Raw genomic sequence first — 71173 nt, 5'->3', positions numbered from 1 at the left:
TTTTTCTAACTTTCTCATTTAAAGCCAGGATGGGCAACGCTGTATCCCATTTGTATTGTGTCAGGAGAGATTACTCTGGGCACTGGTTGTGCATGAGGGCCTTGGGGACAGCGATATTTTACCCAAGAATCCGCCTTTGAAACATTGAAGTGCGACGTTGGTTCAGACAGGGGCCATGATTTGATCCCCAGATTCTAGAGCTTTGGGGACAAATGCCTGGCAGCAGAATTAATTCTTTGAGGGGAACAGGAAAGCCATAACTTTTACCTCTATTATTGGAGAGCGCTGAGCTACTGCTGGGAAAGGAGAAAGGATTGAGACCTGCCATGCAGGATGAAGGTGTTCTCCATCCTTCTTTGCCGCAGGGCGCTATGTGGTCTCCCAGCCTGGACTACAGTTACCTTTGTTTAGAAAATGGTTAGTTAAAGAGGATTAGCAATGTCACCATTTTCTGAGTCATTTTCCTGAGCAACCCACATCTTGTGTGAGGACCCTCATCCCAGGAGCAGCCCCTGGATGCAGAGGTTTCAGGACCAATGTGTGGCAGGCAGGCTCAGTGCTGGTCCCAAATGGGTCTTCCTGAGGATGGCACAAGTCTTCAGTCTTCCATAGCTGTCTAGCTAAGCCAGTGGCCATCTTGACAGTTACCAAGGTCCTGCCCTACACTCAAGGTTATTACTTACTCTGCTTTCCACAGTGAGGCCGAGGAACCCATGGAGGCCCAGAAACCCTCTTTCAGTTTGGCCAGGCTACTGCCAGGTAGACACTGTGTGGGCTCTGTTTGCTGAAGATTTGCAGAATTTGATGACAGGTTTTGTGAGCCACTCCTGGTCACCCCATCTCACTACTCATTTCAGCCTCTCTTATCCCCCCAAATGGCATTGAGCCCCTCTGGGTGCAGTCTGGTTCAGGCTCTGTCTGTCTGTCCTCTCAGCCCTCACCACTGGGGCTGCTCCAAGGCTAGAGGCCCATCTGGAAGGCACAGCAGTGCCTCGGTTCAGAGATGGACAGATGGGGCACATCAGATGGGTCCTGGTCACATCTGACTACATAAAGATGCTGGAGATTCCTGACATGGGGTTCAGTGAAAATATACCACCTGGGGAAAGTAAGAACCAGTGATGAGGCACCCTCAGAGGTTTAGGGCTGCGGGGCTGCCAAAGACCTGCTGGCCGCTGCTCTGGGCCCTGGATGCAGAGGTTTCCAGGCCAGACAGGATTAATAAGGCCGCGCTTTGAACAAGCAATCCATCATTCCTAGCTCTGTGGCTACCATTCCCTGCCTCATACCAGGCTAAGCAGGGAGCAGGCGAGGGAGGGTGGATTGATAGGTGGGGGTGGGTAGGAGATCGAGGGATGGGGAGCAGCCTTAGCCACTGTGAAGATGGAGTCCCAGTGGAGAGATGCCTGCCCCTTGCATGAAGTAAATAAAACCAGGGACCCTGGGCAGAAACCTTAGCCTGGAGGCAGTCACCCTGGGAAGCAGCCGCTTGCCCTATGGGGACAGGAGGGGATTGGGGTGGGAAGCTTTTGAAAAGACAAAACTGTAATTAGTAATATCGATGCATTGTTCTTTTATTAAAAATGCTATCTTTGTTCCTGATCGTAAAAGGAAGCTGTTGACAGTGGAGTAAGCTGGAGTCGGCGGAAAGAAGAAAATTAAAAACCCCTCAGTGTTTCCCTCCCTCCACGACTCTAGGGGCGTTCGGTGGTTCCTCCCTCGTGTGCACACATATGTCGGGCTGCTTTTATATTGTGAATATAGCTGGCTGTATTTTAAAGACTTGTTTGTCAGTAAAGGAAGCATCCCAGGGGTGGGCGCCTGAGGATGCATGCATTTCATTAATTTGACCAGTAAATCCAATTTTTGAATTCCCCTTGCGGGGGGAGGGGGAGGAAGATAATATCTTCGCTCACTTAAAATGGTGATTGACATACCCCCAAACCCCGTGCTGGTGCAGCAGCCAAAGGGGTATGGGTGGGGGCTGGCCTCCTCAGTCCATCTCACACCATCCCGGGGTGCCAGCTGAGGGCCTCTGGAGCTCCTCGGGCACAAGTGGCATCTGAAAGGCAGGTTCCTTCAATTATTTCCTACAGCTTAAAAAGGCAGCTAAAACTCTTCTGGAAAGGCATTCTGGATACAACAGTGCAATGTCCGAAAATGGGGCGGTAACCACCAGGGGCGCGGGGCAGCAGCTGGGATGCCTGTTCCTAACGGAGAACAAGGCTCCTCTCACAGACCACTACCTCCTTGAGTTCTAAGCTCAGGGGCTGTTTTCTTCCAGGAAGCTTTCTGTGATCTCTCTGACTAGTTTACCCCTCTCCTCCACACACACTTCAGGCAGAGCTCTGGGATGCCAGAAGCAAGAGACTTCTCTTTCTCTGTCCCCATCCACCTACAGTAGACTTTAAGTCCCCTGGGAGCAGAACTTTTTGCTTGATGCCGACAAGTCTGGGTTGCGGAGGTCCTGGGGGCTAGGCTCAGAGGTTCTGAAGGACCAGGTTGCAAAAGTGCTGGGGACTGGACTACAGAGGTGCTGGGTGGCTGCTGGGTGAGTTACAGGAAGGCTTTGTCATTCGCAAACCTGTCATTCAGCTCTGCATCTTCGGGAGACTGAGGCAGCAGCCCCTATGCCCTTACCTGTCTCCCTTCCCACCCCCAGCTCTGCCCCTCAGTTGCTTAGTTGCCTGGGAGGAAGTCTAAGCAGACTCAGACTTCTCGCTTCTTTTTCCTGGTGACCTTTCCATGTAATTAAAAAGTCGCTATTCCAGGAGCCGAGGCAGCCGGAAGCAGAGCTGTGGCTCTCTGTGTACGTGTGCGGAAATTGATTGTCTAGAGCACAGAACAGCGCTTTAGGCTCTGATGTCAAAAACGCCCCCAGCTCACCCTGGCTTAAAGACGTCAATCTTCCTGCAGGCACAGCACTTTCCAGTACCTTCTCACCAGCCCCCGTACCACCACTGGGGAGGGTAGCAAGCTGGACTCCAGGTTCCCTGAGTCTCTGGGCTACCATTAAATGTACCTTTTGCTATCCCTAGAACACAGACATAAGCCAAGGTGAAGGAGTGCTTATAGCCAGCTTTGGGGAGGAGGTCTGTAGCATTGCTACCCAAAAGAGCTGAGTCCAACCTACACCCCCATCACTGTTTGCCCAAGAAGTGAGGGTGCACAGCCCCTGCCAGCACTTTGCTCTAGAAACTTCTGGGCTATCCAGTGATGGCAGGGATTTTTCCTGGGTTGGGCCTCCCCTGTGTGCCATAAGCCATTCTCAGTTTGGCTGGGATAGTGACTCTAGGCATAGCACCCCCAAAACCACTGGGCCCCAGGCTGGAGGGTGGGGAAGCCCCAGCTAGGCCTCCACCCTTTGGCTCTCTGCATCCTGCAGCTGCAAAGGATAATGCATATTCTGGCCAAGACCCAGCTTCCATAAGCCACAGAGAATTGCAATTTAGCGAGTTTATCAAATCCACCCGAGTTGGAGCCCAGAGGCGCATCTGTGCAAGAAGGCATCCTGGTGAGGTGGGACTTCTCGGGCCAGCAAGACTGCCCCACCCCATACTTCCCACAGGCCTGGATTAGCCCCGGCAGCTGGGCAGGGGTAGGGACCAGGGCAGCAGGAGACATTGGGCTGGGGGCTGGGTCTTGGCTGTCCATGCGGACCTGGCCAAGACAGGGTCATGTCTTTGAGTATATGGGGTCTTCTCGCCCATCTATGAGACCAGGCAGTGGCCTAGCCAGGCACCCCTCCCCTGCCAGTGCAAGAGAAGAGAGGCTGGATGGCTTATCTGTATGGACTCTTCAGACCCTGAGTAGTTGGGAGGAAGAGAACCTGCGTGGACCCTGACAAATGTAGGACCAGGCACTCTGTGCAGGGTTCAGGGACGAGGTCTTGAGGTTCACTTTGGGAATGTGGACTGGTGGGTATCCCTCTACTAGCTATTTCAGAATGCAGGAAGGACCCAGGTCTCCCCTGGCCATGGGAAGCCCCTCCCTGCAGTCTCAGAGGTATTCAGAGGCCCTGTAAAGTACTGCTAAGCATTTCTGGGATAAGCTACGGAGAGGGGAGCCCCAGATCCATGGAACTCATGAGGTCACTAAGGCCTTCCATGCACACCCAGAAGAGCAGAGGTACCCACAGAACTCAGGGACCCCTCTGGCACCGGAGAGCTCACTACCCATCTAGGAGCCCAGCCCTCTGGAGAGGCACGTTCCTGCTAGGAAAGGGATTCGGAAGAACCAAGTCTGGACCCTAGCATGTCTGGAGCTGGTAACTGTGACTCCCCTGGCCTTTCTTCTCCAAATCAAGTCTTGGGGCTCTTTGAGAGGTTTACATTGGTGTCCTCTGCTGAACAGGAGCCATTTGCCAACTGGACTCAGAACTGAGCATCGGTGTCCAAGCCACCATCTGCAGCTGACTCCTGCCACCCTCAAGCCAGCGCAGAGCTTAGGGTCCCTCTTAATTGAACCCCAAGACCACCAATAGTTATTTTCTGAAGACGTGATTGCATTGTGGGGTCCCACTGTTGGTGACCTTTCTGAAACAGGATAGCACACCCAGTTTGGGGAAAGAGAGGTTCAGGGGGACGGGATACTGTTCAGAGTCCTACATGCATAGACAGATGTGGGGAGGACTGGGCCTCCTTGACCCCTGCCAACTCCCCATCTTCTCAGAACAGTTCTTCCAGCTGGACAGAAGGCAGACCCCCCCCCTTCTCTCCACATTTCCTGAGAGCCTCTCTGCTAAGCCAGGAAGGCGGAGGGAGCCTGCGGCCCTCACATGGTCTTCATTACTGGCTAAGCGCTCAGAGCGAGGGGCCCTGGGCCCCAAGTGCTGCTGCTCAAGGCCTGGCGTGGCCGACCTTCTTTGCTAGGGCTCTGGGGCTCTGGGGCCGTGCATTCCTTTCCACTGAGCGAGTGCAGCTGGGGAGGGTCCGTGATGGGAACGGAAAACTGGTGTTGAGGTACTCTAGAACACTCAGTGGATGACAGAGGGAGGTGATTGGCCAAGGGGCCACCAGAAGGTCTGCCTTGTGCCTGGCCAGCAAGCATGTAGCTGGGAAGCAGCAGACTTGGATTTGAACCTATGTCTGTGAAGCTACAAGCCAGGGCGGCCCCTTTCCCTCAGGGTAATTTTTTAGGGGACACCCTACATGGAAAGCAGAGGTGATTCCTGGTTGGGGTCCCCTCCTACCTTCTGTTTCCAGAGGCCATGAGGATATGCTCTGGGCAGGCTGCTGCCTCTGCGCCACCACCAAAGAGGACTGGCCTGCGGCCCTTGACTTTCCACCAGCTAACAAGTCTTATAAAGTTCCAGTCTTGTTAGGAAGTGCACAGTGGATCGAGCAGCCTTGGCCAGGATCCTATGGGAAAGCAAGCAGAAGGTGCATAAAGCAGTCTGGGCCAGAGGCCACTTCCTGTTTCTCCCCAAGACATTTTCCTAAGGCTTCAGACCCACCTAGCCATGTTCCCTGTGGTCCTCTGGTCAGAGGCTATGCCCTCCCCCGAGGGATCCAAAGATGCTCCCAGCTCCAGCCATAGTATCTCCATCTTGCTCTCCCACTCTATGGTACCCAGCTCTCCAACACAGACCTTTGCAGATGCAGTTTGTTTCACTTAAACATCCTTCTAGTCCCTTCCAGCACACATTGGGAGATAGTCAACCATCCTGATCCTAGAGGGCTTCCAGACATCAGGAGGGAAATGACATCACTGAGAAAATGATCTCATAAACTCCACCTGGGGGCGTCAGGGGAATTGTCATTTTGATCATCCATCCTCAGCCAACTCTTTCTCTAAGTAGAACTGGGGTGGTAAGAACCCCAGGTCCAGGAATAATAAGACAACCAAAGAGGCAGAAGGGAGCCATCGAGGATGGGTTTGGGATCAGAGACACTGGCTCCAAGAGTACCCAGACAACTGTGGGGTGTCTGCAGAGGGCAGTGATTGGGTGAAGGTTGTGTGCTAGAGTTTTCTAGAAGGTGGAGGTCACAAAGCATTGTGTACATTGTCCGGCTTGGGTATAATTCCTGGGCAGAGTATTGGATTGCCGGCACAAGCTGGTGATTCCCACATGGAACATGGGAGGGACCTTAACCTAGGTATCAAGTGGGGCTGAAAGCCAGAGATACATAGGGCTCAGCACTTGGGACGATGCAGGCACTGCAGATAGATGAGCCTAAGGAAGAAAGTGACCAGTTAGGGCACGAGGAAGGGGCAGGCCCTGGCTCTCAGCTGTGCACCAGGGGTCTCACCTGTGTGAAGGTCAGGGGCTATGCAGGATCTGGGGAGGCTCCAGGGAAGTAAGTGGGGGATATCCAGGGCCACTGCTACCCCTTCCAGCTAAGTGCCATGGGCATCCTGCTCATGGCCATGTGTCTGCCACTGCAAGTTTTGTTATTAGGTATTTAAAACAAAAACAAACACCCCAGGGCTTGAGCCAGTGAGATGACTTGGCAGATAAAGGCACCTGTGGCCAAACCTTGGTCTCATACCTGGGGCCTACATGGTGGAAAGAGAACCTGTTCCTGGAAGCCGTCTTCTGACCTCTACATGCACTCTGTGTCACACAGACCCTCCCACAAATAAAACATAGCAAATACATTATAAGCAAACCAAAAAACAGTACTTGGTGGTCAAGGCAGTATGAAGTGTGGGGCTGAAGCCTGTGGCACCAAGAGCCATCTCCCTGAGAGGAGCCTGATGCTCCAGGCAGAGAGGGTCACTGTGTCTGGTCTGGGGAATGGCAACAGAGGCAATGCCTCCCGGTACTGCCTAGGTACCAGGTAGGAGTTACTTTAGAAAACTGCCATCTTTGGGGGGCAGGTGGGGCCTTAGGCAACTCCATATGGTTCTGTATAATGGAGATGACCATATGAGACCAAACCTGAGCAAAGGGGATGAAACAAATCTCTTTGCTGGTTCTTTCATGAGAAATTATTTCCTGAGACCTACAGTGATCCATTGCTTCAAACAAACAGGGAAAATAAAGGATATTTCCCTCCAGTGCTGTATGGAGACTCATGAAAATACATAAGTATTTCAGGGGGACCTGACTCAGACACAGGATGCTAAGTGGGGCCTCAAGGAAGGGCCAGGCATTTGTGAGAGGCAGTAATGGTTTGTGAGACCAAGAAAACCCAATGAAAGGTAGTGAGAACTGAACATCCGGGTCTAGTGTGAGACCTAAGAAATACAATGGCATGTGAGTGATACCTCAAGAGGCTTGACAGTGTGAGTGATGCCCTGAGACTTGGTATTTTGTGAATGAGACTGACAGATTCAATATTTAAGTGAGAACTCCAGAGACCCAGTGTTGTGTGATTGAGACCCTGAGAGACTTCATGTTGAGTGAGTGAGACCCTGAGAGACTCCATTTTGAATGAGTGAGACCCTGAGAGACTCCATGTTGAGTGAGTGAGACCCTGAGAGACTCCATGTTGAGTGAGTGAGACCCTGAGAGACTCCATGTTGTGTGAGTGAGACCCTGAGAGACTCAATGTTGTGTGAGAGAGACCCTGAGAGACTCAATGTTGTGTGAGTGAGACCCTGAGAGACTCAATGTTGTGTGAGTGAGACCCTGAGAGACTCAATGTTGTGTGAGTGAGGCCCTGAGAGACTCCATGTTGAGTGAGTGAGACTCTGAGAGACTCCATGTTGAGTGAGTGAGACTCTGAGAGACTCCATGTTGAGTGAGTGAGACTCTGAGAGACTCCATGTTGAGTGAGTGAGACTCTGAGAGACTCCATGTTGTGTGAGTGAACCCCTAAGAGACTCCATGTTGAGTGACTGAGACCCTGAGAGACTCCATGTTGTGTGAGTGAGACCCTGAGAGACTCCATGTTGTGTGAGTGAGACCCTGAGAGACTCAATGTTGTGTGAGTGAGACCCTGAGAGACTCAATATTGTGTAAATGAGGCCCTGAGAGACTCCATGCTGAATGGGTAAGACCCTAAGAGACTCAATTTTACATCCCAAGAGACTCAACTTTGTGTGATTTATACCCCCAAGAGATTCAATGAGGTGTGTGTGAAATCTCAGGAGACTGAATGTGTGTGTGACTCTAAGACCCTGAGACCCTAGCGTTATGTGGATGAGACTTCAAGATACTCAGTTCTATGTGAGCAAGACCCTCCACATTCAATCACATCAGGATAAGAACCCACGGGTAAGGAAGTATGATTTAAGAGTTGATCTAGAACCTTCTACGGAAAAAGAAAATTGACCATGATGGAGTCACATTCCTGCTGTGTGCATCCCACCTTTTGCTCCCTTTGGACAGTGTTCCTTGTGTTGGTTTTATTTAGGTTGATCCGTCCTTCTGCTGGCAGAGGGAAGGCTGTCGGGGACAAGGCTTGTGCGTGTGTGCGCATACACACCTGAAATTCCCGCAGCCAGTGAGTGAACATGGCATGACAAGATTCAAAGGCAGAGAACAAATCCAGCTGTGCCTGTGAGTGCCATGGGCTGGAGGGTGGCTCAGTGAACGGAGAACACAAAGTAGAGGAGGCATGAAGGGGGTCACCGAGAGCCTCTTTCCTTCTGTCACGATTGGCTTAACCACTTGATGCTCTTATCCCTGTCTCAAAGGTAACAGGAGGGAAAGCTTCATCCAGTCTCTGCTCAGACTTGTGGGGCCAGGTGTTCTCTGATCCCTTCTAGGCTCTCCCTCCCAGAGCCTTGAGGGAACCAAACCCATTTCCCCCATTCCACTTGAGCCTCTTTTTTAGGGCTGTCAAGATCGAGGATCTCAGCAAGTGACATGAAGGAGGAATCATGAATGTAAGAAGGAACTAGCCTAGGGCTATGCAAGGTGCTGGGCTCAACCCTCATCCTCACCCCCCACCCCACCCCCCGCCCCATGCTGGTGAGATCACTGTCCCATTGTAGCCTCAGCAAACTCTAAAACTTCCTGACCAGGGGTGGGAACTGGCTGGGTTCTACTTGCAGATCCAGAGAGCCTCCAGGTGGTAGCCATCTTCTGGTCCTGGGGTCCTATCCCTCCATGATCAGTCTGCAGGACCCACACTGCTGTAGAGGCCTTCTCCCTGGACCTATCCCTTGGGAAGGAGGATGGATTAATCTTAAGGAAACTCTGATTTTCTTTGTGTATGTAGGTTAGGGATGAACAGAGGACCAGGCAGGAGCATCCCTAAGTCTCCAGTGATCCAGCAGACCCTGGCAGTCTAACCTAGGATTTTTATGACCTCGTAAGCATGGTCTCAGGGGGCTGATGTGACCTCTTGAGCATGGTATGGCAGGGCTGGGAGTGTCTGGGTTACAGTGAAGATGATGGGGTGCAGGTACAGGGTCCTGGGATCTGTCAGCTGAAGACAAGCCTTAGCTCCTGGTCAGCTGTAAGGAATGAAGAACACTCTCCCTCCTCCCTCCTGTCCTCCTTCTCCCCACCCCTGAGGCAGGCACCAGGCAGGTGAGACATTCCCCAGTGGCCCTCCTGTGACCTTACATAGCTAATTTCCAGTAACTGCTTCCCTGAGTATCTCCAGGCACTCCCCAAACATCCCATTCTGGTTCCACATACAGTCTTGGGGATGTCTGGAAAGATGGCTGGCTTCTCCCGCTGGTTCATACATCACTGCTGTGTGTCCTCTCCTGTCTTCTCTGTCCCTGCAGCTATGGTCCCTGATAAGGCCATGTCCTTTGCCCCACAAAAGCCCCTCTGCCATACAGCTCATGCCACGATGAGCCTGGAATGCCACTTCCTCGGAATCCGACTCAGGGCCTCAGCTGAGGCTTCTCCTTCCTACAGTCCTGCCTGCATAGCCCTCCATGGCTGGGTTGCCTCATCTTACTAAGCTCATACAATCTGTTTTCCCCGGGTTCCCCACATGTGGGAGCTTTCTTTCTTCACAAGACCCCCGTCTAGGTGGGGCTTCATTGGGAGCGCCGGGGCGGGAATGATCTGCAAATGGCCGAGAGTAAATAAATCGAATGAAAGCCTGGATACATGGATAAGGGAATGTGGGGACAAGGGGGCCTCGGCAGGGTGTGGGCTGCTCTCCCCTCTCCTCCTGGAGACAACGTCAGTCTCTGTGCAATCTATTTTCCAGGCCCCTCTCCCCCTTCCCAGCAGTCCAAGGGGGCCTCCCTCCCCAATGTGCACCAAGGCCAAAGCTTTGGGCCTCTCCCTTGCCTGCTGTCAGCAGGGGCATGACTTATGTGGCTGCTTGGCCCCTGCTTCTCCGGCATGGGGGGATTAATCACCCTGTCGCTGGAGAGGGGGCAGATGCTGGGAAGCCAGAGAAACAAGGATGGGGCCTCCTGTGGGCTTGGGGGGGCGTTGAGCAAACCTTGAAGCCGGTGGAACGGCTGCAGGCAAGGGCCCTGGGCCCCCAGGGGGCCCATCCACCCCCTTGGCAGGGCTGCATCAGTATTCTGTGCACAGGGCTGGTGAGGCCCTGGGTGACTCACACTGGCTGACTAATATGAAAGCAAGCTATGAGTGGGAAGCTCAGAGAATCTTAAAAGCCAAGTGATGGAGAGCTGACTCCTCGTTCTAGAATGTTCCTTCTGCTAAGGAGGCTGCTCTGCTTCTACTGATGATACACGTCTTTGGTTTGTTCCCCCATCTTGCATCCATAGGGAGAATTGTGGCCCAGCTGAGATGTGGAGACTCGGGGTTGCTGAACCTCAGCAAATCAGTCAAACTTGCAGAGTCATTGGGGACAACAATCCCGGACAGCAAGACAATCCCCAAAAGATGTACCCACAAGCAACATGCAGTGGCACATGACACAGGCCTGGGAGGCACATCCATGAGCCAGGATGAGCATGACTCTTCTCTAGGCACAGAAGACGGGACACTGTACCCCCTAGTCTGAGAACTTCCTGTGTAAAGGACAAGGCCATCCTCTCATGTGTACAGATGGGAGGTCAGGAGGTACAGGGAGGGAAAGCAACTCACTGGAAGCCACACAGCTGCTAAGGGCAGAAGGGGGGCTAGAACCCAGGGTGCTTGCTGCAATCAGCTTTCCCAGTCTAGCTTACCGCCCTCCGTTAGAGAGAGGTGTGGAACCAGGTCTTTCAGGTTTGAGGAGGCAAGTCATACCCCTGTATGCTCTTGTGTGTTTGAGTACGTGTGTGTGTGTGTGTGTATGTGTGTGTGTGTGAGTGCATATATCTGCGTGTTTATGTGAAGGTCAGAGGTCAAGCTTAATGTCATTTACCAGTGCTATCTGTTCACTTTGTGATTTGAGATAGGGGTCTCTTACTCAGCCTGGAGCTTTCTCAAAAGGCTAGGTTGTGTGGCCAGAAAGCCCCATGGATCCTCCGGAGCACTGGGCTGACAAGCATGTGCCACTTGACTTTTAAATAAAGATTTATTTGCCGGGCGGTGGTGGCACACGCCTTTAATCCCAGCACTTGGGAGGCAGAGGCAGGTGGATCTCTGTGAGTTCGAGACCAGCCTGGTCTACAAGAGCTAGTTCCAGGACAGGCTCCAAAACTACAGGGAAACCCTGTCTCAAAAAAACAACAAAAAAAAAAAGCCGGGCGGTGGTGGCGCACGCCTTTAATCCCAGCACTTGGGAGGCAGAGGCAGGCGGATCTCTGTGAGTTCGAGACCAGCCTGGTCTACAAGAGCTAGTTCCAGGACAGGCTCCAAAACCACAGAGAAACCCTGTCTCGAAAAAACCAAAAAAAAAAAAAAATAATAAAAAAAAAAATAAAGATTTATTTATTTACATGGTCTCTGGGCAGCTTGCTCAGTGAAAGGTGCCCCAGGGCCCTGAGATGAGTTTTCCTCTGCTTCTGGCCACATAGAGAGGAGGAGGGATGGGGAAGTTGAGTGCGAACTCCCCACATCCAAGATCCTAGGCTGTGGAGGCCAATTTCTTTCACCAACTCCTGTCTTTGGGAAAGCAAGGTAAGTGTTTGTGCCTCAGTTTACCTCACAACACGGGAATGCTAATAACAGAATTAAAATCTTCTTGCGTATTTTTTATGTGTGCGCATGTTCACGAGTGTGTGAATATGCAGGTGTGCATGTGTGGAGCCCAGAGGCTGATGCTGGGTGGCTTCTTCAACTCTTCTCTTTACTCATGGAGACAGGGTTTCTCACAGAATCTGGAGCTCACAGATTCTACTAGGCTGGTTAGCCAGTGAGCTTGGGAGATCTGTCTGTCTCTAGCACTCCAGTCTTGGGTTGCATATGTATACCACTATACCTGGGTTTTACATGGGTTCTGGGGATCTGAATTCAGGTCCTGCTAGCATGGGAGACACTTTACCCAGAGAGTCACCCATGTCCCAAGATCATGTCCCTAAGGGGCTCAGGGGCTCTTTGTGTATACATACTCTCTCTCTCTCTCTCTCTCTCTCTCTCTCTCTCTCTCTCTCCCTCCCTCCCTCCCTCCCTCCCTCCCTCCTTCCCTCCCTCCCTCCCTTCTGTCTGTCTTGTTCTTGGAGACAATATGCCATGTAGCTTAAGCTGGCCTCCAAATTTCTACATAGCCAAGACTGACCCTGAGCTATTGATCTTTCTGCCTCTACTTCTTCATTGCTGAGGCTACAGGCCCGCCCAGTTTGCGCAATGCTAGGCGCTGAACCCAGGGCTCTGCGCACCTACTAAGTGAGCTCACCAGCTCTCCAGTGCCCTCATGGACCCTCTTCTTGGATGGTCAATGTGATGTGCAAATGGACGAAGATGGGTGAGGACTTGGGCCTGGCTCAGGGGATGTACCCGAGAAAGATGACCAGAACGTTCCTTTTCTCTCTTTGCTGGCTGTGTGCTTTGGGACAAGCATCGCAACCTCTTTGAGACCCGGCAGCTTCCTACAAAAAGTGGTGACATCATCGACCGTGTTTCCTGGGAAACTTGGAAAGTCCTGATGATGCAGCTCATCGAGGAGGCCTGGCACATGGCCTGGCACTTTTAAAAAGTGCCCATTAGCGTGCTTGCCTCAATGATTATGAGAGACTGGCACCCAGCCCAGGGAAGGCTCACCTGCCTTGCAGCCCTAGCACGCTCTGTAGTCACCTCCCTGTTCCCCCAGGAAGCTGCTTCTGTCTGACAGAAGATGATGGGCAGAAAATGGAAAAACTTCGCCCTAAGAGTGCCTTCCTTCCCAGAGGCCCCTCCCTCTGCTGTGAGGCAGAGATAACATCCTCCCAAATAGGTTTCATGGAGTCAACCCATTACAAGTGGGGACATGCGTGAAGATAGCAGCCGTCTGTGAGTCCTTAATATCCTGCCTGGCACGCGGGCAGAATAAGCGAACAACAGAGGCGAGACAGCCCAGCTGCAAACACTCTGTCCTGTCCCCTGGTCATCCATCAGGCGGTGTTGTGGGCCCTGGGTTTGGGAGATATGATCACCATAGGGATGGGTGCAATGTACGCTTTCAAAATTAGAGCTGCTTAAAATGCATTGTCTTCAGCAGCGGTACAGCCATGAGTTCCCTGGGCTTTGTAACCACACTCCACTGGGTTTTTCCACAGTGTGGGGCGCTGAGGAGAGTCACTGGGTGTGGTGAGGAGATAGACCCCACAAGATGTGACAAGGGGATGCAGACAGTACTCTAGCCCTGGTGTTCTCTGGCTAGTTCTGACCCAGTTACTTTCCTGTATCCGTCTCTGCAGTGGGTCATTGGTCACCCAAGCTGGGCTAACCCAACCCGCTGCCTGCCAAGCTCTGGGCCGGGGTCAAGGTGCAGAGAACCCAAGAAGTGGCTGTGCACCCTGTGAGTCTCAGAGAGGAGACAGGCACAGGCGCCAGGGGTCCTAGTGGTGATGTCACCCCAAATATAGCTGTAAATTCCACTCCTTCCTGGCGAGCCCTGAATTTACATCTGCAGCCTGGACCTCTCTCTTGAGCTAGTCTCTGCATTTAACAGTCTCTCATGACAACTGCATAGCCATGTCCCCTGGGCATCTGAGATGGAGCGCTCAGTGCTCCCTGATGGGGGGTCTTTGTGTCGTCTCTTTCCTAGGCACCTCACAGTTATCTCAATGGGGAGTCCTCAGGGCCCCATCACCTGAGGGTCACCGGCCTCCATCTATGGCTCATTCTTTGTGGGTGACTCTCAGACACCCACCTGGTCTGTTGGCCAACCTTCCACCTGGCCTCAGCCCAGTGTCTGAGGGAATCTGTGTGTGTGTGTTCACCTGTGTGTGTTTGATCAAGAGTATGTGTGTGTGTGTATGTATATGTTTGCATGTGCATGCATGTGGGAGTGTTTGTGTGTGTATTCACCTGTGCGTGTTCGATCAAGAGCGTGTGTGTGTGCCTATGTTTGCATGTGCATGCATGTGGGAGTGTATGTGTGTGTGTTCACCTGTGCGTGTTCGATCAAGAGCGTGTGTGTGTGCCTATGTTTGCATGTGCATGCATGTGGGAGTGTATGTGTGTGTGTGTTCACCTGTGTGTGTTCAATCAAGAGCGTGTGTGTGCATGTGTTTGTGTGTGTGTGTTTGTGCAGGCATACATGTGGAAGTAGATGTGTGTGTGTGCACGCACGCATAAGGGTGTGTGCGTGTGAATGTGCTGTCTAAGCCAACGGGAGACTTTTGGGATATGCAGTCAAACTCAAGTCCCTACCAAGCCTCTTTAGTTCTTAACTATTCTATTCTTCACCTTTCCTGGCCTCGTCTCCATCATTCCATCATGGCTCTCACTTCTCTACAGCCTAACAGGCCTACTTTTTGTTCAAAAACACGGAGGCCACACTCCTATCCCAGGGCCTTTGTACTTCCTGCATTTCTAACTAAATACTAATAGCCCCAGTTGTGTGACAAAAGTTTTTCTGGGAAGATCCAGCACACATGTCTTCACCCCAGATAGAGAGCCCCCCGCAGACCAGAGTACATACACCTCCAAAGTCCAACTTCCCAACCAGTGAGCTTTACTGCATTTCCTTATGGGAATCTGGGTGAGGGGTAACTTCTGGGAGCAGAAATGGCTTGAAGACAGCTGCATCACCATCCCCACCTCAGCATGGGTGACAACCGGCAAATCTGGGAATGTGGAGTGCCCCACACAGCCTGCAGACAGCTCAACAGGTGGGAGGGCCCTCTCCAGGCAGCTGGTCTGGTCTCGGAGTCTCTGCTGCTTGGCTTGTCTGCACCGTATGCACAGTGCAGCTTCCTTTGGTCTAAGGGTATTGTTTACTCTGGCAAGGAGGGGCCTATTGAACGTGGTCAGTTTCAGGGACTTCCTGAAGCTATCTTCAGATGTTACTGTCTTTCTGGAGGAGTTTCTGGTAGGAAACTGTTGCCCAATGCCCCCTCTCACACACACTCAGAGCTGTGAGTCTATACCTACCGATATCTACAAGGGAAACTTCCTTGGCACCCTGAAACAGTACCTTGTACCTGCCCAGCCCACCTGGGGCCACCCATCCCCTGACCTGCCATTTTGTTTGCTCTCAGCCTCTGTAAACAGAATGGAAGTTCCTCTTCCAGGTGGATTTTCCTGATGATGACCTGAATTTGGAGGGAAAGGGTTCCATGGACTCATGATTTCAGAGGTTTTAGCGCATGGTCAGCTGATGTCGTTGCTTCTGTTGTGCGGTAAGGTGGACCAGGAACCTACCTATCCATAGTCATCCATGGATAAAGAGAGAGGCCTCACTGTCCTGTCAGCTCCCAAAGATGTCACTTGTGAGCAACCAAGTCTTCAACACAACATCTGGGGGGCATTCCAGAGTCACACCGTGACAGGGTAGGAGTTCTATGCCAGTGTACACTCAAGGGAGCCACACCCACCCACCTGGACAGCAGTCTCTCAGCCCCCCTCAGATACTCCAAGGCAACTTGTCCCTGTCCAGCTGGACCCTGAACTCCCATCTCACCCCCGCTGCCAGTCATCCCTTCTCACTAGGTACAGCTGGCACCTGCTCACCTCACCTGCACTCAGCATCTGCTGGGACAGCAATGACCCCTAGGTGGTTTCTCATTTTCAAAGACCTCCTTGCTTCTCTCTCTGCCCTCCCTCTTCCGTGCTTCCCTTCTGGAACTTTCGACCATTTCTGTTCTAATTCTCCTTCTAGGTACTTGCTGGCCATCCCTGGGAAATATCCATGCACAGTTGAAACTCTCCTTTCCCCAAACCCCATGCTCCACCCTCGGCCTCACAGGTAGCCTAATGGAAGCTCTTCCTCTTCCCCAGCCCTGCTCTGACCACCCTTAACTTCTCTTCCACATTCCCCCCATGCCTGTCAGCCAAGATGCCCCCAAGGGAGCAGCTTGAGGGACGATAGGCAACAGCCAGCATTCAGGTAGCACGCCTGTCTGTAATGAGCCCAGAAGGAGAAGCCTCTTCGGAAGCTTCTAGGCTGTGTGCCCTGTGCTCTCTGTGGACACAATTCAGTTTGATTCATTTTACAAACATTTACCCAGCCTGGCAGAGTCCTGCCAAGCCCTGGGGAGGCCTGGGCCTGCCTCAACCCCCCTCCCGCTCCCTGTTTCCCTCTCCTCCCCTTCCTCCCATCTCCTCATCTTTTATCCTCTTTCTCCCTGCTCTTCCCCACCTCTCCTCCTCCCTCTCCCCTTTCACCTGCTCTCTTTCTCCCCTCCTACCCATCTTCCCTCTCTGGCACCCTCTGCAGCTCTCCCCTCCCCTGGCCACTGCCATGTTGCCCTAGGGGATGGAAATCAGTATCCTAGACATGTGCTGTCCTGGTGGTCACGCTTGATGTCCAGGAAGGGGGTGCCTAAGTGGAGACAGTGGCCGGGATAAGGACCCCTCTCCCTGCTTCTGTGATACTCAGAAAGATACTTCCCAGCCACACACATAGCTAGCAACGCCCATGGCTTTCAGACGGACTATCGGGCCTATACATGACCATCATGGTGGACCTGGCCCTGGGGGCATCAGTGTGGATCTCCTGGAGGGAAGATCCTCTTGCAGATGGACCCAGCTCAACGTCAGGTCAATAACACAGGTAGCTGCCCTGGCATCATGCCTGCTGTATGCCAGGCATTGGGCCAGTGTATTTACAGAGACAGGAGTCCCTGTTCTCCCCTTTGGGAGGGAAATGAAGGCACAGAGAGGTTTAGTAACTTGATCAAAGACACATAGCAGAGCAAGAATCTTCCCTGACAGGTGACTCATAACATTAATGAGTTATAAGACTGAAATTGTAACACAAGCCTCTGACGCAAGGGCAGGTAAGCTGGACTCTGGGCAGCAAAGCCGTGGTAGTGACAGGAAGCCCCTCGCTTGTGCTTTGCTGATGAGATGAAGGGATGTTTCTTAGCTGCCTATGTTCGTTCCTTGGCTCACATGTTCATTAGTCAAAGACTAACTTAGCAGCCAGACCCCAGGGACTCGGGGACCACTCCAATGTGCCTGCTCTCTATCTGAAGTCGCTACCTCGCCAGCAAGAATCCATCACAGGAAGAAGAATGACTTTATGAGAGACAGGGAAGAGGCAGGCTGGGGTGGCCACCTCAAGCCCCTGTGTCCCGCCAGCAGCTCTGAGAGATCGCCTGGGGAGCAGACCTCGGCTGCCCTGAAGTGCCCAACACTGATTGTACTCACTCTCCCCTGTCTTTCTCGCCCACTTCTAATTCGTCTGGCGGCTCTGGTGTTCCTTCCTAAGCCCTGCTAAAGCCTGAAAGAATGAAACGGGGATAAATGACATAAAAGCTGTCAGCCACGGAGCCTGGGATCACTGGATCTGCCCTCCATCCGTCGGCGCACCTGCCCAGAGGTGATGAGACAAATGCAGAGAACTTAATTGCTCCAAGACTTGACTTTTTATTACAGCCAGAAGTGTCTAAGGTTGACCTCATGTCCCTTTCCCCGTGCCCCCTCCTCCAAGCCAGACACAGAACAAGTGCATGGGCGGGAGGGGCCGCTGAGCAAGCTCCATCAACGCACATCCTCCGCTTTGTGAGTCAGGCAGCAGCATCATCAAGTAAACTGAAGAGCAAATTCGCTCTTGTGTTCTAAAGCACAGCCTCCTTCTTCCGTTCCCACTTCCTTCCTGTTTTCCTTTTGAAACAGGGTCTCAAGTACCCCAGGCTGGCCTCTCCCTTGTTATGTAGATCAGATAACTAAATTTTCTGATCCATTTGCTTCTTCCTCCCCGGCACCGTGACAATAGATCTATCTCATCAAGCCCAGTTTTATGTGGTGCTGGGGAGGAAACCCAGGACCTGCTGCATTCTCGGCAAGCTTGCTATCAACTGGGCTGCATTCCTAGCTAGCCCTCTTTTTTATGAAAAACAAAATAGCCACAAGACCACAGGTCAGGGCCCCCCTGCCCCTCTAATCTCTTCAGCTTCCTTCTGGAGGAAGGGTGCAACTTATACTATTTCCTTCCTCTTCCTTCTGAATTTTCTAGAAGAGGGGGTTGACATAGCCCACTCTTCCTGACAGAGGTGAGCACCATGGACAAGAGTCTCAAAGGGCTGGGATTGCAGTTGTTGAGAGAGCCAGGGAGAGCCATGCCAGAATGGAGACCCCACCCTAAATAGGAACCCCATCCTCTCCAGTCCATACTTCCTACACCGCCCCCAGCAAGCTTTCCCTCTAATCCCCCACCAGTCAGAACATCTTCATGCACGCTATCTCAGGGGGCCAGAACCAAGAGACAAACCACACAAAACAAACACAAAGGGAGTAAGAGAGTGGGAGAGGGAGGGAGCACTCAGCAAGATCCTCTCCTGTACTTCCATCGCCAGGGCCATGCTCAGCTTCAGAATGTTCAAGGCTTCAGGCAAGCTCGTGTCAACATCCTCTTCTCTGGAGACATCAGGCCTGACCTTGAAGGCTTTGATCCTGGCTGTGCGTTGGCACAGCACTGTGGATGGATGCAAGGCCACTCGTTCTGTGCTCAAGCAAAGGCTTCAGATGTAGTTCTCTCTCGAGTGCATGACCAGCCTGTCAATGCCACTGCCTTGGCTGCCAAGGCTGGTTTCACCCAGTGGCAACTTTGAATTTTCTCAGTGGAAAAAGCTACCCAGGTTTCACCAAGCACAGCTTTCATTTTGCAAAAATGGAGTCCACCCTCTGGGCCAGCGTCCAAGATCATCCTGATCTTTTTGCCCCTGCTCCTAGGGTCGAGGAGAGCTCAGGGCTATACCCAGCAAAGTACCTGCTCTTGCCTCCCCCTCACAGGATGCACACATCTGGCTCTCACTGGCTTCTCCAGATGCTGTGGGATATTCATTCAAGAGCAATCAGTCCCCAGAGTTCCAGGACAGTCTCCTCTCTGAAGGGGACCCAGTGTCTAGAGCAGTGCTTCTTCATCCTCTCAGACCCCAAAGGCCACTTATTCAGGTCCTGTCTCCAGATTCCCCTTCTGACCATTCTGTAGAAATGGAATCAAAGTACTTGAACTCCGTGTCTGGCTTCTTTCATGTCCCCTAATGTTGGGAGACTTACCCCAGCCGTGGTCTGATTTAGACTGAATTTCTCTTCGTGGCTGACTACTGTTTCACTGTAGGGCTGGACTGTAGTTTCCACACCAACTCATTTGCCTGGGAACACTTGAGCGAGGCACCTTGTGGTCCCTGTGAAGAAAGGAGCTGCCAAAGTGTGGCACCATGTCCGAAGGCTACAGTTTGTCATCCCCGAGGTCCTGAGGGTGTTCCCAAGTGTGCTGCGCTCGTGTGAGGATGGGGAGTTTGGGCATGGAGGTTCTGCTAAAGAAGTGTATCCAGCTGCGTGGGTGTGACCACCCTTATCACCCTGCAGTGCTTGAACGCTACTGATCTGGCACTTTCCACACCCGGTTTTAATCTGTGATTCTCATTCCTGGTAAAATCACCAATTAAACACGTGTTTATATATTGAAGCGTATATATGTATATGCATATATATGCATGTGATGTGTAATAGCAATGAAAAAGGAGGATATGAGAGAGAGAAACTAGGGCGATATGGTCAGCTTAAAGAGGGAAAATGTAAGGGAGAGAAGATGCAATCACAATCTCTAACAGACCAGCTTCGATGTGTACTTTGAAAGGTAAGCCAGGGAAGACATGGCTCAGTGGTTGAGAGCACTTGCTGCTCTTGCAGAGGACGTGGGCTTGGTCCTCAGCACCTACACTGTAGCTCACAACCATCTATAACTCTAATTCCAGAAGATCCAATGCCCTCTTCTGATTAACTAGGGTACCAGGCATATATGTGGTACATATACATACAGACAAACACTCGTGCACATAAAATAAATAAATAAAGCTTTAAGTGAAATAAAACCTGGGGCTGAGGATGCGGCTCAGATGGTGAAGTGTTTTCCCGGCATCGCAGAGTCCTGGGTCCAGTCCTCAACACCGCACAACCTGATATGCCACCCCAGCCTATAACTCAAGGATACAAGGGACCTTGTCAAACAAACGAACAACAACCCAGTCAACTGAGCTGACTAGGCCTAGTGCTAACTCATAATCCCAGTTAGTCACTCAGGAACTGAGGCAGGAGGATTATAATTTTAAGTCCCAACCTGGACTGCAGAGCTCAAGTCCATTCTAGTAAACTAAGTGGGTCTCTGCCTCAAGCTAAAAAGTCAGGGGGAAAAAAAAGCCTGGTGGGTTACCAAGATGGCTCGGTTGGCAAGGGGGCTCCAGTTGAGCCTAATGACCTGGGTTTGACCTTGAGACCAACTTGGTAGAAGGAAAGAGCCAACTACTGAATATACTCTGCCCTTCATGAGAGAAAGATGCCATGGGAGCTCACACACACATCAAACGATCAAAGACAGGGGTTAGCTCAGCTGTAAGCATTTGCCAAGCACTGCATGGTGCACAACAGCAACAACAACAACAACAACAACAATAATAATAATAATAATAATAATAATAATAATAATAATAAATATATGAAAAGTAAGTAGAAGAAAGTTTCCTCTTGGCAGTGCCTCTCTGTCACTCACATGTGTCTGGATGGGTGGGACTTCAGCAGAGACTGGAGGTGCATACAGCATGAAGCCCTGTCTTGGAAGTTAAAGCACTCCTCTGACCCTCCCAGTCACTCTTGAGTCCCCATAGCAGACCCTTGATGGTGAGTGAGTATTAGGGGTGAGCTTGTCAGGGATATAGCTGGAGCTCAGGTTCAGCTTTCCCTGTGTGTCTGTCCCACCTGAGGCCAAGTCTTCATGCCTCAGCCAGAGGACAGAGGAATATGAAGCCCCAGGTCTTCAGGCTCCTCCTAGGAGGTGGTCACCTAGCATAGGCAGAAGGACCCCTGAAAAGCAGAAGGTGCTGCTTGTTGAGAGTGTGACCTCGTGCTTTGGGGCCTGTTGGTAGCCATTTCTTTCTTGGGGAAACTGAGGCATGGGCTATGTAGTTCAGAAGACGTTAAGATGCCTGACTGGAGTCCTGCAGTGGTGGCGCACGCCTTTAATCCCAGCACTTGGGAGTCAGAGGTAGGTGGATCTCTGAGTTTGAGGCCATCCTTGTCTACAAAGAGAGTTCCAGTACATTCAGGGCTACACAGAGAAATCCAGTCCCAAGGGGGGAAAAAAAAAGGAAAAATAAAGATGTATGATGATTTGGTACTGATAGGGTTTAAGGGACTTCCATCCTTTGGAGAGAGCCCCAAGCGAATGAACAGCAAGACGACACAGGGACCTTTGGAGTGATATGAGCTGAGTGACACGGGGATGGGATAAGGAGCCAGGGTCAATTGTAGTCACCACCCACGGGCTGGAGACTAGGGATTGGTACTTCAACTACGGTCCCCATAGCCCACACCCAGTTCCAAGCTGGCCAGCTCTCCATCCCATCCCTCCAGCTGTCACGGGGCAAGGGCAGCCCCAGCTTTATCAGGCCAGTTTCTCCTCCCACTGTGGTCAGACTTTCTCTGAACCACCAGTTTCCAAATAATGACAAAGAGAAGTCTTATAAATTATGGATGATTGACCTTAGCTTAGGCTTGTTCACAACTAGCTCTTCTAACTTAAATTAACCCGTTTATATTAATCTTTGTTTTGCCACGTGACTCATTGCCTTTACTCCATATGTATGACTCCTCTGTGCCTAGCTGGTAAAATCCTTGGCCTCAGATTCTTCCTGAGTTCCTCTCTTGCCTAGAAATCCCTCCTATCCTCTCCTGCCCAGCTATTGGCCATTCAGCTCTTTATTAAACCAATCAGAAGATGCCTTAGGCAGAGACACATCTTCACAGGGTACAAAAAGATTACCCTACAACATCCCACCAGTGTATCTGGACCAAAGCAATGCTCTGGAAGGTTCCTCCCCAGGCCTTCCCAGAGTCTGCCTCCTTGGTCTTTGCTCAGGACTTTTTCCCTCTTTAGTACTCAAAGTTGAGTTTTTTTGAAAGCAGCTTTATTGACACAGTGTTTATAAACCATGAAGAGTGCCCGTTTTAAGTATATAATCTAATAGCGCTGAGTAAATTTACAGAATTGTACAACCATTACCAGAATCTAATTCTAGAACATTCCCTTTAGCACAAAGAACATTTGAGGCCTCTTAATCTGTTGGAGATTTGGATTCTTAGAAGCCTGGCACTCCTTTCCCACAAAGGATCAAGCTGGGCTCAATTCCCTGCCCAGCGCTGCCCGTGGGGCCTAACTAGGACTTAGTTACTCACCTGCCTGAGCAGTCCAGGGGGTTACCCTTAATCCACCGGCAAGTGTGGAAATCACAGAGAATCCTAGACGACAGGAGCCAAGGCTGCCGAGAGCTGGCTGGTCAGCTCTGCCGCGTACATGAGGCAGAGACTCCTGGTCCAACTTGGATCAGCCTGTCTCCCCTACGGTTCCTGTGTGTGAATGGGGGGTGTTTTCAGAACAAAAGGACCAGGCACCAGTGAAGACAAAATAAGCAGCCCAGGTGATCCGGCCTTATAGAATGCCTCTCGTGTTGTTTCCTCAAAGATCTGCATCCAGGACAACTTCAGAGCCCCTAGCTGAGACGGTCCAGCCTCACAGATTACTCCAACAAGGACTTCACTTTCTAGAATATACTTTCCCATCACACAGAGACCAGACAGCAAACAATACAGCTAGTTCTCCCAGGACTTGACCATTATCTCAATTTTCTCAGGGTCCCCTACCGATACTGTTGCCCCCAGACAGCAGGAAGCAATTTTAAGAACATGATGCCCGCATTCCCAAGAGATGGGCCGGGTGGTTTGGGGTCATTTGGTGGGTTATGGATGTTTGTTGTCATTTAGGGGGTTTGGTTACAAATTGTTATTGGTCATGGTCAGGGTGGAAGCTAAACAAAGGAGGTCTTATTAAGGAATTTCTTTCTTTTTCTTTATATTTCTTTCTCTTCTATCTAGCGTTAGGGGGAAAAAGGGGGGAGGAGGATAAAAAGAAAAAGGGGAATATAGGAATGATAGGAAAAAGCGTGGATTATTGATTCTACTTTTAAACTAAAAAGCAGCTATTTTACATTGGTATGGATATTTTTGTATATCGATACAGATTTAAGGTTATTTTTGCTATAACATACTGTGTGTGTGTGTGTGTGTGTGTGTGTGTCTGTGTGTTTCTACTCTTGTTTAGGGTATTGTACCCAGGCAATTCACTTAAAAATGTAATGGGAAATTTTAGTCCTTGAAAGCTACTGCTACAAGCTGCTTAGGACAATTAAGAAATGCAGATTACGAGTCAGTTGTCTATAACAATCAAACTCACGTGTAGGTATATTTTCAAGGTTAAACAGAAATATATTTCAGACAGATAAGAGCTCTTCAAACACTTCAGAGATCTGCAAAACATGGCATTTAAGATGTTCTAATCACATAAGACTTTTCATGACAGAAAGATACATCTGTTCCTGGCAGCACCAATCTACTTCAGAGAAGATGATGTGCATCAAAGAACCTGCATAGAGAGTTTTCTTTCAATGTGGCAAAGCTAGTCACTGGGCAAGAAACTTGAGCCCTTGCCTTGACTCCTGACAGTATGTTACCCACAATGGACAAGCAGGGCACAAAGGAAGTCAACTACTGAACTTTGTCTAGACAAAGTAGGCCAGTACTTCAAAATTCTTACTTCGCAGAAGTCTGTCAGGTATTCTGAGCCTGTAGGCCAAAGACGGACATTCCAATGTTGCAGAGGTACCTCGGGTGACTGTCCAGGCAGTCACAGTCTCTGCCATTTCTACAGTTTTGAAAGTTGCTTGCTCTGCACTTCCTGTTTACTCAGGGAAACCTAGGGGGCAGGGGAGGGGGCTGCAGTGAGGGCCAGGCCTGACTTTCAGCCCCACAAGAACAGAATAGACTCTTGACCCAAGGAGAACAGAGGGTAGAGCCAGGGGTCAGGGAAACAGTTAGCTAGTACAAGAATGAGATGGTTATTTTTGCCAGCCTTGGTGGCCCACGCCTGTGATTTCATTACTTGGGAGACTGAGGCAGGGTGACCACAGGTCAGAGGTCTACCTGTTTCAAAGCATACACAAAAGTTAATTTTTCATAGCAAAATTTAGTTTCTTCACCATGACCCAGAGGAATCAGCACTGGCGTTCCTGAGCCCCTCTGTATGTCCCCAGCTGTCGTGTGCCTGTGACGTGATCCATGTTGGGGCTAAGAAGTTCCCTGGGGTAGGGTGTCTTGTGCATCCCTGGGCAAAATCTGACCTCTGCCTTAAAGATGCCACAGTCAACCTTTGCCTTCCCAGGTACAGCCAAAGACATCTCCAGATGTGACTAGGTGTCTCCTACCCTCAGAATCAGAGAGCCGCCGGCCCTGTAACAGTCCACAGAAGATGCTGTGCTCTGTCTCCGGAAGAGTGGACCAGATACTGTGCTCTATCCCCCAAAAGTCAGCCTCTGTGCAAGATTCTGCAGGAAAAGAAGCTAGGAAATTTATTAGTTCTTCCCCCTGCTTTCTCCTTCTTTGGGTTGGCTATTTTAAAACTGTAAGATTCTGGGTTTGTGGCTGGGTAGCAGAGCCCTTGCCTAACATGAAAAAAGCCCTAGTTTCATCCCCCACCACAATGACATAAACATGATATAGCGTTACTATAAATGTACACAACATTAAGTTCATCATTTAACTACTTAAAATAGTGTGTATGTGTGTGTTTGTTTGTTTGTTTGTTTTTAAGGCAGGATCTCTTCTCTGCTTAGCCCTGGCTGCCCTGGAACGCAGTATGTAATCCAGCCTGGCCTAGACTCATAGAGATCCACCTGTCTCTACCTGCCGAGTACTGAGATTAAAGGCAAACACCAACACTGCATTTTTTTATTGTGTGTCTATTTGTACTTGCGTGTGTGTGTACATGCCATGGCCTGTGTGTAGAGGTCTGAGAACAACGTGTGTGGGATGGATGCTTTCAGTCCACCATGTGGATCCGAGGAACTGAATTCAGGACACCAGGCGTGGCTTTTCCCATCGACCCCTCGTGCCAGGTCCCAGCGTTTGACTTTCTGAGAAACCATCATCCTGTTTAAAAATAAATTTTTGGACTGGAGTGTGTCGGCACACTGAGGAGGCAGAAGAAGGCGGATCTCCATGAGTTCAAGGCCAGCCTGGATTACACAGTAGGTTCCAGGCCAGCTGGGGTCATACAATAAGACCCTCTCTCGGTAAATAAATAGTCAATTTTTCTGAGTCAGTTCTTGACTTTTGGGTTTAAAACTTGACCCTGTGCGTCCCCTTGTCTCTGTCTCCTCAGACAGCAGGTTGACGGCAGGTGAGTGAGCCATGGATGTTTTGGACTCCAAAGGGGTCAGGTTAAGGCCTAGATCTTTATATGTTACTTTTGCATACTAAAACAACCAAGTAACACACTAAGCGAAGCTTGGTTTCAGTTCACAGTTTCAGAGACTTCAGTCCACAGTGCTTGCTTCTATTGGCTCTGAGTCTTGGAGAACCAATGCGCCATGATCGTGGAAGCATGGAAGGGACCAGAGACAAGATCCCCCGTGACCACCTGTTGAGATTTCCAGAACCTCTCCAGCAACTAACTGGGGACCAAATCCTTAGTGTGTGAGCCTTTTTACTCAAATGCTTTCTGAGTTACCCAATCCTGGGAGTAGAGTTCCAGAGATGGGAGGGGGGGCTGCTGGACTGAGGCAGCTTTTGTCACAGGACCCTAGGAAAGCTGGGTTGTAGAAAGCATAATTATATTCCCTGCAGGCCTGAGTTGGTGACTGGAGGTTCAGACCCTTGCACGGCCCCCAAGGCTCTCAAGCCATTGAGCATGAATATGGTATTTTTAGCCTGGAGAGATTTGCAGCGGGGAGCTGCCCAACACCTACATGGGCCACAAAATAATTCCCATAAAGCAGTTGAGAACACCCCACACGGAACACTGCAAGCGCCTGTGAGCCCTCCAAGACTAACACAGTCCCAGCGCCTGCCAAGACCCCGAACAAGAAGGGCTGCTGTATGGGCTGGGCTGCAGCAGCAGCATCCACACAGCACCTCCCTGGAACAAGGCCGGCAGTCTCCCACCCTTCCTTCGCAGCCTCCTCTCCTGAAGGGCCGGTGACAGGACCAGGTGTCTGGGAGGAGTTGATAAAGGCCTTCTGTCTCTCTTCTGGGGCCTGTGTTGACCATGGCTGGATTTCAGTAGTCCCAGCAGAAGGACCTGGTACCCTGAGCTCATGAGTCACCCACAGACACAGATTTTGCACAGTGTATGGCTGTCTCAGAATCTTCCCCCAATGTGTTGGTGAGGAAGGCAGTGAGCTGGTCACTTCTCTTATGTATGCATGTACACATATGTGTGGGGATACGTGTGTGTGTGTGTGTGTGTGTGTATTATGGAGGTCAGAGCACAGCCTTGAGTGTCATTTCTTAGATTCCAGGGTGTCTCACTGGCCTGGAACTCACCAAGTAAGCTAGGTGGTCAGACAGTGAGCCCCAGGGATCCTTCTATGTCTGCCTCCCCAGTACTGGGTTATAAACACATGTCATGCTAGCAAAAAAACACACACACACACACACACACACAGCTACTGGGCATCGAACTCAGGCCTTTGTGCTTGTAAGGCAAGTTCTTTTCCCACTAAGATATTTTTGAGGCTTTCCAGTTCCATCAAGATGAAGAATCTGGGCTCAGAGACCAATGGAGACCCAAGGAAGGACACCCACATTCCCAGCTCAGTGTCTATGTCTGAGCATCCTGTCGGCTTAGCTGGGTTGGATCACACAGCCTAGAGAGGATGGGGTAGATTGCTGTGGAAGGAGAGTTCATCACCACTGAGGAGGAATGGACCCGACGACCCTGCCACCTCTCAGGCTGAGTAAAGATGGGTTCTTTCCTTCCTGGGCAGATGACTCTGTAGCAGTATAGTTGTGTACTTCACTCTGGGCCCATCAGCCTAGGCTGTCCTGTATGTCTTTGAGACAGGCCTTTAAGCTCTCTGAGCCTTTCGCCAGTGAACCCAGCAGAGGGATCCTGGAAGGGGGTGGTTATAGCTGCCATGTAGTAATAGGCCAGTCTTGATCCAGGTGGGCAGATCTAAGCCCCAGGTACTGACTCCAAGTTAAGAATGTAAAATGTCAATGTGGAAGATGGGCAGGCTGACTGGTACCATGAAGCCGTTGGCTTGGCTGGGTTTCAACATCTGATCCAATACCCGCAAAGGCTCTTCTTTCTTGCCCTGTGAGCCCGCATGCATTGGCTAAGCCTGCTTTCAAGGACAGCACAGAGCTTCTGGGCTCCTGAGGAACATGTCAGACTCCTGGGGGTCCCTGGCACTTTCACTATGGGAGAGAAGGAGGTTGGAGGCTAAGACAAATGGAGGTAGAACCATCAGGGCCTTCAGGACTCCATGGGAGAATCCAGGTCCTGCCATGCAAGCCTCCCACTGGCAGAGGTACTATTGGCATGAAATGCTAAGAGGGTGGATGGGTGGTACAGGGGCAGTGATAGGAAATGCTGGGCATAGCCTGGGAAGGTGGCATCGTCATGGCATACGGAAGCTGAAGGAACTCATAGAGAGCAAAGGGAGCAGGCAGGTGTTGCTAAGGCCAGAGCTGTTGTGGCTGGAGGGGAGGCTGAGGAGAGGTGGTAGTCAGACCACCAGTGGAAGAGGATGGGGGAGGGCCAGAAGGACCTGGCTAACAACCACACAGGCTTTGATAGGCCTCTCCTGCATGAGAGGAGTGAAGTGACTAACTACAATATTCCCATGGTCCAGTGAAGAGCTGCTGCAGGCTCAGCTTGGATAGGGAAGGCACAGAAAGCAAAGATATGATGGATTCTGGATCTAACAGCCTGGATGGGATTTGGACACGAATACAGGAGAACAGTGATTAGGTGCTGGGGTCCTCCTGAGATGAACAGTGAAGATATCTTTGAGGCAGGAACCAGCCTCTGAGAAATGCTGGCAGGGTCAAGGCCTGGCTACCCTTAGTTCCCTAAGTAATGGCGGTTCTCCTGGTTTTAGACAGTCTCTCAACATTTCCATTAAGGGAGCATTGCCAGACTGGGGGCCAGGGAAAGGCATCCCAGAAGGGTCCGCCAGGAGGTGCCAGAAGCTCAAGGTCTACAGTCAGGTAGGTACAAAGTGCTATGTATGTACTGGGGGCTCATAAAATTTAAGATGGTGCCTGTCCCATGACTTTAAACACAGAAACATTCGGGCTGGAGAGATGGCTCAGAGGTTAAGAGCATTGCCTGCTCTTCCAAAGGTCCTGAGTTCAATTCCCAGCAACCACATGGTGGCTCACAACCATCTGTAATGGGGTCTGGTGCCCTCTTCTGGCCTGCAGGCATACACACAGACAGAAAGAATATTGTATACATAATAAATAAATATTAAAAAAAGAACACAGACACATTCACACTCACACAAACACACACAAACACATACATGCATACACATGCACACACATGAATACACATGTACATATAAGTACACACAGAGATACACATAGGCACAAACACACATGAACAAATATACACACATGCATATGCAAGTGTGAACACACATGCATACAAATAGTGTGGATGCACACATGCACGTATGTACATACACTCAGTGTAGACACTCACATACCCATATATTTATTGAAAAAGTATGATATCCTCTCTACACTTGTCTCTAAGTTTTCAAAAATAAACACATGTGACTTGTATTACAACAACCCACACTCATTCATACTATGCACCAGAAAGTTCTATTTGTTTTTTTTAAAAAAAAGTCTGGGCTGGGGGAATGTGGCTTGGTAATAGAGCACTTGTTTAGCATATGCAAGTACCTGGGTATTCCTGGTGGCCCATACATACACACAGACATACACACACACACACGTGCGCGCGTGTGCGCGCATACACACACACACACATGCACACAAAATCTTATAAGCAGACTTTTCTGTCCCACCAGTCAGCTCCCAAATAACCACATAGGGGCTTATTACTAATTATAAATGATCAGCTGGTAGCGTAGGCTTGTTACTAACTAGCTCTTGCAACTTAAATTAACCCTTATTTCATATCTACCTTCTACCATGTGATTTGGTACCTTCTTCAGTATGGTATGCTCATCTTGCTTCTCCCTATGTCTCCTGATGACTCCACCCTCCTTCAACCTGGCAAACTGCCTCCCTGTCTGCAAGTCCTGCCTAACCTCTTCCTGCCCAGCTATTGGCCATTTAGCTCTTTATTAAACCAATAGAGGAATACATCTTCACTGTGTGCGAAAGATTGCTCCACAACATTTTCCCATTTTTGTCTAATTACAAAGGGTTTGAACTTAAGCATAGTAAAATTATATACAGCAAAAACAGTTATCAAGCAAGAATTACAATTACAATATCCAGTCCATTTGTGTTTGGCAAATTTAGAGAAAATACTCTATTATCTATCTTATCTTAGTGAGTCTAAAGTTTTATACCTAATTTGCTTTTTATCATGACTAAGGAAAACTATAAGTTTAACTATTTAGTCTCCATGAAAGAACCCAGAAGGATGGAATATTACCTAATGACAGGGACATCTGGCTGCATGGACGGTCACCTAAAGTTCTTCTGCAATGTTGGGACATCCATCTTTGGCCTACAGACCTAGAATATCTGATAAACTCTTCTGAGAAGCAGGGAATTTTGAAGGGATGCCCTACCTTGTCTTGGAAAGGGTGGCAGTCACTTTTTAGTGTTCTGTTTGTACAATTTGGACAACATACAGTCAGCAGTTGAGGCAAGGTCAGCTTCTTATCCAAAGAATGTTAACTCCATACAAAGGTTCTTCGATGCCCATCATCTTCTATGAAGTAGATTGGCTTTGTCAGGAGTAGATGTGTCTCACTGTCATGAAAAGCCTCAAATTATTAAACATCTTAAATGCCATATTCTGTAGGAAGTGTTCGGAGACCATCTCTACCTATTTAAATATATCTGTTTAACTTTGAAAACATACCTAATATGACTACAGGTTTGATTATTATAGATGACTAAATACTAACCTTATTTCTTAATTACACATTACTTTTTTTTTGTTTGTTTTTGTTTTTGTTTTTCGAGACAGGGTTTCTCTGTGGTTTTGGAGCCTGTCCTGGAACTAGCTTTTGTAGACCAGGCTGGTCTCGAACTCACAGAGATCCGCCTGCCTCTGCCTCCCAAGTGCTGGGATTAAAGGCATGCGCCACCACCGCCCGGCTTTACACATTACCTTTTTAAATGAGTTGCATAAGTGCAATACCCCAAACAAGAGCAGAAACACACAGCATTACAAAAATAACTTTACATTCGTATCAATAAGCAAAACTCCATACAAATATAAATTATTTTGAGACTAATAGTTACTTTTTGGATTAAAGTAGATTCAGTAAGCTACCCTTTTATCTCATCATTTCTATACTATATCATCCTTTTTCCTTCAGAAAGAGATCCTTGAATCTAACTTCTTTGTTTTGTTTTTTCTGACCATGTCCAATAACAATTTATAAACAACCCCCCCAAAAATGAAGACATCCATAATCCATCTCTCGGGAATGTGGTGTTGTTTTATCTAGACTGCTTCCTGTTGTCTTTGGGGGACCTTGAAAATATCAGGATAATGATCAAGTCCTGGCTGGAGTAGTCTATGAGGTTGGACCATCTCAGCCAGCAGCCTTGAAGCTGTTATTGATGCAGAACTCTGAGGAGACTGAGCAGAGGCACTCTGAGGCAATGGATCACCTGGACCACTCATTTTCATTGGTGTTTGGTCCCCTTGTTCTGACAGCAATAAACTTCTAAAGGCAACATACATATCTGCATTAATACAAGTACAGACCATGCGTTGTACACAAGTCAGCCAAAGATGATTTTTTTTTTTGCTTTATGTTTGAGCAGGTGAAATATAAGTCACATATTTTGTAGTTTGTCTAGGTTTATTTCTTTAAGTATGTAGCCAGGATTTTATCTTTCCTGATCAGACCCGATCTTCCTTAACCTTGAACAAATACATGCCTTTCACTTTCTGTGGAAATGAAAGCATAATCTCTTCCCCAAAGCAACATATACTTTTAATCCCATTTTGAAGTTAATACATCTTTAAAATTAAAATATAGGTTCATTTAAGTTAGCAGTTTCCATAATCCAATGTCTCTCAGCAGCTATTTTTTATTGCTCAGAAATCAAAAAATTTAAAATTAAAACAACACCACACAGTATTCAGACTTCCTGTGTATTTTCCTTCTCTAATGTGGCTATTTTAAAACTTCTCTCCTTAAAGACTGTTTTTAAACTATTTTTTCTATGACTGTCTATACCCTTTCTCCTTTTTTCAAGCTATGCACATTTTTAAACACACTGTAGCCTGTTTTGAGCTTTTTTCCCCCCATCTGGATCTGTCTTTACTGAGCATCTGTAGTGTTCTCTGATGGCAGGAGCCAACTCATAAACCACTGTGTCAGCTTAGCAAACAGTGCTGGCAGCTGGCCCCACCCCCTTGGTTCTCAGCCTCATGATGGAGGTACCAGCAGAAGCCACATTTATTGTCCGAGCTCTGGAGTTGTTTGATCCATGCTGCTATAGGCTTTTCTATCTAGTCTCATATCACTAAGTAGCACATTTCCCGCTACTCATAAACCCCATATAAGTGCTCAGTAACACTTAAAAGAGCCACACCTCTGTTTGCTGCTAGCATGGAACCTACCTGAGAGGCCGTCAGGTAACCATGTTTGACTCTGTGTTCTAAACTTTTTTTCTAAACTTCTCAGGCTTTATGTGGATTATGCAGCTGGACATTGGGCACCATTTATTGGCAGACTTTTCTATTCCACCAGCCAGCTCCCAAATAACCACACAGAGACTTATTATTAATTATAAGTGCTCAGCTGATAGCTTAGGCTTGTTGTTAACTACGTCTTACAACTTAAACGAACCCGTATTTCTTATCTATATTTTACTACAAGGCTTGGTACCTTTCTTTGGTATAGCATGTTCATCTTGCTTCTCCAGAATCTCCTGGTGGCTCTGCTCTTCTTCATCCCAGTGAGCTCTCTCCCTGTCTGCAAGTCCCACCTAAGCTCTTCCTGTCTAGCTATTAAGCATTTAGTTCTTTATTAAACTGGTGAGAGCAACACATCTTCACAGTATACAAAAAGGATTGCTCCACAACTTACATACAGAGATTCAACATTCGAAAAATCAGGGGAGTGTGTCTGAACTATGAAAAGAGAATTAACAAGCAGCAAAGCCACAGCAGAGATGTGTTTTCTCAAGGAAAGTTCAGGGACTTGGGGCACGAGAAATGGCCCAGAGACTAAGGGCACTTGCCACTCTTGCTAGAGGATCTGGGTTTGATTCCCAGTACCCTTATGGGAGCTCTCAACTATTTTACGCCCTCTTCTGGTCTCCTCAGGTACCTGCACTCACATGCACATATCCATCATATACAGACACACTCATACATGTAATTAGAAAGAAAATAAATCTTAGTTTTCTTCTTCGGAGACAGAGTCTTCGGACTGGTTACGAATTCTTAGCAATTCTGCCCCAGCTTCCTTAGTGCTGGGATCATAGGGATGGAAAAGTACAATTTTAAGTCCCAGATGTCTCAAACAAAAGGTAAACCCCTGGATGTCTCTGAGGTTGCTGCTGATAGTGACTCTGGGGAATCTGGGAAGTCAGAGGAGAAGGCCTCCCAGAGGAGCTAAGGGGATGCCAGATTGCAGTCACAGTCTCTGACCCCAAGGAGGCCAAGGCTTGAGGGATCTCAGTTCAGAGCTCCTGTGGAGGGTACAGTGTGTGACTTCCTTTTATCTCTCAGTTTTCTGGCCTCTCTGAAGTTTCTTTAAATGGCAGAGCAACAAAATCAGCCATTACTTCTCGCTTAAAATGTCCACCCTGTCTTCGAATCTCAGCTAAAAGGCCAACTCCCTAGCCAGACCACTCAGTTCCCACTCCAAGGCAACCCTCGGACTTCATGCACTCCTTTTTGCTCCTGCCCTGGATCCAGAGGGCCAAGGAGGGGAAGCAGATGGAACTCTCTCCCGGCTCTGCAGATATGCCTGACAACAAGGCATATCCACACAGAGCAAGGACCAGGATCTGCCTCTGTTCTGTTCGCCACAGGCACCTAGAAACCCCCTCAAAGTCCCCCACAGGTCAGTTACTGGTCCAGGCCTCTGGGTGGCACTACCAGTCCTTGGAGTCATCCTTGCCCTACCCTGCCTTGCCCACAGCTCTCAGCACGCCTCTCATATGTCTTCCTGGGGTGGTAGCCAGGACCAGACTGCCAGGGAGGGGTGTGCCCAGAATATCGTCTCTGTCCTGTTTAAAGCAGTCCCAGGGCAGGCTGAGACAACTGTCCATCTAAAGTTCCCTAATTGGGACAGAGGACCACTCTGGGGACAAGCCCATGTTTGTACAAGGAAGGTCAAAGTTCTAGGACCCATGTCACCACAAAGGCTGTGTGAAAGTGGGGCTGGCTGAATTAGGAAGGGCTTCATGTTTGTATAAGGAAGGCCAAAGGTTTGGGAACCATGTCTCCACAAAGGCTGCGCAGAAGTGGAACTGACCTTCTCACTTCAAGAGTGGGCAGGGCGGGCGAGTGAGAAAGACTAATGGAGAAAGCAGGGCTTCATCCTTTCTGCTTGCACAGTGAAACAGCCCCTGTCTGAGCCTCTGTTCCCCTTCTCCATCCTCCTGCGCCCCTGAACGGGCCTCTTCTGTGCACCCCTCCTGCTGAGGCCCTGTAGAAGACCTTCACCGCCCTGACACCAGGGAGCCATTTGGCTGAGCCTGGCTGTGCGGATGGGAAACTGTATGGAACAGGCCCGTAGTCTGGACTGTGTCTAATGCAGCTGTCTGTGCTGCTCCCAGGAGGGGTGAGAGCATCCAGCCACCTGGCTGAGCTTGCTGGGAACGGACGTCAGGGGCAGTAACTGGAAGGCAGGGGGGCCTAGTTGGGGGAGAAAGACTCTGCAGGCCTGAGGCACCTTCTACCCCATAGGACTGCCCAATATCTTGCCCAGAGGGACAAGGACCCCTTGCACACTGTCCACCTCGTAGACTGACCATAGCCACAGTTACAGACTACTGGCTGCCTCCAGGTTCTCTCTTCTCATATAAAGTCCTGCCAGCTTCCTCTGCCTGGCCTTCACACTGCCAAGACTGATAGGGATGGGCAATGGGAGGAATTAACCCCAGTATTGTCATCCAAATGCCTGCACAATGAGCTGTGAACGTCTGTTTTCCCAAAATTTGTTATCAGCCTTAGTCTTGGGCCTCCTGAGCAGCCTGTATTGAGGAAGTTTGGGACAACAGTGTGGTTCCTGTGACATGAGTTATGACAAGCCGGTGGCTTCGTGGCTGGAAGGACTGAGGCCCTAGAGGAATTTATCACTCTGAAGAGAGCCTTCAGAGGGCTTCATTAGGCTGAAAACGATAATGGATAGTCTCCCCTTGCCTGCATCCATTCATAACGGCTCTCCTCTTATCTTTTCACTACAGGAGCCTCTCTCTGAGAAAATGCAGACATCCCAGGATGAACTGTTAACTGCCTCAGAGAAGGCGCCTTCCAGCCTGCTTCTTCCTCCACGTTGGCAAGGGAAGGCCAGGAGACCCGCCGGCAGGGGGCGCAGTCAGCTCGCCGAGAGCAGGGGTGCTAGGCAGGGCAGGCGTGCTGCCTTCGGAGTCTGGGGCCCAGGGTGCTGGAAAAGTAGAGAGGTGCGGGAAGGGAGACTCAGCCCCCTGGGGTCTTAAGGCTCGCACTGCCTTTCAGATAACCCTACCCGGTCGTGAGTGGATATTAGCCAGATGCCGCCATCTCCAGCTCCCTCTTTTCCCCACTCCGTTTCTTTGTATTTTAGAAGTGGTTTAAAGAGTAACATTGATTCTTATACACAGCACTTTAAACATGAAGTGAGTCCTCTTTCCACCCCAGTCCCCGGCCCACTCACCACAGGTGAGCGCTAGCAACTGTTTCTTTCGTGATCTTCAGGAAACATCTATGCAAGAGTAAACATATCAATAGAAAAGCGGACCTGGTTCGTTTTCACTCTACATAAATGAGTTTATTGAAAAACACTGTTCTGAGGCGCGGTTTTTTTTTATTTTCCAGTCTTACCATCCATCTTGGGGATATTTGAATGTATTTTCCCCTTCTGTGTTATATAGAACAGACAGAGAGAGTGGGAGGGGGTTGCTGGAGGGGGACAACTGCCTTTCCCCTAATTCTGTGTCTCTCCCAGCTTCCCTGCTCTAGGCCCCTTCATTTCTGTCCTTCTGCCCTTTCTGCTGTCGCCATTCCCCTCTTCCTCCATGGCCGCCAGAGTGACCTGCTGAGGTTTCTCACTGCTCTGACCTTGTGGCTCCGCTTCTTGGAACCTGCCTGAGCTTTTCCTGTGGCACTGCTCAGTGAGGTCACATTGGGGACCCCTCTGAGCTTCACCTCCTTAGAGACAGCTGCTCCCCTCACTCTTCTCAGACTGGGTTCCTAAAATAGCCAGGCGCACTGGCGCCCTGGCCTGCCCTGGCTGGGCCTCCTCCTGTTGCCGGGAAGGCCTCCCCCTCCCCTGCATTGGCACACTAATTTGAACCTATCAAGGTCCATCCCCACCTCCACTGGGATGTCTTCCAAAGACTTTCAGGCCTTGCTAGGGCCACGTCCCACTGCTGCAGTCCAGCTAGGCGGTAGATCGACAGACTGCCCTGCCCCACGCCGCATACCTGTTCGCCTTGGGGCTACTGCGAGGGCTGGGGGGGCTTTGTTCGGTTGCACGGTCCTGTTCTTCCCCATACACGGTCACCTGCTAGCTTCCACTAGGCCTGTAGCAGAGCGGAATGTACTTCCAAGGTCTGTCCCGTGCTATTCCTACTTGAAAGGTCCAGTAGCAAGGTCAGAGAGGGGCCCAGCAGAGAGTCCAGCACCCTCCTTTCAAAATTCTAGTTTCGTTCTCCAAACCAGAACAGAAGTTCACGTTCAGACTACCAGTTTAGACTCTCCGCGGAACATTCCAGATCTGTCAGTGGCATTCCCAGCTCTGAGCAGTGGCTTTACCAGAGAGCACACAGAGTGGGTTCCGTTTTCCTCTGGGCTATACATAAATGATCAAATGGGAGCTCTCTGGGTTCTCTTGCCCAGGCTAGACCCAAGAGGACACACTTGGGTTCTGACAAGTGGCTAAAGTGAAGAAGTCAACAACAGGACTTAGGGTCCAGGGGTGGAGACAGTAGATGAGCAGGAAATGGGCCTCTGTCTTTGTCTCTGGTGGTGGTAGGAGAAAGCCCCTGGGGTAGAAAAGTCCTTGAGCAGCCGGGAAGGATTGGAAGGATCTGACCTTGCCTCGCCTGCTGTCAGCTTACGGTGGTGTCTTTGGATTTTATTGCTACTGTCTCCAAGGGCAGAGAGGAAATTGAGGCCTGAGCAGGGAATGCAGGGTTGTGTCAGGACCTACTATGGGATCTACCAGACCATTGGTTCCTGCGTCCTGCTCCCAGGTCTCAGCGCCTGGACCCTCAGTGGATTCTCTTTTGGGTTATTCCGCAGCCACAAAGTCAGGCTTACTAAACAGTTGGTGACTGCACAGAAGAGCACTGCTGATCCCACTGTCAGCTCTGTCCTCCCTGCTGACCCGCCTGCCTTCCCAGCAAGATATAGAGAAAGCAAGATACAGAGAAAGCCAGCAAGATACAGAGAAAGCCTCTAGCTATCCCTTCTCCCGAAGAAGAGCCACCTCTGACGAACAAAGTCAGGGCCAGGGAACATATGAATGCCTCCATCCCCGCCTGCAAAGCCCTCCCTTGCCTGCTTCTGTCTCGACAAGTGGGGGTTGGGGGCGGGAGGCCTGGGGGGGAGACAGGCAGATGTGGAACCTGGGAACACAGCCAAGGCTTTGTTCCGGACAGTGTTCTCTATCACAAGCAGAACTAAGGAGCACACAGGAGCAGAGAAGCTCCGAGATAATTTGGGGCTCCAGGGTACCCACAGGCAGCCCACTGGCCAATCATTGCCAGGACATCCTGAGCAGGTGGCCTGGCTGCCCCCACCCTTGAGAGAGGCTCTGTCACCCGGAGGCTCAGTGGGTACATTCCACAGTTGTAATAAGGACAATTTGGGCAGGTGGTGATAGCACACCCCTTTGTCCTTCGGCTTCAGGCTCTCTCTGAGGCCCATCCCCCTCCCATAGCCTTTCAAAGGGCTGTGAGTATGTAGTTAGTTCATTAGCCCCTGTCTCATATATACATACTGGAAACCTATGGAATCCATGGGACCCGTTCAATCAAAGATCTTGAAACTGGGTGTTGGAGTCCCTGCTTACTAATGGCGACTGAAGCAGCTGTGGAATCCTTGGGGTGGGGAGGAGACAGTCATGACACCATCGGATCACATGTAGAAGGTGACTACCTCCTTTGGTTTCCTGGCAAGCCAATCCCACCTGAGAAGGACTAATGCAGAAACACACACTGTTGCTCTCGGGACCACTTTGTAGCTTAGTCTGGGAATGTCCTCACTGGCCTCCCCAAAGAGAGGGTGTAATTGTCCCTAAGGAGCAGATAGCACAGCCAGGCTCATCACGCCCAGAACCCAGGCAGGGTGAGGACAGGGATGTGATAGATCCTGGCTAGGCCTGGGCATGGAGGAAGAGGAACTGACCATAGGAAAAGGCTGTATTTCCTTCCCACTCTCCCTAGATGAAGGGAGGGTAAAGCCATTGTTTCAGCTCAGACAGAAAGATGGGGATGGATAGGCAGACAGACTAAGCATCTCCACTGTAGTCTGCCATATGCCCTTGGTAAAGGGTTGAGCGAAGAACAAGGGTCTTGTGGAGTTAGGAGTGAGAAGCATGAGCAGCAGGTAGGAGTGAGAGGCAGAGGTAGGGACCCCTGCCAGGTGCCCAGTGTTTAGGAGAGCCAAGCACTTAGAAGGGAATCTCTGGAGGGCATTGCAGCAGGGTCTGAGACAGAGTTGGGATACAGAGAGGTGTGAAAGGCAACTGCCAGGGGCCATGATGTCACTCATCTGTCCCAGCTCTGCAGCTTCAGTGGCCCGAGGAAGCACAGACTTCTCCGGACTCAGACTCGATGAAGGAGGTTTTTCTCAGAATAGCGTGATAGCGAGTTGAGTCTTTTAACTGCTCCCTACACAGTCAGGCCAAGTTAAAAATACTGGCATCAAGGAAGTGCAGACACCCCAAACTACCAGAAACCCACGACTTCTCCCAGGGGAATCCCTGCCCACGGCCTGTGTGTGTGTAGCTCAGCTGACAGGCACCCCGCCAACTGTGTGGAGAGAGACAGGTCAGCCCCCCCTCCCCCAGCTGCTCCAGCTCCTCTCTGCCTGAGCTGTGATCAGGCCCGAGACCCCCGGATATTGAAGAGGTCTGGATTGGGGTCAGATGAACACCCCCTCTCCACCTTCAAGTGAGGTAGGGTTAAACACATTCACATACCCATCCCTGGCACTCAGTCCACAGCACTGAGATCCACTGAAGCAGGGAGTTTGAAAGGACAGGCTACAGGGAAAAGTCCCGGGGGGGGGGGGGGCACGTCCTGCATGGCAGGGACTGTGTGGGAGATACTATGAGAGAATCTCTGAAATTCTATTAAGACTCCTTACACAAGAAGAGAGGTATTTTTCCTATAGACTGTTCTACCTAGCTGTCCATCCACCCGTTACATATTCAGTCAACAAACGTTCTCTGGGCCCTGACTGTGTGTCCAGGATCCGGATGAGAAGTGGGCATCAGATGGATCTTTCAGACCCTCTTGATATTTCCCAGTGTGCAAAGTGGCTCGCTAGCTTCTGAGGCAGAGCGTGACAAATGCCAGGTTCTGTGTAAATAAAATCAATGTGAAACCACTTTGAAAGTTAAAAGCACAATTAACGCCCAAGTGTGCCTATGACAAGGCCAGTGGCGGAGAGCTTCCAGCAGGCTGGGCTCCGCAGCATGGCCGTTCCCTTTGCCAACGGTACCAGAGGACAGATGGAAGGGGATCACGGTATACCGACTCCTTGCCCCACGTGGCCCACCGCCTTGCCCCCACGGATGCTTCAGACTCAATTAAAGAGCTCATAAAAGTATTGGTTCAAATCCTCATCTCTCTACCAGGCCAGAAACCCACAGAGGAGCGGGCTGTGTTTGCCTCATTCAATTAATCATTTAGGTCCTGGATCATCATCTGTAGCCTCTTCAGTCCGTAAACACCCTTGGGTTCCTCTTATAGTTAAGTGAAGGCTTAGGCTCCCACACACGCGTGCACACACTCCAGTGTTGATATTCGCTGCATCCTGTAGCCCTTGTCTAGCTAATCCATTTGCTTTCTCCTCATGGCCACAGCTGATCCTCTCCATGTCTGCATTCCCCACTCTCCCAGGACCCTGCAGTGCCAGAGGTGTCCACCCGGTTGTCCAATGCCTTGGTCTCCATTTTCTTAACTGATGATCTTGCAGCATGGGATCTATGGAGACTCCCTTCCCCATTTTCTCTGAGCATCTGCAGTCCCTTTGTTCCCATGGAAAGGACTGAAGGGTACTCATGGGCTTCAGGCAAAGAGCCAGGAGAGTGAGCAGCTAAGGACACAGCCGTTTGGGGATTGGGCATCAGCAGTTGAGATCACTTGTTGCTTTTGCAGAAGACCTGGGTTCAGTTTCCAGCACCTACATGGTGGTTCCATATCTAAAACCCTTTTCTGACCTCCACGGAGCACATACACACGTGCAGGAATAACACATAAAATAAACAAGTCAGTTTTTAAAAGAGGGAATTGTGGGGTCACCTATGAGGCAAGCCCTAGGGTCCAGACCCCAAGCTCTGGACAGCGCTTCCTGTGTATCTTTCTGGTCCCTTGCATGCTTCTTCCCAGGATTTTATCCTGCACACAATGCCCTGGGTTGGACTCCTCCCTGCTCCTGCAGCTTCTGGCACCAAGCTCATTCAGTGTCCAGCCTCCATTCCCGCATGTCCTACTTAGCACAGATCACAAACTGGCTTCACCCCCAAAATCCCAATGTACCCTTTCCTTCCTGGCCACGGCCCCTCCACCACTCAGGCCCTTGTGGTATGTCAGAGCTAAAGAAGATGAAATTAGTCGGGAAGCGGAGACCTAGAGAGCAGAAAGACTTTATAGATCTCCCAGAACTTTCTTCCAGTTCTGACAGTGAGTCCTCTGGCTCGCTTGTCTGTTGGAATATAAATGTCAGCTCATATGGTATTGGGGATGGGCCCTGACTTTATACTCAGTGGGGTTTCTCTTGTTGCAGGGCTGTGTGGGTGTGGCCACACCTGGCACTCAGCAGCCTGGTTCTCTAGGAGAAAGTTCCCTTTCCAGAACCCACTGCATCTTGGTGGGGTGGTTTACCAACACAGCTCACTGCTTTGCCCATGGATGTGAACCTTACAGAATGAACCAGCGCACAAAATTAGGGCCCAGGTGAAACCTCTCCCCCGTGAACCCAACTCCAGGGACGGAGCTAACCCAGGATGGGCTTTCTTCCTGCTGATACAATGAGGGTGGGAGATATGAGTCAGAATACACGCTCAGCCACTTAGGTTTTTCGGCCCTCAGTTACCCCCATAAGAGAAGGCAGCTAGACTCACTGATTTCTGGTCATGTGGGCTTCTTTAACTTCCAGAACCTCCACCTCTAACCCTTTGTGTCTAGACCTGGTGAGCTCCGTCACTGATTGGGGTGGACATCAGACTCCCGGATAGACTGGAGCTTCCTCCACTGACCTCCAAAGCCACCCTTAGCTTCTCCACTATTCTCAATTTGCAGTCCAGGTACTGCGATACCCACCCCTCGACCCCTAGACCTGCGGGGTAACTTGGCCTGCTGTCATCCTTCTGGGTTGTTTTTTTTTTTTTTTTGCACCTCACCCACATTGCTGCAAATAGTCTCTCTAATAAGCTCTCTCTGATTTCACCATCTTGCATGAACCATCTGTCTTGTGCTGAGCCCCGCCTGACTCACGCAGGCCTCCCCAGTCTTGTCTTTTAGCTCACAGCGCCCCGTTAACTCATGCTGTGAAGCAAAGAGACTGGGCCCAGATCTCTAGAAGCAGATCCTGGCTTGTAGCATCCATTTTAGATAGAGGTGCTGGTCCCAGATGCAGAGGATCCTGGGCGTGGGGTCTTCTGGAAGCTGGCTGGAGGGTCACTGGCCTGACATCCCGTTGTTCTTGCCACAGCATTTTCTCCCAGCAGCGGAACATCCTGTTGGAGGGTCAGACCCCTATAAAGTGTCCATCACAGGCCAGGGGCTTTGTACCCACCAGGAAACAACCCTCCAGGTCCCCCTCCATCTTCATGACCCCACACCCTTGCTCACTTCCTGTTCTTCGGCCTGTAACAAGTTCTGAAGATACTGTCAACAGGAAAATAAACCGAGAAACCCAGACAATGTGGAGACGGGCTTGCTGGGGTCGCCCACATGCCACACCAGGATTGGGGGGGGGGCGTGTCTTGCTGCTGATACTCAGACAGGGAGGCAGAATGTAGTGAAATACAGTTGGAAATAATTGGTCCGATACGGAGACATGAAGAAAAGCCATTGAAAAGAGACTTACTGAGGAATCACTGTTGATTGTAAGGCTGAAGGCAGGTCTTTCTGGGGAAGAGGAGCGCGCCTGCTTAGAGGACTACTTATACCTGACCCCATCTCCCTTTCTCCCAAAGAAAGCCAAGGACTTCCCTATTGATTCTTTGATAAGATGCTACAATTCAACTCCACAAATACTTAATGAGAACCTAATGTGCACTAAATTCATAGCTTGGAGCCCTGAGAAAACTGACATGATTTCGGGTCTGATTTCCCTTTTCTTTCCCTCTCATCTCAGCTCATCTGTGGAGGTTCACACACACATACACACACACACACACACACACACAGGCATACAGCCTCTGCCGCTTGCCCTGTGGTTCTAAGGTGGTAGAGAATACTGGTCCAGACGCTGCTATCATGGTCGGGTCAGGCAGATGGTGACCAGGATGGGCCATAGAAAAGGGTTGCTGAGCCATGGGCAGCGTGGTCTCTGGGTCTTGGGCAGTAGGCGCAGATGATGTCTAGCCAGGAGAGCAAAAAAGCCAGACATTGACTTGGGGGAAGTGCAAGGTGGTGGAAGCCCTGAGAGACCGGCCCTTAGGGAGGTGAGAGATGGCTTAGGGTCAGTTATCTGGGAAAACCAGGAGGTCTCATACTTGGGGCAGGCTTTGGATAACAAAGGCGGAAGAAAAGCTGCCTTCCAGGGCAGGGAGAAGGAAGGAAAAGAGAAAGGAAATGAGACCGGAGAAAGCAGGCGTAGGCCTAGGAGGTAACACTGAAGGGGTAATGGGGCGGCGGTGACCCCACCATGGAGAGAGGGGGGATGCGGGCGCACAAGCGCCTCTCTTCAGGTGTGGAGGACAACTTGCAGGAGTCAGTTGTCTCCATCTGTGTCCTTGAAATCGAACCCAGGTACTCAGACTTGGTGGCAAGTACCTTTGACCGCTGAGCTTTTTGTTTGATTTTATTTTTTTAATTTTTAATTTTTGTTTGTTTATTTATTTATTTATTTATTCATTTGATTGATTGATTTTAGTTAGTTTGTTTGAGTTGGGTTGTTTTTGTTTAGGCAGTCTCATTATGTAGTGCAGACTGGCCTCAAACTCTCTCTGCCTCTGTAGCGTTAGGAGTAAAACTGTGTGCTATAAAAAGTTCCTGTGCCATGCTTACTTTCTTGCTTGCTTCCTTCCTTTCTTCTTTTTGACAGTCTTACTACCTTGAAATTCCTGGAGAATAGAGGACTCTTGACAATCAGCTTTTGCAGTTTTCCTGACAGGGCATCACTTCCAACATTCTTGTCCTAGTCTGTCAGTTCCTTGCTGTGTGACTGGCAGAGAATCACTCTCCCTCTCTGGGCCCCATGAGTGTGTTAATGTGACTCTGTTAAGGGAGGGGAGGGGAAGAACTGGAAGGAGGAAGCAACATCTCTATACTTGGGCCACATTCAAGCTCAACAAAAGTTTACGTTTGGGTTTTAAGGCACCCAGTGTGTGTATGAGGTAGGGGCCATGGGCAGCTCAGGCTGGCAACCTGACTGAAGTCTGGCCACAGACAGCTAGGTAGGGCCTCTCAGAGGTGCAGAGCGTCACCATAGGAACGGCTTGCTCGCTAGCACGCAGAGAGCCTTCAGGGGAAGCAGGCCCCCGCTGGAGGAGTCAGTGGGGGGCTCTGGATGTGGTCTGACAGATCTGCTACCCACATTCCCAGTGCAAGGTCTGGCAGCGTTAGTTGTGATGGAACTAGGTGGGAACACTGTAGCGACCTAGGGGACCCTCTCTTCTGAAAGGCTGCTTGAGGAGGTCAGCCACCCCTGGAGCCTGTAGAGGGCTGCTGTCGGGAGAGGGACCTGCTGCTGGGGCCAGTTGCTAGGACACAGGCTCTTTCTGAGGGGCCCATGGTAACCCTCAGAGAACATGTTGTGCCTCATTCATTTATTCATTAATTCACTTAATCCGCAACCAGCTCACGGGCAGGGCTGCAGGCCACCAGCCGCGAGGTACAAGGAGGAACAAGATGTCTCTGGTCCTGCTGGGGTCAAACACATGTGCACAATCCATTAACACCAGAGCGGGAAGATGTGTTCCGCCAGTGATGAGGCCCCAGGCTGGCTCGCTACAGGGCCAGGGCCCGGGCCCGGACTCAAGGAGGGGGCGGGGCTGGTAGGCAAAGTGGCTTGGGCTCTTCTCCCCTGCCCCACCCCTTTTCCTAGGGACGGGGGTAATTCCTCCTCCATTCAGGAGATTCTAAAATCTGTCCTGGACCCAGAAAGCACACTAAAAACATTCTTTGAATATAATTGAATGAAAATGGAAATGTTTCCTTGCAAAACTGAAAGGGAAAATCTCAGATTCCTCGAGAGCAGTGTTTTCACAGCCTTAAACTTGACAGAGCTTCCTGCCAACAGGCTGGGGGGCCAAACCGCCACACAGCACTCCCTTTTATAGGCAGTGCAGAGTGAAGATTCTGCCTCAGGCACACTGAGATCTGATCAGGGACCAGGACACCGGTCTTGCCCAGACTCCAGGCTTGAACCCCGGTCTTTTTTTTGTGACTAAAGGCAATCTCTGGTTTTCACTGGAGCCCGGTCCTTTGTCCTTCCTCACTCGCGATCCCCAATCAAGGTGGGTGGGTGGGTGGTGCTTCACCGAATAAGTATGGATGTCTTGGCTTTATTTCCAAAACTCATGGTCAAGTCTGGGCATGATGCCGATGCTGCGGCCGCCGCTGCTGCCGCTGTCGGCTTTTTCACTGTCGTCGTCGTCAAATGACTATGTGAAAAGGTTTCTGACTCTGGAGACACTGTTTGCCATGGCAGAGGAAGTAGAAGAGTTTAGTCATATTTTAGATCCAAATATTGAAACTTTTACACAGTGGTCCAGTCTCATTGTTTTCTTCACATTAATTCTGCCTGAAGAACTAAACCACGCTGTACTTCATTGTTGGTTTGTAACAAAGTCTCAATATGTTGCCTCAAACTTCTGGGCTTGTAAGAACCTCCTGCCTCAGTCGCTGCCCTATTTTTTTTTTTTTTTTTTTTTGGCTTTAGAGTTCAGTTTTAATTATGTGTAATTGTGTAGGTTTGTGCATACAAATACAGGTACCGTCGGAGGTCAGAAGAGGGTGCTGGGTATTGGCTCTCCTAAAAACTGGAGATATATATGGCTGTAGGCTGCTCAACAGGGCTGCGGGGAACTGAACTTGGGTCCTTTGGAAGAACAGCCAGAGTGCTCTCCTTGTGATTTAACAGCTCCACAGGAGCAGGCAGAGACACTTCACTGGCGCTAGCTCTCACTTACAGACACAGACGAGCTCTCTCGATCCTGCAGGTTCTCTCCGCAGAAGCATCATGCTGGAGACCGCCTATGCATCCTGTTCAGTCCAGGGTCTGCCCACCAGCAGACCATCCAGTAATTCTGGATTGGATGAATATTGCACTTAAGGAAGAGAGACCACTCACCGTTTTATGGAAAATTGACTTCTGAAAATCTGTGATCGGTGAGGAATTAGCGTAGTCTTTGCCAAAGCTAAACCTCCTCATTCCTCTGAATGTCCTCCCTCCTGGCTGGGGGGGTGAGTTTACCTTCAGAGTGTGGGTGAGGTCTGATGAGTCACCTAACCCCTCCAGAGACCCCCAGAGCGCCCCACTGCGGCAGCATGACTCAGTGTGCCCTTTAAGAGGATAATTTAGCTGATGTGTATGTGACGAACTTGATACTCACGTGGAATGCCCTGGTGAAGGAAGCAAGGAGTCTATTTTTTTAATCCTATCACTGATAGAGGAAAAACTAGTGATATCTGGAGACCCTGCTCCAACCAATGCTTCTGTGACTCTCTCTCAAGCATGCCAAAGCGGGGAAAACGAGTACTTTCTCCCCCACATGATAGGCAGACCCACATGGGAACTTTCGACTGTGCAGAATTTGTGCACCAATGACCCACAGATGGCCTTAGTGTGCCCAGGAGTGGGTCCGGGGGTCACGATGCACATTTCTGGTCTCCCACATCAGACCAAGGCAAGACTTGCATCTCTATGGCCACAAGCCGCAGTCCCAGTTCTCTGTATCCAAAGTCACTGATGAACCTTTTCTCTGAGTGAACTTGAAACAGAACTGTCATGTTCTCAAGCCTAAATGTACCCAGTGTGTCTCTTATTCTCCTCAGTCTTCTGCCTCTGGCCCACCCCATTATGGCAGAGAGAGAGGATGGGGGGGGATTTCTCTCAGGTCCTCCGCTTGGGTGTATAATCCCCAAAGCAGTGGTGTCTCACAGCATTGGGTCTCTGTCCCTGGTGAAGAATTTCACAGCATCCAAGGTTGTTGAGCCGCCCCACCCACCCCACAGAGGAAGCTGGACTCTGGGAATACCCTGAGGTGGTCCCACTCTCTGCTCACCAAGTTCTCTCTTGCCCCTGAGCAGAGAGCAGAGGCTGATAAGGCCACTAGGCCATAATTTGTGTCCCAGCTTTGCTACTCTGTGATTGTCTGCAAAACTCTTAAGCCTTGGATGCTCAGCTCTGAAATAGCCTTGCAGACTCACAGCTCCAGGCTGTGAGGAACCTTCCATGTAAATAAAGATGAGATCTTGGGGAAAAAGAGGAGGCAATGGGGCTCAGCAGCTGACGAGGCCGGCCACAGCTTCAGGCCTAACATGCATCCGCTTCCCTGTGCTCCCTTTAGTGAACAGCTAGTCTTGGGGGGGGGGGGGCGGCCGAAGAAAGGGAAGGGGAATACAGGCAATGTCCTTGGGTGAATGGAGAATGTCAGCTGTAGGGCTAGCACAAAAGCACTCCCTCTGACACCCCACCCCACCCCCAAGAACCTCATCAGACCTCAGTTTACTCATCTGTAGACTGTCCCTGGACTGATCAACAGAGAATCTGACACCTCCTAAACCTACAGCCCAGTCTAGGCAGAAACAAAGCTTCAAGGCTGAGAGATTCTCAATGGGGGTGTGGTGCAAGATGTCAACCTGGGGTTAAGCCCCTCCCCCCACCAGCTGGCCTAACCCACTTGTGAGACCAGGGCTGGCTTGTCTGAAAGGCTCATCAGCTCCACCCCCATTGAGCTTCCCTGACCAGCGACTCTGTATTTAATCAAGGGCCGAGTGGTCTGCTGAAGGCTGGAGGCAGTGATAGGGGCTGGGGAGGGAGGGTGGAAGAGGGGAGCAGGGTACTGGGAGTGGTCCAGAGACAGCATTTCTTGGATTTTTTCAGAAAACTTTGACCCCCAACCAGGGCATCTCTTTTGTAGGACAGAATCCCCTTGCCTTCCTCTCCTGCCTGTCAGAGCCTGGGAGTTAGAGTCCTTGGCTTGGCTAGAGATAAGCAGCCTAGTTCTGAGGCAGCCTAGATTTTCCTGTGAGCCCCCGCCCCCCCCCCCACACACACACAGAGCAGATTCAGTCTCTGCTTGCTGCATAGCCCCCCACCACAGCCCACCCCATTATGCCCTGATATGGTGACTGTTGAGCAATGCTTTAGCGGTAGGGGGCTCCTGGCCTCACCACTGAGACCAGGGGTCTGCGTGCAGATGCCTGAGAAGAGGAGGGGCCGAGGAGGGATACTCAGAGAGAAGAGTGGGGCGGGACTCCCAGCCCCCGAGATCTGTTCAGCAAAAGGCAGACTGTGCCGACTTCTCCCCAAGGGACTGGATTGGCATTTTCATGCTTTCAGTGCAGCCTCTGAGCCTGTGACAGTCACCAGCCCCCCTCCCGCGAGCGCCCCCCACCCAGTACTCCCCCCTCCATGCTCCTGTGCTACTCAGCCGTTCTCAGCATCTGCTCATTACACAGACATCTTCAGCCAGCAGCATTAACAAACGCTTTATTGAGACCAGAGCAAACCCTCATAAAACTCCTGGGCTTGTAAGTCTTGAAAGGGGAAACTCACCCACCCCAAAGCCACCCTGCAGGGGCTCCAGAAGAGGATGCTGCTTCCCTCTGAGACCCCTCTAGCTATCTGGGGCTGAAGCCAAGCTCCAGCTGCGGTGAACCTTTTAGGCATTGAGCTTTCCTGCCCACAAAACCCTGAGGTTTTCTTCAGTGACAGGTGTGTGATCCTGGCTTCCAGACATGGAAACATGGCTCAGAGAAGGAGGTGATTGGCCAGAATCCTCAGCAGGCATGGGATGGATCTGGAATTAGAAGGCAGGCGCGTGCCCATCAACCACAGGAGTGCCCTTTAATTTAAGCCTGTGACATTTAGGCACCTAGGCTGCCCCTGTGACTTGCTTCTCTTTCCAAACCCCAGGAGGGCAGGGTATAGAAGGGCTTGGGAGAGGGAAATGGCATCTAGGTGAGGGGCTCACTTCACTGCTTCTGGGACTCTTTGGCTCTCTGTGCCCCATTTTTTCTGCTGCCCAGAGCAGGAGTGCAGGAATCTACCTCTTATTCCAGTGGCCCCGCCCCAAGTTCCTCCAGTCTCCTCAGCTCTGGCTGAGAACTTGGCCCCTCCAGCCTGCTGCACTCCACTACATGGGATAAATTTGGAGGCTGAGGTCAGGGGATTTGGAAGGAAAGAAGAGATGAAGGAGGGCCAAGGATGACCTTGGTCATCACAAAGGAGTGGACAGTGGCACCTGCCAGCCATTCTCACTTTAACCAGGGGCTTTGGGTAAAAAATACATACAACAAAAAATTCAAACATCACCCCTCCCCCAAACAAAAATATTTGCTATGCTGGTCTCAGTTTAATAACTGAAGACAGGATGAGCTCATGGAAGTCAGTGGGTCCCCACCAATTCTGGGGTACCTTCTAGCCTGCCTCAGAAGCTATTTTCTTCAAGTTGTATTCATGGGAGGCTTCTGCAGAGAATCCAAGAAAAAAAGCATATCCCCCCCCAAGAAAGCGGGAAGTGTTCTTTCAGTCTCCACCCATCCATGTACCCACCGTAGCCTTCTTCCCAAGGGGTCTCACTGTCTGGCTCTTCCAGAGACAGCGGAAGTCTTCACCTGCTTGGGCAAGGTCAGGTGCTCCCCCTCAGATTGAAGTACAACCCCTCAGATTCAAAGAGATAAAGTCCCTTGGCTAACCACAAGCTCCTGCCTCCCGAACTGTGGGGGAAAGGAAGAGATGGCCTGGGAAACCCCAGCTCACAGCACCTGAAAGCTAGATGCAAGTTAATGTATGGGAACTAAACATACCTGAATGACCCGCCTAAAAACCCTAACATCTTTCCTCAGAGGGCAAAAGACTTCATATTTAGTTAGTTAGTTACATTTTTATTTTACTTAAAGTTCTTTCTTATGTGTATAAGCATTTTGTCTGCTTATATGAATGTATAACACGTGTATCTGGTGCCCTGGAAACTGAATTTACAAGCAGTTTGAGCTGCCATATAGGTGTTGGGAACTGAACCTGTGTCTTCTGGTAAGGGCTCTTAACTGCTGAGTCATCTTTCCAACTTCTGCATTAAAAAAAAAACATTTATTCATTTACATTTTATTTGTGATTTTTAACATTGATTTGTTTTTAGATTTTCACTTTATTTTTAGTTTTTACATTGATTGATTGATTGATTATTTGTGTGTGTTGTAGAGACAGAGAGAGACAGGGATGACAGAGAGAAGGGGGAGTGCAAGCCATGGGAGGCATGCACAGGCCTGAGAGCAGTTCAGTCTCTCGCCATGTGGGATCTGAAGATCATACTTGGGCTGTCAGGCTTGGCAGTGAGCACCTTTACCAACTGAGCTATCTCAATGACCCTATTTACATTTTATTTAAGGGAGTGCCTGTGGGGGTCAAAGGACAACTTCAGGAGTCAAGGATTGAACTCAAGTTTGACTGCAAGCACCTTTACCTTCTGAGCTGTCTCCCTGCCCCATTAAATGATTTCTTCCTCCACTCAGCTACTCTTTCTTTTGAGCCTCAGAATGGGAGATAGGGCAGCTTCCCAGTTGAGTGAAGGGCTCTAAGCCCTTGTCTGAGGGCTGGCAGGAAAAGGGGTTGCCCGGCGAACCCCCCAGGGACTCTAGCAGAATCTGTACCTGTACACACACACCCCGGTTTCCTAGCCATCTCTGGATGAATGTCCCTAAGTGTGGTTGCCTGCATTTGACTGTGAATAAACTGTTGAGACTGTCACTGTGGACAAAGATGGATTCGATTGTGTGTGCTTTGGGGTAATTTGTGTGTTGGGTGACCCCATGAATCTGATACAGTTTGGGGGACTGGGCATAGGTGTCCCTATCAGGTGTGTAGCCATATATATAGGATAGAGTCATTGACTTTATGTTTCAGCACCATAAGGCCCAGGCTGTGGCTGCAGTACCTGAAAAAGGGGAGGGGGAGATGGTGACGCATGATGTCGTCGGTGTTTACCAGTGGTCTCCTGTGTTTACAGGCGGGCTGCGTGGAGGGGCAGCATAAGCAGGAGGACGCTCAGTCTTTCATAGCTGGCGTTTCTCTGCTTGGAGCAGATCGGACAGTTCCTGCTGCCCCAGTCTGTGACCTGTGCCCCAAGGAGGGGTATTAAGGTGCGCCTGTATTGAAAGGTGTGTTTGGGTTGGGGCTCCGTGGGGCAAGTGCTTTTGCACCTTCCCCATATTCCACAATGGCCAGACTCGTCGGGGGGCTTCGGCTTTTCGTGGTCGTTTTCGTGTGTGCATCTGTGATCATGTGCATTTTCCACATCTTCGTGGTGTGCGTTTGGGTCCTTCTGGGCTTTTGACCCGCGCCATGTGTGCGCGGGTCCCAAGCCCTAAGTGTCTTACTATGTCTGTGAGCGTTTTGTATTCTGAGTGCGTGCTAGGGCTTTCGCCCGCCCGCCCGGCTTGGTTCCTGAGACTTGCGCTAAGCCGGCCTGTGCGAGCGCCTCCGCCTCCGCCGCGTGCTGTCCTGTGTGCGGACCGCGTGCCCATCGTGCGCAGGTACCCGTCTAGCCAAGAGTGCGCCCGCGTGCGCAAGCAGCTTCCGGGCGCCGCGGCGCTGGGGGGCGGCCCCGCCAGGGGGTGGGTCACCGGGACTGGCCGGCGCCTGCCCCGTGCGCGCGAGGCGTGGGCGTGGGCGGGGGCCGCGGGGGGGGGGGGACGACAGTACGAAAAGGCGGCGCGCGGGCCGCAGCCGCAGCTCCTCGGCGGCCCGCACCTAGCAGCGTGCGCCCCAGTGCAACCCTGGCTTTCCCTCCGCTGGACACCCGTGCCCCCTTCATCGTCCGCAACCAGAAGCCCAGTGCAGCCCCCGGAGCACCCTCTGCCCCGCCGCCGCTCCCCGGACCGCGACCCAGGCCGCCCCGAGATGACCGCGACCGGAGCCCTCCTGCGCGTCCTCTTGCTCCTGCTGGCTTTCGGCCACAGAACCTATGGTGAGCCCCCCTGGCGGCTTGGCTCGCGCCCCCTCTGGGGAAGCCTGCGATGCCCCGCCGACCACCCCGCTGACCACCCCATACTCCCTGTCCCGTGCGCCCCAATTCCCGCCCGTCCCGCCTAACACAAAGTCCCGCACTGCGCCCACCTCATCCTCCCTGCGCCACTCTGCATGCTGAGCCCAGTCCCAGGGTCCTGGGGTTTGCGGGAGGTGGAGGGTCCCAGCCCCTTATTGCCCCGGCAGAAGTGGCGTTCGGAGGGGTGTCGTTGCGCAGATTGAGGAGGTATGGAAAAAGGAGGCTGAGCTGGGAGGTATTTTATTTAAGAAGAAAAAAACGGCTCTGGGTGCAACTTTGGGGGTGTCTGTTCCTGCATATGTGCTTAAGAACAGGTATTGGGGTCTTTGGGGGGATGATTTTACAGTTGTAGGCCCCAATTTCCAAAAGGAGTAAAGCCAGAGCTCCTCCTGCGTGGCGTGTTTCTCTAGGTGAGGGGCTGCGACACTTCTGTCTGCAGCAGCCATCTGTCTCTAGCAGCAAGAGAGTTGCCCCCTCCCCACAGCGACCCCAGGTCCCACTGCGCCAGTGGTTGTGTGTCGGGGGGCAGGGGGCTGTCTGGTAAGCCCGAGAGTCGGTTGAATAGATGCATACAGTAGGTGTCTATTAGTGTTGGAATCTGAGAGGCCCTGCAGAGCTATTGCGCAGTTTTTTTTTAATGTGACCAGTGTTGGGTAGGGAAAGGGGGAGGGATAGGCTTTGCCTGCCTGGTGTAACGGGTTAATCTTGGGGAAAAATCTAGTCGCTTTACCTGTGAGGCAGGCAGGTGAACTTGTCTGAGCTTTCCTAGACCTCAAAATCTCCCCTTTAGGTCACTTTGCAAAAGTGAGTGCTTGAGGGAATGCCCAGAGGTCAAAGGCTACCTCTTCATTGTCCCCCATTCCTACTTTTAGTGGTCTGGGGGTTCCTATTTTCTTTGGAGAGAAAGGTGTCTGCTTTGCACTTGGAGAATCAGGGGTCTGCTGTGCTTATCCCATGGCTGCTAGGAACAGGCAGGATTGTTTTCCTGGGTAGGTTGAACCACATCCATTCACAGACAACAAATACCTACTGTGTGCCAGGCTGGAAGGACACAGGGGTCTTTGGATCCCCTCCCTGCTGAGGGGCAGTGGGCCATTTGAGAGAAAACAGACTTTGTAGTGTCTTCCAGGCCTTGTGGGGGTGAATTGCGTACCTTTTTTTTCTTCCTCAGGGGCTGAATGCGACCCAGCCTGCGACCCCAAAAATGGATTCTGCGAGGATGACAACGTTTGCAGGTAATGGTGTAAGCTGCTTGGGAGCCATGCTGGGGTCCTGGGGGTCTTGGAGCCAGGCTAAAAGGAGGGGGGTGCTTTTTCACAAAACTGCGTCACAGCTTTCTTGCTCCTGCAGAAACTGGTGGAGGGGGGAGGGAGAGAAGGAGGGCATGGGAAAGGAGGGGCAGGATAAGGGGGGGCAGGAGGACATCTTACAGGGTGAGAGCACTGGGGGGGGGTCACTGCATCAAATGTGGTTCATGTGGGGGTCTGTAAGACCCTTGTTTCTGCTCTTGAGCGCCTTCTCTGAGTTTTCCATTCAGGTGTCTGCTGCCTGCTCCAGGGACCCACTGATTTGCCACTGTACAAAGACCACCAAGGGTTCTCCTTTCAGCACAGAAACGGCCTGAGCCCTCTTGGGACCCCTGCTCCCCTCATGTGCCCCCTCTCTCCCTTTTGTTCACACAGGTGCCAGCCCGGCTGGGAGGGCCCTCTGTGTGACCAGTGCGTAACCTCCCCTGGCTGCGTCAACGGACTGTGTGAGGAACCATGGCAGTGCATCTGCAAGGATGGCTGGGACGGGAAACTCTGCGACATAGGTGGGCACCGGCCTTGGCCCACCCTGACCCCTTTTCCCCTCCCCGTCCCTGCCTGGCTGCGGTCTAGAACCCCTAAGGCTCACTGTTTGTAGTATGTGATCCATAGCGCATATACATTTCCTGCTGGGCCTCAGAGGTAGAGACCGTATTCTGTTCACTTCAGCTCTGCGGGTTCCCAGGGTTGGGGGTGGGATGGGGGGTTGTTGGGAAACTGCCTGTTGAATAAAGAGTTACAAAATAAAACCCAATGCCCAGGGTGGCTGGACCACGGACTGGAGCCACTTGAACAGGTTACTGGAGCTGGGAGGTGGGTGGGGGTCTTCTCTGCGTGCTGTGGGAGGGATGATTCTCAGGGCTCAAACATCAAGAAAGGGGAGCCAACAAACAAATAGGGGAGGGGGGCTGAGTATGAATCACCAGGAAGGCCAGGGTTGGGGGGGCAGTCAGGTGTTGCAGGAGGTTGGTGGTGCGGAGAGGCTGAGGAAGGGTTAAGGTACAGACTGGTGTGATCTGTTAATTTCACTAATTCATGTGATCTTTGTAAAGTGACAGCTGCATTGTTGTAGGATTGTTCTCATTTGCTAACGCTGTCCCCAAAGCCCAGGAAAACTGAGGTCCCGGAGAATAAAGGCTATGCCCCCCCCCCCCCCCGCAGATGGTACTCCATCAGGAAGGCAGACAGCTAGATGCCCCAGGACCTGTCTGCTTAGCATTGCCAGTGACAAATAGGGAAATCAAGGATCAGAGATGCAAAAGGGGCCTCTGTACCCCAGTTGTCTGCTTTCCTCTCCCCGAGTGGTGGGTGGGGGAAGATTTTTGCTGCAGCTGACTCATGCTCTGGTCACGACTCTGCAGCCCCTTGCATCAGCAGCATCAGCAGCAGCTACCGTTGTTTGAGGGGTGCTAGAAAAACCACTGACCAGAGTTAGGCTTTTAGCCTGGATCCCATCCTTCTAGATATATGAATCCAGAAGACCTTTCCAGACAGAATTCTCCATCACAGGTCCCTCAGCATGCATAGCCCCCTCTCCATCAAAACCACAAAGCCCAGCTGCCTGGGTAGAAATGGTGGGGGTTGAGGATTGTCCCAGGGGGAACATAGCCCCTGGGTAATTGCTGTCCCTCTCCCTTTCTGCCTGCCTGGCCACAGCTGCTATTCAAGTGGAGAGCCCCCTCAGCCTTCTCCTTGCGGTAGCTGATTCACCCCTGTCTTTGGGGTTGGAGGCTCTGGAGAACTGGTATTTAGGGAGACTGAACAGTCTAGGGGTGGTCGCCAGATCCTTATCTTAAATTAAGATTCCAAGTGGTGAGAGAGCAGAGGCAGAGAAGCCAGAGCTAGCTTCAGAGGCTCAGCGCACTAAGGTTTTGCTAGCACTATCCCGGAAAGAGAAATCCTTAGGTTTCCTTGCAACACACCGGGATCTGCAGAGAGTCCACCAACACGGTGCACAGGCTTTTCCATGGACGCTGGTCTCCCCTTCATCAGGGTGCAAGTCTCTTTGAAAAAGGAGAGAAACTCTCCACGTGTGGTCTTAGCGTCAGGACTCCTTCTCTGGGGCTGCCTTTACTTGCAGTCTCTGGCTTTTTACAGCTCACATTGTAGAAAACTCTCAGAGATCAGCTACAGAGAGCTTTTCCTTTTTACATGGAGGGAAACTGAGGCAGAGCAGGAAGGAACTGAACTCTGTGGGGCAGCAGGTTGGAGCAGCCACAAAGGGCCCCTTCCTGCCCCTTCTGGGCAGCTGGGGTCTCCACCCGAGCCCCTTTGTTCAGTTCATCCTTGGCTTGCTGAGCCGAATAATGGAGTGAGCCTGACAGGAGGTGTTAAAAGCGCTGGAAATACAGCAGTGCTCATGGAAACCCAGACGGTCAGGAGAGCGCTCAATAGTTTTAATTTTGCTGCCTTCAAAAGATGCAGCCTTTTTACCTTTAGACCCCCTTAGTTCAGAACCAGAGAACAGAAGGACCAAGGGGTGGGGAGGTAGCCCTGGGGCTAAATTAGTCTTCTTGTTTCCTGATGGGGATCTTTGATGGGAAAGTGTGAAAAGCTAGTGTTTCCCCCTGTACTAGTTCCCAAGGTGGCAGAGACCCCTTTCTCTAGCTCTGAGAAAGGAGCCCGACTTTAGGGAATCTTGGCTCACTCCCCGTTTTGTGGAGGGACAAAGGCTTCTGCGGTGAAGGTTGTGTTGCCACAGGGCAAGGGTGCCAGGAAAAGGGTGCAGCTGCTTATCTTGGTTCCCCATGGCCTTGGCGTTCTCACTGCTGACCTTATAGTTAAGCTTCCTTACCCTCAGCACTTCAGGACTTTGTGGGGGAAATCACTGCACCCCCTTTCTACAAATCCCACTTGGAAATCACTAGCAGAGCCACTTGGGGTTCCTGTCACACTGGCCTCTGAGCACGAAAGCTAAGCATTGGCTTTTCTGCTTCCCAGATACACGGGCTTGCACCTCAACCCCCTGTGCCAACAATGGGACCTGCGTGGACCTCGAGAAGGGCGGGTACGAGTGCTCCTGCGCCCCTGGGTTCTCTGGAAAAGACTGCCAGAACAAAGCTGGGCCCTGCGTGATCAATGGGTAAATAGTCAGAAGACCCTTTCAGCCTAACCCCGTAGGACCTGTCCCCTGATGAAAGAAATGCTTCAGGCAACCCCTGCCCCACCTTCTGCTCTCATGGGGTAGGGGACCTTGGTGGAGGAATGAGCCATTTCCATATTTTTTCAAATGGCTCTGAAGGCAATTTCATATTCCCTTGATGTCCCCAAGTCCTGATGCCAGTGAATGACAGCAGATTGAGATGGGGACAGAGATGCCAAGCTGTATAATTTTCTAAAGGCGACTAATAAGGGATCAGAGTTCAGGAGGACCAGACTGTCAAGCCAGCTTAGCATGTTGTAGGAGGCAGTTTAGGGCATTGCAATTGGGTTTTCTGGGATGTCTGAAGAGATGGGAGGAGATGGGAGGGGGCACTATTGGATAGCCACAGTGGGGGAAAGGCTCTGGGGCTCCTGTCCAAGAGCCAGGAATCTGCAGAGGCTTCAGTCAGGAACACAGGGATCTAAAGATCTGTATGCAGGAAGGACATCAGAGGTGGTGACCATTGAACTCCACTGCAGTTAACTAAAGGGAGAACACAGGACAAGACCTTTCAACTTGTTCTGTTCTAACGGACTTGATCTAGTCCATCAAAATCGAGTTCAGGGGGGCCCTGAGGAAATTTTCAGAGCCCAGCTCCTTGCAGCCCTGGGGCTGAAGTCACAATGCTTACTCCTCATGTGTGTTGAGGGGAGGGGGCTTTTCTTTCCCTGGAGTTTTGGCATTTATCAGATGACAAAGGGCTAGCTCGTTTAAAAGCACTTACATGAAATGATCCGTGTGCTGCACTCGGGCAAATGGACCGCTGTTAAACAGCTCGCCATAGACACCACTCCCGCCAGCATAGATACGACTGGTAGTTCTTTCACTGACAGCCCCAGGGTTTTTTTTTCACGAGAACTGGCTGGGCCCACTCCACTAGGAATACTAATACAGGGTGGGGGTGGGGTGGGTGGCACGCACCGGAGCCCCGACTAACAGCAGACCTCCTCTTGGACAGCCCAGAGACCCTGTTTCTTGCCCTCCTCACCTGAGGGATCTTACCCTAAACTTGGGCTGTTACTAATACACCCTCTCCCAGCCTCAGTTTCCCCCATCTGTCTAGTGACTGACAATCCATGCTCTGGACTGAGACATGAGAGAGGACGTGAGAGGTTGGTTCTGTTTGAAGCTGACCAGGTTGAGCTCATGGCAGGGTGGGGTGTGCATGCCCTCCACCCTTGGGCAGCTGCTGAGCCTCCAAGCCAGGGGTGCCATCCCCAGGCGCCCACCTAGTTGGCATTATACCCTTCGTAGCCCGATGTGTTCTGAGCCCGGCCTTTTGTCAGGTCCAAAGGAAGGTCCAGAGAAAGGGAGCCTCACCTCTGCCCTCTGCCCCCTGCCCCCTGCCCCTACTGCTCCGTCCTAGCCCAGCCCCCCGAGGGCCCTTTACCTTGTCTATTGTGTCGTACGTAGTTCTCCCTGCCAGCACGGAGGTGCCTGCGTGGATGATGAGGGCCGGGCCTCGCATGCTTCCTGCCTGTGCCCCCCTGGCTTCTCTGGCAACTTCTGCGAGATCATTGCCAACAGCTGCACCCCTAACCCGTGTGAGAATGATGGCGTTTGCACCGACATCGGGGGCGACTTTCGTTGCCGCTGCCCAGCCGGCTTCGTCGACAAGACCTGCAGCCGCCCGGTGAGCATCTGCGCCAGTGGCCCGTGCCTGAACGGGGGCACCTGCCTCCAGCACACCCAGGTGAGCTACGAGTGTCTGTGCAAGCCCCCGTTCATGGGTCCCACGTGTGCGAAGAAGCGCGGGGCTAGCCCCGTGCAGGTCACCCACCTGCCCAGCGGCTACGGGCTCACCTACCGCCTGACCCCCGGGGTGCACGAGCTGCCAGTTCAGCAGCCCGAGCACCGCATCCTGAAGGTGTCCATGAAAGAGCTCAACAAGAGTACCCCTCTCCTCACCGAGGGACAGGCCATCTGCTTCACCATCCTGGGTGTGCTCACCAGCCTGGTGGTACTGGGCACCGTGGCCATCGTCTTCCTCAACAAGTGCGAGGCCTGGGTGTCCAACCTGCGCTACAACCACATGCTGCGCAAGAAGAAGAACCTGCTGCTTCAGTACAACAGCGGCGAGGAGCTGGCGGTCAACATCATCTTCCCGGAGAAGATCGACATGACCACCTTCAACAAGGAGGCTGGCGACGAGGAGATCTAAGCAGCACCCCCCCAGGCCCCTCTCTAGTATCGGGGTTCCGCAGAGCTCACTATATGCGGTCTGTGCTTCTCCTTGTGGTGCAGTTTGCTTCTGTGTGGAATCTAGTGAACGCTATGCTTACGTATATTGTCTTTGCATCGCTGTGTGCCATGCTGCCATGCTATATAAGAATCCTCTTTCTCCCTCTTAATGCATGATAATGAATAATAATAATATCTCTAAATGAGTTAAAGAAATAAGTATGTTATTCTAAACTCTTAAGTATCAAATATCAAATATAAAATCAAAAAAGACCAAAAAAAAACATGGTAACAGAACCAGGGCTTGGTACTGAGGTCCCTCTCCCAAGGGGCTCTCAGCTACCCGGTCCTCGTGCAACCATACGAATGCTGTGCCTGACCACTCACTGTGAAAAGGGCTAAACTCTTTCGTTCGTTAATTCTCACACACCGCTTCGGCTCTCACTCACATCCAGTCTCACACCGCAACCCTTAGATCTTTCCAGTCGATTTGTGACTTTGCAGTGTGTAGTGGCTGTGTGTCAGGCAGAGAGAGACCCCAGGTTGGCTGCTGGCAGACAGGTCAGGACCCAGTCCCAGCCCTGCCACCTCCTCGCTGTGTGACCCTTAGCGAGACCCCCATTCCAACCCTGGGCCACCTCCCCACCCCTCTCTTGAGAGAGGGGTGGAAATACCCACACCACCAAGGTCCTCTCTAGCTCCAAAATTAAGAATTAGGAACGAGGGAAATATACCAAAACAACTCCTGACTCCGAGAAGAGGATCTGATGGAGACTTGGTCTCATCCTGGGATCCGAAAGGTTTTGGCCTATCCTGGCTGTACACTTGATATTGAGGTCGATCCCAATAGCGTTTCTCAAAGTGGGGAGCCTCCTGGCTCATGTCCAGTTTGGGAAAAAATTGGCCCCTTTAGGTCAAAATGTGCCATTTGGTGTTGCCTCTTGAGCAACCCACTCCCGCCCTAGCTCAGCCCTGCCCGGCCCCATACCCCCAGGCTCCACCCTCCTCTCACCTCTTCCCCCTTAGAGTAGCCATGAAATGCTTTCAGACTTAAGTGTACCTTGAACCACAAGTGCCCCCTGGCAAAATCTGAGCGAGCAACGCAGCCCTCACCAAGGTTTTCACAGGCTTTAGTGGAAATTGCTGCTTGTGGGGCGCTTTCTTGTTCTATGGCGAAAGTGGGATAGCACCTGACCACAGCCATGGATGTACCCTTGTGTTGCTGAGAATACTACCCTCAGATCCCAAAAGACCTAGCCAGCTTCTGAATTATGAATTTGCTTTTTTAAAAAAGAGCTTTAATCTTTTTTTTTTTTTGCAAAATAAAAAAAAAATAACAAAAAAATTAGAAAGAAATGGGATAGAGCCCTGTGTAGCTTCCCAGCTCTTATTTGGGGTCTGGTTGCTACACAGTCGTTGGGTCCCGGTTAGGAATCCTTTGCTTCTTAGGTTACTTGGGTAGGAACCTATGCTCTTAGCTTTAAGTGTGAGCCATGTTTACCTTGCTCTGAATACTTGCTTGCAAGTCATTGTCACCATTATCTACTGTCATTCAAATCATAATCACAGCACACACTCACAACTTCATGATCATCACCCATTGGTCGGTCATGTGCGTCACCGTTGTCACACATTATGGACCTTGTCACCCTTCAACCTCTACCCTGGGGTCATTTCACCAAAAGCCCTGACTCAAAGAATCCCTCCCCAGTCATTGGTCATCATCAGCCCAAGCCCCTCCCAGTCCCACCCTGAAGCCCCTCCCCATTTTGCCCCACCCTCATCCTGATGAGGGTGTGTCCCAAGTCCCCAAATCCCTGCCTCCTGGTCCCCTGACTCCCTTCCGCCCTCCTCCAAGATCCCCTCCCCTGCCTCCAACCACTCCCCTCCCTGAGGCCACCCGCCCCAATCAGGTCATCATACCATCTCATTTTAAGAAAAAATCCTAAAAAATTAAAAAAAAATCACTAACAATTATTGACCTTTGCCAGGCTGGTGTCTGATATGCCCCCTGGCCTCTTTCAGCGTGAGACCTTGGCAGAGTCTGCTAACAATTCTGTTCCTCAGTTTCCCCAATGTGAAATTCTACAATTGGACAAAGCAGATTATTTCCCCACTCCACTTTTTCTTTTTGATCTCCATGTTGTGGAGAGCAGCCACATCTCTGAGGATAGGGGGTCCGGCTGTTCTCCCAGCAAGTCCTCATCCATCCAAAGTATTCATCATTCACCATCCATCCAGTCAGGGAGCGTTTCCAAGCACCTGCAGAGTGTAAGGCGGTGTGTTCTTGGAGCTGTGGGATGTGCGGGCTGAGGGGAACATTCTGGGAGGGGAGCAGATGTACAGGTGTCCCCGGGAAGCCAAGCACAGTGCAGGTAAAAAAAAAAAAAAAGAGACAACAACACCGTGGGAGAGTCCTGAGCAGATGCCTCCCTCAGCGAGCTACCATCTCACCTTCCCATGTGACAAAAGATCAAGAGACCAGCACCGATGAGGCCGCCCTGCCAAATTCCACAGCGTCCACCCTCCACGCAACAGGAGCAGCGTTCGTTTGCAGTCTCATCTTGGTCTTCACGTCTGCAGATCTGCGAGAATGTCAGATCTCTGGCTGCCCATACACAACTCATGTGTTTGGTGTAGTGCAGTTCATTCAGCGGGTGGAGTAGCTGAAAGATGGCTGTCTGGGACATCTTTACTAATTCGGTTCCAAATTCACAGTGGCGATAATTCTGTAACCAAAATGTTAACGAAATGTCCATCATGACGCGCTTTCTAGCCTCCCCCATCTTTTTTGCAGGCAAGTCCAGACGCAATGCAAAAACTAAACGACAACTTGTTTGTTCGTTTAATAAAGGAAAAAGGGCTTTTACTTGTGTTTGCTGTTTATTTGTTACTCGCCAGCTACACTAACCCCTCCCAGGGATAGCCTTGCACATAGGCCAGGGGTATTGAGAGCTCTGCTTTGGCCCAGCTCCAGCTCTCTCCGAGTGGCCTGGTGCCACAAGGTTAAGGGGAAACCCTTGGACCGCCACACATCACCTACATTGCCTTTACTTGGAGAAGTTTGAAATCCATGCATTTCCTGACTACAGCGACCAGGGCTTGGGAGACCTTGTCTGTGTCTAGCTCCATAAGTGTGGCTGCCCATGGGAGCTGTGGATGGATCTGGGACATGAGAGGGACAGGGACAAGGAGAGGGGACCAAGCGATTCACGCTTGAGCAGCTAGCTCTTTCCATGCACCATGTTTGGGCGCAGAGCTCTATGGAATCCTCCAGGGATTTTTCAACAGTTATTGGAGGGTGGTCCCTAAGGTGAGAGAGAATCTATAGGTTGATGGGCACCCAGCAAGGGCACCGAGGACCATGGCAGTGTATAGGCTCCTTTTGTACTCCTAATTCAGTCTCTATATGTCCTGGTGGTCTCTGCTGCTTCTCCAATCCCAGGGCACCATTAGCTGTGCGTCCAGTCAGTGAGTGTATCCCTCCCAGCACCCCACTCTGGAGAACTACCTCACACATGCAGCCTCGGGAGCCTCATTCTAGTCCCTGCTGATCCTTGGTTTAGTGTCCCATCTCTGGCCTCTCCCAAGACCTGTCCCTTGCCTGCCCAGCTTCCCAGGCTCAGAACCTGGTGTCTCTGGAGGATCACCTCCTTGCATTGCCAACCCTCCTGACTCCTCTCATCTCTTTCTAGCCTCATCCTCTGCCCCTTAGAGGCCCAGGCCCATTTTCTCTCCTTGCTTCTCTGATCTTTGTACCATGGCCCATCCCCGTCTGAGCACAGATGAAGCAGAGTACACAGGAGGGACTAGAAGGGAACATAAGATCTCAGACATGGGCACTGTTCTAAAAGCTGTAGGAAAATAGCATGTTCATGTCGAGTTAGGAAACATAAAAGCATCTACTCTGGGAATATGTTTTCTATGAAGATATTAACCCACAAATGCTTCAACATACCAGTGGGATAGAGCAAGAATCCCAGGAAACAAGGGCAACCTGACCCAGGGACTCCAGCACCCAACGCTGAAGGAATGAGCAATGCCCAGGTTATGGACACTGACTCAGATGATAGTTGGTGGGATAGGGAGCATTCAGCGCTAGCACTGGGTGACAGTCACCTTCTTCATCTCTGAGGAAAGAAGCAGACCCTCAATAAAATAGCCATGCGGGCTTTTAGAGATCCATGACCAAGACTGTTTTCTAGAAAAGCAAGTCTAACCAAATGTTAGATGAAAGGTCCAGGGGCCTTAGAAGTCTTAGGGTAGGGGATGCCCAGAGTCAGGGTGGTAAGCTTGGGTTGAGATGCCCCCTGAGACCACACCACAGCATGGGCATAGTAGTGGGAAATCCGAGGCTCTCCTGGTCTACGAAGGGGACCCCCCTCACACACACACACACACACAAAGTTATTTATTGAATTTGCTGTGCCAATGTGGCTCTGCCTGTTCTCTGTCCATCAGTCTGTTTGCCCCTGCTGCTCTTTCTGCCTCAACCAGGACCCCATTCTGCCTCCCCAGCCAGCCTTACAGGAGGCACAGTTAGGCTCCAGAGACTTTTGTGCTAGAGACTGGACCCTGGGAGGGTGTGGAACTTTTAAGAGATGGGGCCAAGTCGGGGTCTTTAAATCATTGGGGTCATGCCCTTTTGGGCCTTAGCAACTTTCTACCTATGAAATAGGTGGTTTTCTTAACAATGTACCCTACAAACTCGAGCAGTGGAGTCAGCTACCTGTGAAGCCACGCTATGTGCCTATGCTTGATTTCTTCCTTGTCTTACAATGTTGAGGAAGGTCTCCCTGTCACCCCCAACAAACACCTGTTCAATGAAACACCCACCTCCTGCTCAGAGGAAGGAAGGAACCCAGGCCTTGGTTAGCTGTGCAGGAAGACTATGCTCTCCCAGCCCATGGAGGGTGTTGGGTTCTGCATGCTGTTTCATCATGCCCAGGGCAAAAATGAAAACACAGGAGGTAACTCGACTGTGACCCAGGAACTCGTGAGAAGAGGAGTAAAAGGGTCTCCTTAGTGTCCTAAACAGCTTGTCTTAAATTAATATGCAGCAGCTTACTGATCAGGATGACCTATGGGAATGTTAGTCTAGGGCTATACAGCAGGTGATGTGGAAGGGTTGTATCGGCTCAGGACCCCCAAGACCAAGTTGTCAGCACAAAGGAGATGTATTGGTCCTGGAGAGACAAAGGACAGGGGTAAGGGACAAAGGAACAAGGTAAAGGGGGCAGGGGTGTTTGTCTGGGGTGGGGACAATACTGATGACAAATGGCTGCCCCTGGGTGTGGAGGAGACAGATGTGGCAGTTTATAAAGGTAAAAGGGGAAACCCCGTGTTAGAATGAAGTGTTTAATTTTAATTGGGCATGTTAATTGGGTGAGCCAAATGGGGCTCCCCACACCAGTTGAGGACCAAACTGAGCTAAATTCCCAACCTCCCAAAAGGGGGTTTTTGATTGCTAGACTTCAATACTTTGATAACTGGACCTTGGTAGTCAGCCACAGGAGGAGGAAGTAGTCAAATAGGGGATTAGACCTTGGGGGCTCGCTTTAGATTGTAATCTAATGGATTTTTGCAAGGCAGAGGAAAATGGGGAGAAGGGCAAGGCCCGCCTGATCCATGGATGCCATGCTCGGGTTGGCTAGAATCCCTTCATGATGGCGCTGGATTTGGATGTGAGTCTGGCTTGGTTTCCTTGATGTCTTCACTTCGCGCTGCCTGCTTTTGTGTGTGTGGAAGAGCGCAGTGAGCTGCTCGTGTGCCAGCGTTCCAGCGCTTCCAGCCAACATGGCAAGAGAAAGCAAACCAGAATCTGTGCACTTCACAGACTCCCATGCAGGCAAAACAGTTACGTACAGCAAATCAAATCACAAAATTTTTGAAAGAACAAAAGGAGACATGCCTGTCACCAAGGAGATTCTGCTTATCCTCCCCAACCCTAAAACTTCAAAATCCTCTAGAAGAAATAAGCCAGGAAGGGGCTGGGGGCATGACTTAGTAGAGAGCTTGCCCAGCGTGAGCGAAATCCTGGGTTTCATCCCCACCACTACATACGCTGGGTGTGGTGATGGACACCTCTAATCCCAGTCCTGAGAAACAGGAGGCAGGAGAATCAAGAGTTCGAGTGGTACAGAGTGAGCCGAGGCCTGCCTGGGTTTCCATGAGACCCTGATTCAAAACCAACAACAAAACCAAAATGAGGGCTGACAAGACAGCTCAGCAGATAAAGACACTTGCCACCAAACCTGAGGCTCTTAGTCTGATTAGGACCTCATAGGTCCCGGGAATGACCATGGGAGAGACCCAACATCCACAAGTTATCTTCTGATCTCCACCTGCTTCCTCTTCCCAACAAAAATAACAATAATAATATTTAAAAAAACAACAAAAGGCAAAGCAATAGCAAAAGCCAAAAAAAAAAAAAAAACCCAAACAAGTAACTAAACAAACGAACAACAAAACCCAACCCAGGCAAAAGGGTATGCTGCACATCATATCACAGCTTCCAACATGACCACTACTGTGAATGATGGGGAGGGGGGCAAGACAGAGGACCAAAGTGGGGCTTTTCCTTTTCTTTTGAGGGGGAGGCTACAAGGGTGGAAGGCAGACACAAAAAGATTAGAAATGAGTAGGATTGGGAGGTTCATGTTGCGAAATTCTTAAAGAACCAAAAAAATATTTTAAATAATAACGAAACAAAATAGAAATAGCTCAAGAAGTCAGTAAGACAGGGAACATACCCTTTGATTAAAAGTAATGATCTGAGTAATTAAATTCTATAATTTTTAAAATAAAACTTTTTATAGGAGTAGAACATTTCTAATTAACCCCTAAATTAATGTCAGTGTGTATTAGACTACTTGATAATATCATTCTGAATTTTAACTTAAAATGATAATATCATTTTAAGAAGATGATGAGAACAAGCGAGAAAAAGAACAACTGGGCTGCAGAGATGGCTCAGTGGTAAAGAACATCGGCTGCTCTTCCAGAGGACCAGGGTTCAATTCCCAGCACTCACATGGCAGCTCACAACTATCTGTAATTCCAGTTCCCTGGGATCTGACATTTCCATGTCAATACACATAAAATAAAGTTAAATAAATTATTTCAAAAATGATGTGGGATAACCCTCTGTATGCTGTAAATACCATTGGTTAATAAAGGACTGCTTTGGACCTATAGCAGGGCAGAACTTAGATAGGCAGGGAAAACTAAACTGAATGCTGGGAGGAAGAAGGCAGAGTCAGAAGAAGCCATGGAGCCAGTGCTGGAAAGAGAAGCTGGGAACATTACCCAGTAAGCCACAGCCAAATGGAGATACATAGATTAATGGAAATGGGTTAAATTAAGATGTAAGAGTTAACCAATAAGAAGCTAGAGCTAGGGCTGGAGAGATGGCTCAGTGGTTAAGAGCATTGCCTGCTCTTTCAAAGGTCCTGAGTTCAATTCCCGGCAACCACATGGTGGCTCACAACCATCTGTAACGATGTCTGGCACCCTCTTCTGGCCTGCAGATATACACACAAAGAGAATATTGTATACATGATAAATAAATAAATATTTTTAAAAAAAGAAGCTAGAGCTAATGGGCCAATCAGTGATCTAATTAATACAGTTTATGAGTGATTATTTTGGTTCTGGGTGGCTGGGAACAAACAAGCAGCTCCTCTCAACACACACACACACACACACACACACACACACACAGAGAGAGAGAGAGAGAGAGAGAGAGAGAGAGAGAGAGAGAGAGAGAGAGAAACAATCACCAAATAAAACAGAAAAGTAGAAAAGTCAGGGGGAAAACTGTGTAGCCAACTGGGGTGTGTATCCTTTAATCACAGCTCTGGGGAAGCAACAGGCCAATCTCACCAGCTGAGTCTACATAGTGAGTTCCAGGCCAGGCAGAGCTACCCAGTAAGGCCCTGTATTAAAAAAAAAAAAAAGGAGGAAAAGAACAAGAAAAAATACCATGACTCAGGTCTGGCAGGTGTTGTTTTTCAGCACGAGAGGGAAGGCATGACTGAGGCATGAAGCATCGCTTTGGAAGGGATCTCCATCCCCAGTGCCCATGTACTTTATTATAAACACAGAGAGACTTGAAAGTGTGGCTAGTTAATGCATCTCAACCAAGGAGATAATTGGCAATTCTAGTGACACCCTTCATTGTCAAAGCTTGCTGGGTGGTATCAGAATCCATCGGGGAAAATCCAACAATGCTGGTGACTAGCCCACAAGGCCCAGGAGAGCAGAGAAGATCCTGTCCCCAGTGCTTATAACATGTGGAAGAACCCGGAGTAAGGCCGTGGGTCAGGGCCGGGATTTGAAGAACAGCACACCCTCGTGTAAATCATTGTGTGTCATCTAGTTAGCAACTTATGGAACATTAGTAGTTCATTGCTTATAGCATTACAGATGATGACATTGGGGTTCAAAGCAGTCAATACCCACATACATCTGAGACCACTGGGTTAGATGGTGGTAGCCCGTGACTCCTACTAACATACACACCCACCTGTGCTTGTCTATCAGTTGGTCCAGTTTGCTTTTGCCTCCCGATTTTCTTAGTCTCCTTGCTTCTTTAAGAAATTGTTTCAGGTTGTTTCCCTCCCAGCAGGTCACTGGTAAACAGAGCTCATCGAGGTTCCATCTTGATCCTCTTGTGGTAAGTATTCCCTGCTTACTGAATACCCCCCTTGTGGGACAACTCATTGCACCTCTCAACCCCCTGCCCCTGGCAACTGCCCAGAGGAATCAAGACGACACTTTGCCAACCTGAGGATAAGCATGGACTCAGGAGCAGTTGATCACATGACAGCAATCACAGCCATACCCACTATCTTCTTCAACAGCTCAGAGCTGCACCGAGGGCTTCATTTGTAGCTTATCAGATGTCTCAGAGATCACAGAACACTCACTGTAGGGCAGTCTTCCATCTGGAAAGCAATATTGTGTTTCTCAAGTCAGAATGGGGACCTTGCAGATCAAGTTATCAATGGTACTGCCCACCAAAGGGCCCAATGGTTCCCTGACCTCCTGGGTTATCTTCTTGAATCAGGAATTCATCACTGGAATTATGAACTTAGCACCTGTAGACTCCTCACAGAGTCCTGGACTCACATAGTAGAGGCTCCAGTAGTAGGAAAGGCCAAGTGCAAGCTACTAAAATTATCTGAGTCCATGAAGACTGTTTACCTACCTGTGTCCATGAAGACTGTCTGTCTATCTGAAGCAAAACTACGTTGATGGAGATGGGTGCCCGCTGTGACTTAGATGTGGGAGGGATGTGGTTTGTCCTGCAAATACTTGTGTGTTGGAAGCTACGTCCTTTGTGTGATGACAACTTGGATATCTCCCTTGTAGCATGAAGTGAGCAGGCCTGCTTTTTGTCCTGTCTGGCTCCTGCACAGCTAGCTTAGCCCTAGAATAATTACACGGAAACTGTATTCATTTAAACACTGCCTGGCCCATTAGCTCTAGCCTCTTACTGGTTAACTCTCACATTTGATTAACCCATTTCTATTAATGTGTATAGCACCATGAGGTGGTGGCTTACCGGGAAGATTCTAACCTATGTCCATCTTGGGCAGGAGCTTCATGGGGAATGACTCATTGCCTTTTCCCCAGCATTCTGTTCTGTCTACTCCACCTATCTAAGCTGCTGTCCTATCAAAGGTCAAGGCAATCTCTTTATTTGACCAATGAAAGTAACACCTGTAGGGATAAGTCCCACCCCTTAGGGGGCGTGTTCGCCTCAGGCTAATGTTTACCTATAAATCTGGTGAGACTGCTTGCCGAGCTTGCTTCTGCTTTCCTGGTCTCCACAGGAACGGTGGTTCTGTAAGTCTATTTCCCCATTAAAGCTGTATATATTTTTACAATCTGTCTGCATTCGTTTACGCCTTACATTTTGGCGTCCAATGTCAGGCTATTTTGCCCCCGACTCAAGCATAGCTGGCTAGCTAACACAGCACGCTCCCGGGTACCGTTTTTTAGTTCGTGACTCGGGCCCCAGTGCCGAGTCTGAGATACACTAGGCCACATAGGCCCATTCTGCCCCGCCTGCTCACCAGTTGTGGTGGCGCACGCCTTTAATCCCAGCACTTGGGAGGCAGAAGCAGGTGAATCTCTGTGAGTTCGAGGCCGGCCAGGCGGTGGTAGCGCATGCCTTTAATCCCAGCACTCGGGAGGCAGAGACAGATGGATCTCTGTGAGTTCAAGACCAGCCTGGTCTACAAGAGCTAGTTCCAGGACAGGCTCCAAAACCACAGAGACCACCACTGGCAGGAACCGGTCATTGCAGGTAAAAAAAATTTCTTTTATAAATAAAATGTCTAAACACGTTACCATTCAAGAATTTAACAGTTTTTTTAATTGTACCATGTGGGAGATTTTACAAGAGGTGTCTATCACCCCACATCTATGGATCCTTCTGGGATTCGTAGTTTTCATTGGCACTAAATGGTTTGATAACAGAAATATGATAAAGTCTTTACAAGACGAATCCAGGATTCTTAAGGCAGAGATTGAATGCTTAAAAACAATTGAGAATGACAACAATCTTCTCAAGAATCAGTTTGAAGTCCTTCAGGAAGAGAACAGATCTTTGTTTAACATGACTCGATCAACCGAGCAAAATTTTAAAAAGGTACAGGCTGATGTTAAGGAGAAATTCATTACTATGGAAGAGGGAATAGCTGATTTGGATCCTAAGCTTCAGTCCCTTTCTGTAGGAACTGAAACATTAACTGAGAGAATCAAAACTGCTGAATGTGACAATCGGGTTTTGTCTAAAGTTTATGACAGATTGGCGGGAAGATTGTCAATACAAGAAGGCACGGTTTATGCCATAAAAATTATGTCCAAATGAGGTGTTATCTCTAATGGACAAACTTCATACTTTAGAATCCTCAATGAAGGCTTTGGAACATAATTCTGGACAGGAGATTCAGACATTGCAGAAGGCAATGGTGAATAGAATTGAAAAGATTGAGAAATTTCTAAATTCTGATGAAGAAGAGCAAAGGGTAGAAAGGCAAATTTTAACTACATCTGTGGGTAAATCTCTCTGGGACAATTTCCACAAAGCTCTACCTACAGCTCTACCTGCCTTTCCAGTAATAGCAACAGAGAAGGTGATTGGTTCCAGAAACCCTAGGGTCATCAAGGAAGATACATGGGAGCTTGCCCGTATGAATGATCTCAAAGAAATTAAATAGGCTGTCATAACTTTTGGGATGCACGCCTCTTTTTTTAAAGAGATGCTAAAATCTTGGGCCACAACAAGCAGAGCAACCCCCTCAGACTGGCTCCAGCTGAGCTCTGTGGTACTTGAGAGTGGACCGCAATTGAAATGGAAATGCTTATTCAGGCAAGAGGCTAGACTTTTAGAACAGCAGGAAAAAGTGAAGGGAATTGACATTTCCCTAGATAAAATTCTAGGTAAAGGGCTCTTTTCCGACCCTCAGGAACAAGCTAATTTGGATGAAAACACACTCTCCATGTGTACTACAGCAGCCTTAAGGGCTTGGGACAGGGTACAAGACCCAGGACAAAGAATGGAATCATTTGTCAGAGTTAACCAGGGTCAGAGAGAACCCTTTAGTGACTTTTTACAAAGACTAACTAAGGCTGTACAAATAGGGATATGTGACCCAGAAGCAAGACGTATAATGATTGAGTCTTTGGCTTATGAAAATGCAAATGTGGAATGCAAAAGGATTTTGGGGCCTTTAAAGCTCAGATCAGCGCCCTTGGAAGAATGGGTCTTGCATACACTGAATGTTGATACATTTGATTATGGCACTGAAGCATGGGTAGAAGAAGCAATTTCCAATGGTAAAAGGAGACACCAGAATACCAAATGTTTTAATTGTGGCAAAATGGGTCATATGAAAAGGAATTGTAGACAACGGATTTTCAGAAATAATAACAATGCATCTTCTAGAAATAACAGAAATAGGAGGACTCAGCCTTCAGGTTTATGTAGAAGATGTGGAAAAGGCAGACATTGGACGAATGAATGCAGGTCTACAAGAGATAGACAAGGCAACCTGATACAGATGGGAAACGTGAGAGGGGGGCCTCACAGGCTCCCATTGCAAACATGGTTCAGTCATTTCCAGTTTCTGCAGAGAACGTGCCTCATCAGGACAATTAGGAAGCCCCATGCCTACTGTTACAAGCAATAATGATCAGAAAGATAAGTTACGTGTGTTTTGGCAAACTTCTATAAATGATCAAAGACCTAAACTGAAAGTGTGTGTAAATGGCATTTTTATTACTGGCCTGCTGGACACAGGTGCTGATGTAAGTATCATTACCCCAGAATCTTGGCATCCGTATTGGCCTCTTCAGAATGTAAATGTTCAGCTCCTGGGAATTGGAACCCTATCTCGAGTAAGGCAGAGCATGAGATGGGTTGAATATATAGGGCCAGAGGGACAAATAGGAAAATTAAGGCCATATGTAGCCAATATTGCAATGAATTTATGGGGTCGTGACCTATTACAACAATGGAATATCCAAATTAACATCCCTGCTACTTCTAGAGCCTATATTTCTGAAAATAATATTAAAAGATATTACAAACAAAGAAAATCGGCCATTCGGGCTGTACAAGAACAAGCAATTGATGTCCCTTCAGAGATACCAACAGCCTTGCCTCTAAAATGGTTGACTGAGAAACCAATATGGACAAAGCAATGGCCTTTAGCTGAGGAAAAGTTATAGGCTTTAGAACAGCAAGTAAAGTTACAAACTTTACTGGGAGAGGGGACGTCATCCTCTAGAATTACTTCCAGCTGTCATATATATATATGTCTATATGATTAATGTTTAAGTTTTTCACAATGAACAATGAGTTTTTCCTGAAGTAACATTTGAAGTTTCCAGGAAGAAGATGGGGCCCCACAACAACAACTCTACCTGGTTGATATGACATCATGATACTGATAGCGCTACTACAAGACCTGTTTTGGGTACCAGCTGCACAAGACGATCCCAACTTGGTTAGCTGAAATGGTGCACATCTTGTACAACATTCTGGCCAGACCTCCACAAAATACTCAGAGACTATTTGCAATTTTAAAAGACATTGATCTTGAAATTTAACCATCATTTTACTTTCACAGGATCCCCCAGAAGGAACGTCGCCCCATGACAGCTGGAAGTAATTCTAGAGGACGACGTCCCCTTTCCCAGTAAAGTTTGCCCCTGGGTTTAGGGGCATCATTTAGGGGTTGGGAGATTGGGGAGGAATTTTAAAAGCTCAGGGATCATTTTTTAAAAAAAGAAGAGGGAATATTGGGATAATAGATTTATAATTGTGAGTTACTGTTTT

General features: G+C 50.1%; 1 protein-coding gene across 1 annotated transcript; it reads left to right on the top strand.

Annotated features, from left to right (window-relative positions):
- Nucleotides 1-50851: 50851 nt before the first annotated feature.
- On the top strand, nucleotides 50852-60644 carry Dlk1 (delta like non-canonical Notch ligand 1). The gene is made up of 5 exons (XM_057782756.1): nucleotides 50852-51111; nucleotides 52361-52424; nucleotides 52872-53002; nucleotides 55437-55578; nucleotides 57052-60644. The coding sequence occupies exons 1-5, from the start codon at nucleotides 51045-51047 to the stop codon at nucleotides 57797-57799; spliced, it is 1152 nt and encodes a 383-aa protein (XP_057638739.1). The 5' UTR covers nucleotides 50852-51044; the 3' UTR covers nucleotides 57800-60644.
- Nucleotides 60645-71173: the final 10529 nt, after the last annotated feature.

The sequence above is a fragment of the Chionomys nivalis genome, chromosome 10 (genome assembly GCF_950005125.1).
Source record: "Chionomys nivalis chromosome 10, mChiNiv1.1, whole genome shotgun sequence".
NCBI lineage: Eukaryota > Metazoa > Chordata > Mammalia > Rodentia > Cricetidae > Chionomys > Chionomys nivalis.
The sequence above is the reverse complement of the archived record's forward strand: the minus strand, read 5'-3'. Positions and strand labels throughout refer to the sequence as shown.

Bases quoted from the DNA above. Each gene is read 5' to 3' on its own strand.
- Dlk1 (XM_057782756.1), top strand. From the start codon at position 51,045: ATGACCGCGACCGGAGCCCTCCTGCGCGTCCTCTTGCTCCTGCTGGCT. The intron at 51,112-52,360 runs GTGAGCCCCCCT...TTTCTTCCTCAG, and splicing joins TTTCGGCCACAGAACCTATG to GGGCTGAATGCGACCCAGCC. The intron at 52,425-52,871 runs GTAATGGTGTAA...TTGTTCACACAG, and splicing joins GAGGATGACAACGTTTGCAG to GTGCCAGCCCGGCTGGGAGG.